General features: G+C 39.1%; 1 protein-coding gene across 1 annotated transcript; it reads right to left on the bottom strand.

Annotated features, from left to right (window-relative positions):
• Positions 1-30,054: 30,054 nt before the first annotated feature.
• LOC126079003 (prostate and testis expressed protein 14-like) lies at positions 30,055-71,540 on the bottom strand. The gene is made up of 5 exons (XM_049889875.1): positions 71,413-71,540; positions 36,479-36,547; positions 35,531-35,644; positions 34,859-34,936; positions 30,055-30,149 (listed from the first exon to the last, which is right to left on the bottom strand). The coding sequence occupies exons 2-5, from the start codon at positions 36,537-36,539 to the stop codon at positions 30,055-30,057; spliced, it is 348 nt and encodes a 115-aa protein (XP_049745832.1). The 5' UTR covers positions 36,540-36,547; positions 71,413-71,540.
• Positions 71,541-72,089: the final 549 nt, after the last annotated feature.

Genomic DNA, 72,089 nt, shown 5'->3' with positions numbered 1-72,089 from the left:
TGATGGTGACTGTACCAGAGGTAGCACTGGGCGTGTGATAGAAGCAATGCTGGATAGGTTCTGAAGGTAAAGTTGATGGAATTTATTAATGGACAGACTGTGGGTTGTAAGAGAAAGAGTTAAGTCTAACTCCAAAACTTTGGCCTTCCCTACTGTCTACCACTTTGCTTTTTTGCTCATTTATTTATTTTGAATATCTGGTGGTTTTTTTCAACATTATCTTCCAAATTTACTGTTAACTTAAAAAATTTTTATGATTATTTCTGGATACATTGGCATCTTGGATGGATTTTTCTAGCTTTCTGCTTATCTAATTTCTTTTAAAAATAAAATGTGTTTATTTTGGTTTGGTTGCTCCTGTAGAAAGATTTCCTAAAACGTCTCATGATTCTGCTTTTCAAGTTTAATACTGAGGTTAGAAAGCTCACAGGAAGCCCTGTGAGCAAGGGTACAGCTTTTTGTCTGGCGGTCTATACTCTGGGGCAGGCCAGCAAAGATGATGCTCCAGGGAGGGGGTCCTATATTTGTAGCTGATTTGTCAGTATTTGTAGTTCTCTCATTTTGCAGTGGCCATTTTCTCCATAGAAATAATCTCCAACTCTGATTTATGAGAGCAGAAGTCTGTCCAGCATTCAGGGCACAATAGTAGGAGAGCTCAGGAGTCCTGGTGGTGCAGTGATTAAAGCATTCAGCTATTAACCGAAAGGTCAGAGGCTCAAACCTACCAGCTGCTCCAGGGGGAGAAAGATATAGTGGTCTGCTTCCATAAAGATTTACAACATTGGAGAAGCTATAGGGCAGTTCTACCTGTCCTATAGTGTCGTTATGAGTCAAAAACAACTCAACAGCAGGTGGCTTGTGCCTTGGTTTGGCGCAGGGGGAAGGCATACAGAAGCCTTACCATTCTCTATTTAGATGTTTACTTCATCCCCATTTTCAGTTTGGCACTTCTTCTTGTCTCCAGTTCTACTTGGAGTCCAGAGTCTGTTTCCCGTTGCCTTGGAGTCAATTCTGACACATTGCCCCATAGAACTGCTCCATAGGGCTTCCAAGGAATGGCTGGAGTATTCCAGCTGCTGATCTTTTTGATTAGCAGCCAAGCACTTAACCATTGAGCCACCAGGGCTACTCTGTGAATAAATTTCCTAGCTCCAAGGGGGAAGAGACTCATTGTGACCATATAGGGCAGAGTGGAACTGCCCCATAGGGTTTCCAAGGCTATAATCCTTATACAGGAAGACTGCCTAATCTTTCTCCTGAAGAGTGGCTATTGGTCTCAAACTGCCAACCTTTCGTTTGGCAAATGAGTGCTTAATCACTGAGCAGTAGAGTCCAATGAGATAGAATCAACTTAAGAATAGTGCGTTTGGTTTGGATTTGAGGAGGAAGAAGCAGAAGCAGTTTTCCTGCTATGTGGGTTAGGTGGAAACTGTGGTGCTAACTGTTCCTTACCAACTGCCTTCCTTTTTTTAGGCTATAGCCTCATCCCACCCTTTCAATTTCTGATGGCTAGTTTCTCTCTCCTTTTACTTCTTCTTAGATAAAAGGTGTGACTCAAGCAAGGGTGTGACTTCAGTAAGGGGGTGGCTTGAGTAAGGTGATGACTTAAGATGGTGTCTTAGTTATCCAGTGCTGTTATAACCAAAATAACAGGAGGAGATGACTTTAACAGACAGAAATTTATTCTTTCAAAGTTTAGGAGGCTAGGAGTCTGAATTTAGGGTGTCAGCTCCAGGGGAAGGCTTTCTCTCTGTCAGCTCTAGAGGAAGGTTCTTGGCATCTATCTTTCCCTTTTCTAGGAGCTTCTCAACAGAAAGACTCCGGGTTCAAAGCATATGACTTAAAATACAACCCACACTAATCCTGCCTAATCAATATGTAGAGATTTAAGATTTACAACACATAAAATGGAGAGATTGTGCAATACCACAAAATGGAGGGCCATTGCGCGAGAGCACAAAATGGAGGACAATTACATGAGATCACAAAATGGAGAATTGCCGGATAATGAGAATCATGGCCCCCACAAAGTGACAACATATTTTGAAGGACACAATTCCATCCACGACATCTTTTGACAGTCGTATTAAAACCTAGAAGGCCCCAGGAGAATGTTAATGGTATTACTCCATTGCTTTCAGATTCCAGGGCAGCTACTGAGAACAATATTGATTCTATTCTCATTTCTTTATAGTTTATCTGTTCTTTCTCTCTAGAAAAAGTCCCTGTGTTGTGCAAACATTTGTGTTCAACTGGTAACCTAAATGTTGGTAGTTTAAACACACCCAGTGGTGCCACAGAAGAAATGCATGGAGAACTGCTTCCATAGATATTATAGGCAAGAAAACCCTACGAAGTACTTATACTATGAAACACATAGGGCTGTCCTGCATCAGAATCACCTTGATGGCAATGGGTTTGATTTTTTGTGTTTTTTTCTCTCTTGGAAAATGCAGTATCTTGTCTTTATACTTGGCACTCTGAATTGTCACAATGATGAATATAACTGGGCTCTATTTTGTTTATCTTACTTGAAATTTGGTAGACATTTTCTGTATGAATATTTATGTTTCATTTCAGGTGAGGAAAATGTGCTTATATTACTAGTCTCACATTTGATATTTCTTCTCATTAATTTTACTATATGTTCAACTGAACATATGAACAACAGAGGATCCTTTGTCTTAACCATAAGCTTTGCACTGAGTGCAAGCAGAAGTAGTGTATTGCTCAGAAAGGAGCAATACCCTGGAGAGAGACATCTTTATTGTAGTCATGCAGAGATGACTGTAAGCTGAGTGAGGAGATGAACACAAAGCAAAACCCTCCAAAAATCCTGACATCCTCAGAATCACAAGACAACAGCAACCCACCATTAGAAGAACCTGAAGTCTGAGGTGCACTGGAAATAATAGCAACAACAAAGACCAACCTAGCACTGCTCCTGACTAGATTAATCAAATCCTCAAACTAACAGTGTGGGATAGAAGAGACATGTTCAATGCTAGGCATCAATACTATTTATCTTACTCTACTCTTCTACACACCATGACTGACATTGGATTAAAAAAATGACAAGACACACAAAAAATCAAGAGAATCCAATCTATTGTCAAGAGATTCATCAGTAGAACTAGACTGAGCAATGGCCCAATTGTTGCAATTCTGAAATAAGGACATTAAAATGACTATAATTAGTACGATGAAAGATTGAGTGAAAAATTTAGACAAGATTGATGAACAGATGAAGAATTTGAAAAGAGAAATAGGATCTCTAAGAAAGACTCAAGGAGAGATGCTACAAATAAATGCAATTTCAGAGATAAAGAATTTCTTTGATGGGCTCATCAGTAAACTCACCACAGCTGAGGAAAGAATCAGTAAATTTGAAGAGAATGCCATAGAAAGCATTCAGACTGAGACGAACAAACAAAAAAGGAATAAAAATGATAATAAAAAGCACAGACTTTCCAAAATCTTAGAGATAATATTCAAAAGTCTAACATATGTGACCCCACAGGTCCGTGAGTTTGTCATACTGTGGTGGCTTGCATATTGCTTTGATGCTGGAAGCTGTGTCACTGGTATTTCAAATACCAGCAGGGTCACCCATACTGGATAGGTTTCAGGCTAAGACAGACTAGTAAGAAGGATCTGGCAGTCTACTTCTGAAAAAATTGGCCAGAGAAAACCTTATGTATAGCAGTAGAACATTGATATAGTGCTGGAAGATGAACCTGCCAGGTTGGAAGGCACTCCAAAAACGACTGAGGAAGAGCTACCCTCTCAAAATAGAGGCAACCTTAATGACATGGATGGAGTGAAGCTTTTGGAACCTTCAGTGCTGGTGCAGCATGACCCAAAATGAGAAGAAAAAGCTGCAAGCATCCATTGATAATCAGAACATGGAATGTACGAAGTATGAATCTAGGAATATTAGAAGTCATCAGAAATGAAATGGAATGCATAAAGATCAATATCCTAGATATTAGTGAGCTGAAATGGACTGGTATTGGCCATTTTGAATTGGATAACCATATGGTCTACTATACTGGGAATGATAAACTAAAGATGAGTGACATCACGTTCATTGTCAAAAAGAACATTTCATGATCTATTCTGACATACAATGCTGTTAACAAACAAACAGACAAACAAATCCATTTCCTTTGAATTAATTCTGACCTGTAGCAACCCTATAGGACAGAGTACAACTGGCTCACAGTGTTTCCAAGGAGAGGCTGGTAGATTCGAACTGCGGAACTTTTGGTTAGCAGATGAGTTTTTAACCACTGTGCCACCAGGGCTCTACAATGCTGTTAGTAATTGGATAATATCCATATGCCTACAGGGAAGACCAGTTAACACAACTATTATTTAAATTTATGCACCAACCACTATTGCCAAGATGAGGAAACTGAAGATTTTTACCAGCTTCTGAAGTCTGACGTTGATCAAAAATGGAATCAAGATACACTGATAATTTAAATTACTGGTAATTGGAATATGAACGTGAGAAACAAGGAAATAGGATTTGCAAGACCATTGACTTTCATTGCAAAAAACCTTTTTCAACAACATAAACAGTGATTATACACGTGAACCTAGCCAGATTGAATGCGCAGGAATCAAAATGGCTAAATATGTGGAAAGAGATGCTAGCAAAGCTCAATATTATCCGTCAGAACAAAGCCAGAGGCTGACTGCAAAACAGACCATCAGTTGCTCATATGCAAGTTCAAAGGGAAGCTGAAGAAAATTATAGCAAGTCCAAAACCAAACCAACAAACAAAAAACCACGGCCATCAAGTCGATTCTGACTCATAGCGACCACATAGGGTTTCCAACGCTGTGAATCTCAACAGAAGGAGACTGCCACATCACTCTCCCGTGAAGCCACTGGTGGATTCAAACTGCTGACTTTTCAGGTAGCAGTTGATTGCTTTAACCACTGTGCCACCAATACCACCTTAAGTATATACCACCTGAGGTTAGAGACCAACTCAAGAATAGATCTGAGGCATTGGACACAAATGACTAAAGACCAGATGAGTTGTGGAGTGACGTCATACATGAAGAAAGTAAGAAGTCATTGAAAAGACAGGAAAGAGAGGAAAGAAAGGAAAGAGCAAAATGGTTGTCAGAGGAGACTCTGAAGCTTGATCTTGAACTTAGACTAGCTAAAACAAATGAAAGAAATGCTGAAGAAAGCTGATCAGAAGATTTCAAAGAACGGCTAGAGAAGACAAAGTAAAGTATTATAATGAAATGTGCAAAGACCTGGAGTTAGAAAATCAAAAGAGAAGAGCATGCTCAGCATTTCTTGGGCTGAAAGAACTGAAGAAAAAATCCAAGCCTCGAGTTGCAATATTGAAGGATTCTACAGGGATGATACTAAATGACATGGGAAGCATCAAAAGAACATAGAAGGAATATAAAGAGTTATTGTTCTAAAAGAATTAATCGGTGCATGTTCAATCATTTTAGGTGGTAGCATATGATCGAGAATTGATGGTACTGAAGGCACTGGCAAAAAACAAGGCTTCAGGAATTGATGGAATATCAATTCAGATGTTTCAAAAAACAGATGCAGCACTGGAAGTGCTTACTTGTCTATGCGAAAAAAAATCGGGAGACAGCTACTTGGCCAACAGGCTGGAGGATATCTATATTTATGGCCATTCCAAAGAAAAGTGATCCAGCTGAATGAAGATATTACTGAACAATATTGCTAATATCACACACAAATAAAATTCTACTGAAGACCACTGGAAAGCTGTTGCAGCAGTACATCCACAGGGAACTTCCAGAAATAAAGCCAGATACTCAGAGGCTATGGAATGAGAGACATCATTGCTGATGTCAGATATATCTTGGCTGAAAGCAAAGAATACCAGAAAGATGTTTACCTGTATTTTATTCACTGAGCAAACGCATTCGACTGTGTAGACCATAACAAATTACGGGTAACATTTTGAAGAATGGGAATTCCAGAACACTTAACTGTGCTCCTGAGAAACCTGTACATAGACCAAGAGGCAGTTGGGATACTGAGTGGTTTAAAATCAGAAAAAATGTGTGTCAGGTTGTATCCTTTAGACCATACTTATTCAATCTGTATCCTGAGCAAATAATCTGAGAAGCTGGACAATCTGAAGAAGAACTGGGCATCAGGATTGGAGGATGACTCATTAAAAATCTGGGATATACAGATGACACAACCTTGCTTGCTGAAGGTGAAGAGCACTTGAAGCACTTACTGATAAAGACCAAAGATCACAGCATTCAGTATGGATTACACCTTAACAGAAAGAAAACAAAAATCTTCACAAGTGGACCAATAAGTAACATCATGATAAATGAATAAACTATTGAAATTATCAAGGATTTTATTTTACTTGGATCCACAATCAATGCCCATGGAAGCAGCAGTCAAGAAATCAAATGACACATTGCTTTGGGCAAATCTACTGCAAAAGATGTCTTTAAAGTATCAAAAAGCAAGATGTTACTTTAAGGACTAAGGTCCTCTTTTTCCAAGTCATGGTGTTTTCCATAACCTCGAATGTATGTGAAAGATGGACAATGAAGAAGAATTGATGTCTTTGAAATATGGTGTTGGAGAAGAATATTGAATATACCTTGGACTGCCAGATGAAGGAACAAATCTGTCTTGAAGGAAGTACAGCCAGGATGCTTCTTAGAAAGCAAGGATTGTGAGAGTTTATCTCACATATTTTGGGAATGTTTTCAGGACAGACTAGTCCCTGGAGAAGGACCTCATGCTTGGTAAAGTAGAGGATCAGTGAAAAAGAGAAAGACCTTTAACAAAATGGATTGGCACTGTGGCTGCCACAATGGGCCCAAGAATAGCAACGATTTTAAAGATGGCACAGCACTGGGCAGTGTTTCATTCTATTGTACATAGAGTCGCTATGAGTCAGGACTGACTTGATGGCACTTAACAACAACAATAATTTCTGCCTCCAAGTCCTCTCCAGGAAGTCACAATTTGCCACCAAAGAGGTAAGCAATAAATATTTTTTGGGAAGAGGGAGAATCAGTGATTCAATGAGTGGGGTTAAATGGCACATTGATATAAAAAAAGGCCTCAAGGTATTTGGTGGGAAGGGACTGAGATGACTGAGGTGGGCCCCTGGTGGGTCAACCTCCCCCATCCCCAAATCCTTCCTACTGATCCTTCATTTCCTGAAAGTCCTACTACAAACAAGCCCCAGTGGAATATTTATAGCCCGATTCCTGTCATCCCTCAAAATCTAATAGCATCTTTTAGCCCAATGATCTTGCAGCACCCAAGGTCCCAGACACTGTTCACAAACTCCTTTACTCCTAATAGGCTTACTGTTTCTGTAAGACACCAGTAGCAACACAGCACCTGAACCAGAGGACCCTATCCCAACTATCTGGGGCCGGGGCGGGGGGGGGGGGGGAACTCCTCCCTCAGTCTCTACTCCAGCCCCCAGGGTTCCTGAGAGAGCCACCTTCCTGAAAATTTGCCAAGGATTATGCCAAGAGGGCTTCTTAGCCCCCACGTATCTTTCATAAAACTTCTTCAATATGTGCTCCTCTTTATCCTTGGCATGGCAGATGGTTCTCTGAGCTTTAGGAATGAAAGAACATGTACAAAGCAGGATTTTTTCCAGGAAGAGGAGAGGATTGAGATTTAAATGATCCTTAGGAGAGCTAGCAAGTTTGGTAGGAATGTGATGCTTATGTATCTTGTGTCTCTGGGCATACCCTGATGGTTGGCCACCTCCAAATGCAGACCTGACACTCTCTGTCCACTACCAGAGAGGGGCTCTCTTTGGATCAAAGCCAAGCTGTCAGGACAAAACTGAAATGGAAGGTGAACCTTATCGGGTTTTTTTTTTTTTACCCTTTTTTTTTTATTAACTTTTATTGAGCTTCAAGTGAACGTTTACAAATCAAGTCATACTGTCACATATAAGTTTATATACACCTTACTCCGTACTCCCACTTGCTCTCCCCCTAATGAGTGAGCCCTTCCAGTCTCTCCTTTCGTGACAATTTTGCCAGCTTCCAACTCTCTCTATCCTCCCATCCCCCCTCCAGACAGGAGACGCCAACACAGTCTCAAGTGTCCACCTGATATAATTAGCTCACTCTTCATCAGCATCTCTCTCCTACCCACTGTCAAGTCCCTTTCATGTCTGATGAGTTGTCTTCGGGGATGGTTCCTGTCCTGTGCCAACAGAAGGTTTGGGGACCATGACTGCCAGGATTCCTCTAGTCTCAGTCAGACCATTAAGTCTGGTCTTTTTATAAGAATTTGGGGTCTGCATCCCACTGATCTCCTACTCCCTCAGGGGTTCTCTGTTGTGCTCCCTGTCAGGGCAGTCATCGATGGTGGCCGGGCACCATCTAGTTCTTCTGGTCTCAGGATGATGTAGGTCTCTGGTTCATGTGGCCCTTTCTGTCTCTTGGGCTCTTAGTTATCGTGTGACCTTGGTGTTCTTCATTCTCCTTTGCTCCAGGTGGTTGAGACCAATTGATGCATCTTAGATGGCCGCTTGTTAGCATTTAAGACCCCAGATGCCACATTTCAAAGTGGGATGCAGAATGTTTTCATAATAGAATTATTTTGCCAATTGACTTAGAAGTCCCTTTAAACCATGGTCCCCAAACCCCCGCCATTGCTCCGCTGACCTTTGAAGCATTCAGTTTATCCCGGAAACTTCTTTGCTTTTGGTCCAGTCCAGTTGAGCTGACCTTCCATGTATTGAGTATTGTCCTTCCTTTCACCTAAAGCAGTTCTTAGCTACTAATTAATCAGTAAAAAACCCTCTCCCACCCTCCCTCCCTTCCCCCCTTGTAACCACAAAAGTATGTGTTCTTCTCAGTTTATACTGTTTCTTAAGATCTTATAATAGTGGTCTTATACAATATTTGTCCTTTTGCCTCTGACTAATTTCACTCAGCATAATGCCTTCCAGGTTCCTCCATGTTATGAAATGTTTCACAGATTCGTCACTGTTCTTTATCGATGCGTAGTATTCCATTGTGTGAATATACCACAATTTATTTAACCATTCATCCGTTGATGGACACCTTGGTTGCTTCCAGCTTTTTGCTATTGTGGACAGAGCTGCAATAAACATGGGTGTGCATATATCTGTTTGTGTGAAGGCTCTTATTTCTCTAGGGTATATTCTGAGGAGTGGGATTTCTGGGTTGTATGGTAGTTCTATTTGTAAGTGTTTAAGATAACGCCAGATAGATTTCCAAAGTGGTTGTACCATTTTACATTCCCACCAGCAGTGTATAAGAGTTCCAATCTCTCCACAGCCTCTCCAACATTTACTATTTTGTGGTTTTTGGATTAATGCCAGCCTTGTTGGAGTGAGATGGAATCTCATCGTAGTTTTAATTTACATTTCTCTAATGGCTAATGATCGAGAGCATTTTCTCATATATCTGTTAGCTGCCTGAATATCTTCTTTAGTGAAGTGTGTGTTCATATCCTTTGCCCACTTCTTGATTGGGTTGTTTGTCTTTTTGTGGTTGAGTTTTGACAGAATCATATAGATTTTAGAGATCAGGCACTGGTCGGAGATGTCGTAGCTGAAAATTCTTTCCCAGTCTGTAGGTGGTCTTTTTACTCTTTTGGTGAAGTCTTTAGATGAGCATAGGTGTTTGATTTTTAGGAGCTCCCAGTTATCTGGTTTCTCTTTGTCATTTTTGGTAATGTTTTGTATTCTGTTTATGCCTTGTATTAGGGCTCCTAAGGTTGTCCCTATTTTTTCTTCCATGATCTTTATCGTTTTAGTCTTTATGTTTAGGTCTTTGATCCACTTGGAGTTAGTTTTTGTGCATGGTGTGAGGTATGGGTCCTGTTTCATTTTTTTGCAAATGGATATCCAGTTATGCCAGCACCATTTGTTAAAAAGACTATCTTTTCCCCAATTAACTGACACTGGGCCTTTGTCAAATATCAGCTGCTCATATGTGGATGGATTTATATCTGGGTTCTCAGTTCTGTTCCATTGGTCTGTGTGTCTGTTGTTGTACCAGTGTCAGGCTGTTTTGACTACTGTGGCTGTATAATAGGTTCTGAAATCAGGTCGAGTGAGGCCTCCCACTTTCTTCTTCTTTTTCAGTAATGCTTTGCTTATCCGAGGCTTCTTTCCCTTCCATATGAAGTTGGTGATTTGTTTCTCTATCACCTTAAAAAATGACATTGGAATTTGGATCGGAAGTGCATTGTATGTATAGATGGCTTTTGGTAGAACAGACATTTTTACTATGTTAAGTCTTCCTATCCATGAGCAACGTATGTTTTTCCACTTAAGTATGTCCTCTTTAATTTCTTGTAGTAGAGCTTTGTAGCTTTCTTTGTATAGGTCTTTTACATCCTTGGTAAGATTTATTCCTAAGTATTTTATCTTCTTGGGGGCAACTGTGAATGGCATCGATTTGGTTATTTCCTCTTCGATGTTCTTTTTGTTGATGTAGAGGAATCCAAGTGATTTTTGTATGTTTATCTTATAACCTTAGACTCTGCCAAACTCTTCTATTAGTTTCAGTAGTTTTCTGGAGGATTCCTTGGGGTTTTCTGCATATAAGATCATGTCATCTGCAAATAGAGATAATTTTACTTCCTCTTTGCCAATCTGGATACCTTTACTTCTTTGTCTAGCCTTATTGCTCTGGCTAGGACTTCTAGCACAATGTTGAATAAGAGCGGTGATAAAGGGCGTCCTTGTCTGGTTCCCGTTCTCCAGGGAAATGCTTTCAGGTTCTCTCCATTTAGAGTGATGTTGGCTGTTGGCTTTGCATAGATGCCCTTTATTATGTTGAGGAATTTTCCTTCAATTCCTATTTTGGTGAGAGTTTTTATCATAAATGGGTGTTGGACTTTGTCAAATGCCTTTTCTGCATCAATTGATAAGATCATGTGGTTTTTGTCTTTTGTTTTATTTATTTGGTGGATTACATTAATGGTTTTTCTGATATTAAACCAGCCTTGCATACCTGGTATAAATACCACTTGGTCGTGGTGAATTATTTTTTTGATATGGTGTTGAATTCTATTGGCTAGAATTTTGTTGAGGATTTTTGCATCTATGTTCATGAGGGATATAGGTCTGTAATTTTCTTTTTTTGTGGTGTCTTTACCTGGTTTTGGTATCAGGGAGATGGTTGCTTCATAGAATGAGTTAGGCAATATTCCATCATTTTCTATGCTTTGAAATACCTTTAGTAGTAGTGGTGTTAACTCTTCTCTGAAAGTTTGGTAGACCTCTGCAGTAAAGCCATCCGGGCCAGGGCTTTTTTTTGTTGGGAGTTTTTTGATTACTGTTTCAATCTCTTTTTTTGTTATGGGTCTATTTAGTTGTTCTACTTCTGATTGTGTTAGTTTAGGTAGGTAGTGTTTTCCCAGGAATTCATCCATTTCTTCTAGGTTTCCAAATTTGTTAGAGTACAATTTTTTGTAATAATCTGATATGATTCTTTTAATTTCAGTTGGGTGTGTTGTGATGTGGCCCTTCTCGTTTCTTATTCGGGTTATTTGTTTCCTTTCCTGTATTTCTTTAGTCAGTCTAGCCAATGGTTTATCGATTTTGTTAATTTTTTCAAAGAACCAGCTTTTGGCTTTGTTAATTCTTTCAATTGTTCTTCTGTTCTCTAATTCATTTAGTTCAGCTCTGATTTTTATTATTTGTTTTCTTCTGGTGCCTGATGGGTTCTTTTGTTGCTCACTTTCTATTTGTTCAAGTTGTAGGGACAGTTCTCTGCTTTGGGCTCTTTCTTCTTTTTGTATGTGTGCATTTATTGATATAAATTGGCCTCTGAGCACTGCTTTTGCTGTGTCCCAGAGGTTTTGATAGGAAGTATTTTCATTCTCGTTGCATTCTATGAATTTCCTTATTCCCTCCTTAATGTCTTCTATAACCCAGTCTTTTTTGAGGAGGGCATTTTTTTTATTGTTCAGTTTCCAGGTATTTGATTTCTTTTCCCTAGTTTTTCTGTTATTGATTTCTAGTTTTATTGCCTTGTGGTCTGAGAAGATCCTTTGTAATATTTCGATGTTTTGGATTCTGCAAAGGTTTGTTTTATGACCTAATGTGTGGTCTATTCTAGAGAATGTTCCATGTGCGCTAGAAAAAAAAGTATACTTTGCAGCAGTTGGGTGGAGAGTTCTGTATAAGTCAATGAGGTCAAGTTGGTTGATTGTTGTAATTAGGTCTTCCATGTCTCTATTGAGCTTCTTACTGGATGTCCTGTCCTTCTCCGAAAGTGGTGTGTTGAAGTCTCCTACTATAATTGTGGAGGTGTCTATCTCACTTTTCAGTTCTGTTAAAATTTGATTTATGTATCTTGCAGCCCTGTCATTGGGTGCATAAATATTTAATATGGTTATATCTTCCTGATCAATTGTCCCTTTTATCATTATATAGTGTCCTTCTTTATCCTTTGTGGTGGATTTAAGTGTAAAGTCTATTTTGTCAGAAATTAATATTGCTACTCCTCTTCTTTTTTGCTTTTTGTTTGCTTGTTATATTTTTTTTTCCATCCTTTGAGTTTTAGTTTGTTTGTGTCTCTAAGTCTAAGGTGTGTCTCTTGTAGGCAGCATATAGACGGATCATGTTTCTTTATCCGAGACTCTCTGTCCCTTTATTGGTGCATTTAGTCCATTTACATTGAGCGTAATTATAGATAAGTAAGTGTTTAATGTTGTCATTTTGATGCCTTTTTATGTGTGTTGTTGACAATTTCATTTTTCCACTTACTGTTTTGTGCTGAGACGTTTTTCTTTGCATATTGTGAGATCCTCATTTTCATAGTATTTGAGTTTATGTTTGTTGAGTCGTTATGTTTTTCTTGGCTTTTATTTTGAGTTATGGAGTTGTTATACCTCTTTGTGGTTACCTTAATATTTACCCCTATTTTTCTAAGTAAAAACCTAACTTGTATTGTCCTATATCGCCTTGTATCCCTCTCCATATGGCAGTTCAATGCCTCCTGTATTTAGTCCCTCTTTTTGATTTTTGTGATCTTTTACCTATTGACTTCCATGATTCCCTGTTATGTGTATTTTTTTTTTTTAATTAATCTTAATTTGTTTGTTTTTGTGATTTCCCTATTTAAGTTGATATCAGGATGTTCTGTTCTGTGACCTTGTGTTGTGCTGGTATCTGATATTATTGGTTTTCTGACCAAAGAATTTCCTTTAGTATTTCTTGTAGCTTTGGTTTGGTTTTTGCAAATTCTCTAAGCTTGTGTTTATCTGTAAATATCTTAATTTCGCCTTTGCAATTCAGATAGAGTTTTGCTGGATCTATGATCCTTGGCTGGCAGTTTTTCTCCTTCAGTGCTCTATATATGTCATCCCATTGCCTTCTTTACTGCATGGTTTCTGCTGAGTAGTCTGAACTTATTCTTATTGATTCTGCCTTGAAGGAGACCTTTCTTTTCTCCCTGGCTGCTTTTAAAATTTTCTGTTTATCTTTGGTTTTGGCAAGTTTGATGATAATATGTCTTGGTGTTTTTCTTTTTGGATCAATCTTAAATGGGGTTCGCTTATCGATTTTTATAGGTAATTCACAGTAAAGTTTGTCCAAGTGGAAACTGGTCTATTAAGAACCTCTGCTTAGCCTGTCTCTGAGGCTGGCTCCAAAAATAAGCTAATAGTGCCTACACCTGCGTTTTCCCTTGTAATTCACCTATTTATGACAAGCGCATTTTTAGAGAGGACAACACAAAATAGTAACAGTAGCACAAAGAAATTAAAGCATATGTCCTTGTTGTTGGGTGCCATGGAGCCTTTTCCAACTCATACTGAGACTGAGTACAACGAAAGGAAACTTTGCCCAGTCCTGCACCATCCTCATGATCATTGTTATGCTTGAGCACATTGTTGCAGCAGCTGTGTCAATCCATCTTGTTGATGGTCTTTCTCTTTTTTGCTGACCCTCTATTTCACCGTGCATGATGTCCTTCTCCAGAAGCTGATCCGTCCTGGTGCCATGTCCAAGTATGTGTGACAAAGTCTCAACATCCTCGCTTCTAAGGAGCATTCTGGCTGTACTTCTTCCAAGACAGATTTGTTCGTTGTTCTGGCAGTCCATGGTATGTTCAATATTCTTCTCCAACGCCATAATTCAAAAGCATTCATCATTGAAGGTCTTCCTTATTCATTGCCCAGCTTGTGCATACATATGAGGCAATTGAAAACACCACGTCTTGGGTCAGTCGTACCTTAGTGTATAAAGTGACATTTTTGCTTTTTAACACTTTAAAGAGTTCTTTTGCAGCAGATTTGTCCAGAGCAATATGTTGTTTGATTTCTTGATTGCTCTTTCTATGGGAGTTGATTGTGGATCCAATTAAAATGAAATCCTTGACAACTTCAATCATTTCTCCACTTATCATGATACTGCTTATTGGTCCAGTTGTGAGGATTATTGTTTTCTTTATGTTGAGATGTAATCCTTACTGAAAGCCATGGCCTTTGGTCTTCATCAGTAAATGCTTCAAGTCCTCTTCACTTTCAGCAAGCAAGGTTGTGTCATCTGCATATCCCAGATTGTTAGTAGGTCTTCCTCCAATTTTGATGCCCAGCTCTTCTTCAGATAGTCCAGCTGCTTGGATTACTTGCTCAGCATACAGATTGAATAGGTATGGTGAAAGAATACAGCCCTGATGCACACCTTTCCTGGCTTTAAATCATGCAGTATCCTCTTGTTCTGTTCGAACTACTGCCTCTAGATCTATGTACAGGTTCCTCATGAGCACAATTAAGTGTTCTGGAATTCCCATTCTTTGCAATGCTATCTGTAATTTCTTATTATCCACACAGTCAAATGCCTTTGCACAGTCAGTGAAATACACGTAAACATCTTTCTGGTTTTCTCTGCTTTCAGTTAGGATCCATCTGATATCAACAATGATATCCTAGGTTCCATGTCCTCTTCTGAATCCAGGTGACCACCTCCCCATCAAATCTCCTTTTCAAGATCTCCAATTTATTCTTTTCTCTAGAGCTGTGGGAACAGCAGATCTCCGGTAATCTTAATTTTTGCCCTTTTATTGTGTAGAGCCATATCCTTCTTTGTCCCTTTCATTGCCCATAGACAGATTTTTCATGCAGTGAGACTAGAGATCCTTCAATTTGAAAATTGCTTATTAAATCATGAAACAATCAAATATTATTTTAAACTAATTCAAACATTTAGTTTTTAACAATTGTAACTAGCCTATTTTGAGCTACTTATTTTTAGAAAAAAATGATCTCATTACATTCCTATAGAACGACTACTCAGAATAAAACTTAATTTCAATTTCTATGTGTTTTGGTTATTTTAACAGCTCCTGAACAATCGTGGAGATACTTTTAGGGAAGTTACTTGACGTGCTTAAAATACACATATTATTGAAAATGGTACATACATAGTGAAGTTTAACTGGGATTTTGATAATGGTTTTATTTATCTAGGAATGGAAAACTGGTTTTAACACTTAAGCTAATTCTCACATTTCTGTTTCACATGCAGGATCAGAATATGTACAGAATTTGCAATATCACTTAGATCATCATATAACAACCCAGTAAAGTACAGGGGGAAAAATTATTATCCCATTAATACAGGCTGAACCCAAATGTCTAGGTTCTGTCCTTCTTTCTTTACACCGTGTTTGTTAGGGGCAGAATCCTTGAAGTAGGCAACTTTTATACTCTCTCTCTCATATCCCTTCTTGTTTATGGATTCTCTTCTGATCCATTCCCTGTAGTCTCTGCTTTATTGTCCCTCACACTCAGGTACCTCTGTCCCTCACTTACAACTCAGAGTAGAGCTACCCTAGTGAGCTGACACATCCTGCTGGGAGCTTGGATGGCTCCAGAAAGCCTGCATATCACCTGTAGGTGAATTTCCTTACTGAAAGCTCAGAGAGATTTCTTAAGAGAATTAAAATCTAGGAAGACTTTTCTTTCCAAAATAAGTCTCTTAAACCTTTAGATTCTTTCAAAGGAGGCAGTGTCCTGCATAAACATATCCTCATTCTTCTGTTTAAGTATTTTTATTAACTTCAGTCATTCGAATCACTAAAGTAAAAGATGCCTGCTATCACAATTTTGAAACACTCGAAACAGACTATATCTGGGTGTCCAAAACCTGGTCACAGGTTTCCTACTAACTTTCCCCAGGCTCTCTGACCTAGTTACAAGCCTTCTTTTTCTCTGTCAGTTTTCTTCACTGAATCTCAGCAACTTCCTCACATAGAGGACACTGGAAATCCCGTTGGCTATCATACTGTTGCTGGTTATGTCAATTAGGGTATTCTTCAACCTGTTCCCCAGATAAAGTAAGGATCATTGGTGTCCATCTTGGAGGCTGTCTGACACTCCAGGTTTGAGATGTGTAAAATGGACTAAAATAATTTTGTAGTGTGATTTCATATGTTAAACTTGTTGTTTAATGGTGTTTGGTGTGTTAAATATGGCCATTCAGTGTTATTTGGTAGAAAAATGCCTATTAGAAAATATTATGGTCTTCCTTGTAGGTGTGTAGATATTATCCTGTCACTGACAGCATTGTACTTCAGGATAGATCTTGAACTGTTCTTTTTGACAATGATTGTGACATTATTCCTCTTCAATTTGTCATTCTCCTCATAGTAAACCATATGATTGTCTTATTCAAAGGGGTCAATACCAGTCCATTTCAGCTCATTATTGCCTAAGATGTTGATCTTTATGTATTTCATTTCATTTTTGATAACTTCCAATTTTTCTAGATTCATACTTTGTACATTCCAGCTGTTTCTTCTCCTTTTGAGTTGTGCCACATCACATAAATGAAGGTCCCAAAGACTGACTCCAACCACTTCATTAAAGTTGACTCTAGCTTGAGAAGGCTTCTCTTCTCCAGTCACATTTTGAGTTCCTTCTAACCTGAGGGGCTCATTTTCCAGCACTGTTTCAGACAATATTCCACTGTATTCATATTTTTTTCCAGATAATTGGCCAAGTTCTTGTTCCTAGTTGGTCTTAGTTTGGAGGCTCTGCGGCAACCTGCTGGTATGGGTAACCCTGCTGGTATTCGAAAGACTAGTGGCATTGCTTCTAGTATCACAACAACACATAAGCAACCACAGTACAATAAACTGACAGATGCGTAGTGGCTCATGCATCTACACCTGAGTTATTATCCTGAAACTCAAAGTAAGAGAAGCCGTATAGTCTTCCGTGAAGACTATTATGGAAGAAAAGTCCCTGTTCAAATGATACTCAATGACATAAGGCATCTGCATCATCTACACTTTGTCCCAGAAAGATGCCTGAAAAGTTCTGCCTAAATATAATCTTAGAGAAAAGAATCAATCGTCTAAACTTTTCTCTTGTTACAATGCATACGAGTGTTTACTAGCCATCATTTTTTGTAGCCTTTCTTTCCTGAAACAGTAAACTTTTTCCTTAACTTGATGACTGATGGAACAGGAACTTCCTCAGTCTCAGCCTTCTCTGTAAGTTATCACTCCATGATGTGTAAAGGCCCACAGAGCATCCTAGCTTATGTTCCTCTACGTGTCAGCTCATTGTCTTCCCTTTAGAAATACAGATCCTAATGAGCATGGTGAATTTTTAGTGCTTTGTAAAAATTGTTTGCCTAATAATCCTCTGTGATATTGAAGGATGATGGTGATTGTACCAGGGGTAGCACTGGAGGTAGTGATAGGACCAGGGCTGGATAGGTTCTGAAGGTAAAGTTAACAGATTTATTAATGGACAGGATGTGGGTTGTGAGAGAAAAAGAGGTGTCAAGTCCAACTCCAAATCTCTGGCCTTCTCTGTTGTCCATCACTATGGTTCTTTGTTCATTTATTTGTTTTATTTTTAATACCTTGTGTGTTCTTTTTTTTAACATTATCTTCCTACTTTATTATTAATTAAAAAAAAATTTATGGTTAACTCTGAATAGACTAGCATTTTTTGAAAGATTTTTCTAAATTTCTGTCTCTTTCCATTGCTTTTTAAGAAATGTGTTTATTTTGCTTTGGTCTTCCCTGAAGAAAGATTTCCTAAAATTTCCCATGATCCTGGTTTTGTTGTTCGATACTGAGGTACTAGAAAGCTGACAGAAAGCTCTGTGAACAAGGGTAGAGCTTTTTGACTGGTGGTCTATATTGTGGGAAGGCTAGCAAAGATAAATTTTCCAGGGAGGGAGCCCTGTGTTTGTAGTTGTATTCATCAGTATTTGTAGTTCACTCATTTTGCAGTGGTCATTTTCTCCATAGAAAAATTCTCCAACTTCTATTTGTGTGAGAGCTGCAGTCTCTCCAGCGTTTAAGGAGCAGTAGAGGGAGGGCTGAGAAGGAGGCAGTTTTCTTTCTATGAGGAGCAGGGTGGAGAATGGGACTCTAACTGTTCCTTGCCAACTTCCTCCCTTTTTTTAAGGTCATATCCTTATCCCACCTTTGTAGTTCCTGGTGGCTCCAACTCCTAAATCTCTAAGTCTCCTAAGTCTCTCTGACTTCTGCTACTTGTACACCCTCTATAGACCCCTACACTTCCACAGCCCGTCCTGTCTAGTCATTCTCATTCTTTTATTGGTTTTCCATCTTTGTGTCTTGTATTGTGTTGTTACTGGTGCTTCATTTCCTCCAGTGTATGGTATGCACTTGTCTCTCACCATCCTTGGTGTGATTGAATGGTTTCTGAGGGTTGGATGGCAGAAATATCTTTTGTCATACTTATCAAGTGCTGCTATAACAGAAATATCACAAGTGGATGGCTTTAACAGATATAAATTTATTTTCTCATACTTTAGGAGGCTAAAAACCCGAATTCAGAGCGCTGGATCTAAGGGAAGGCTTTCTCTCTCTGTTGGCTGTGGCGGAATGTCATTGTCTCCTTTAAACATCTATGGGCCCGGCATTCTTTGGAGATCTCCATGTGTCTTAGCATCAGTCTTCTCCTGGGATGGGAGGTTCTCAGTGCAGGGGCCCCAGGTACAAACATGCACTCCACTCCTGGCTCATCTTTCTTGGTTGTCATGAGGTCCCTTACCCTCTGCTCACTTATCTTTCTTTTTATCGCTTGTAAGATAAAAGGTGACTCAAGCAAGAGTGTGAATTGGGTAAGGCGGAGACTTAAGTAGGTGCCTTGAATAAGGCATGACTTGAGTCATGCCTCTTATTAAGGGTGTTACTTAAGATACAGCCCACACTAATCCTGCTTATCAACGTATAGAGGTTTAGGATTTACAACACATAAGAAAATTATACAATATCACAAAATGGAGAACAATTACATCAGATCACAAAATGGAGGACAATTACAAAATACTGGGAATCATGGCCTAGACAAGGTGACACAGATTTTTCGTGACACGATTCAATGTATGATACCTTTCTTCTGTCATCTTAAAATCTAAAAGACCCTATGAGAAAGTTAAAGGCATTTCTCCATTCATTCTTGATTTCAAGGCTGCTACTGAGAACAATGTCGAGTTTATCCTCATTTCTTTATAGTTTATCTTTAGGAAGGTTCCCCTGTGGTCCAAGCATTTGTACTCAAGTAGTAACCTAAAAGTTGGTAGTTAAAACACACCCAGTGGTGCTGCATAAGAAAGGCCTGGCAATATGCTTTCATAAAAGCATTATAAAAGCATTAGGAGCAAGAAAACTCTGTGAAGCTGTTCTACTCTGGAAAACATGGGGTTGCTATGCACTGGAATCAACTCGATGGCAACAGGTTTGGTTTTTTTTTAATGTCTAGGAAATAGCAGTATCTTTTCTTTATACTTTGCACCCTGAATTTTTTTTTTAGTTGTGCTTTAAGTGAAAGTTCACAAATCAAGTCACTATCTCATACAAAAATTTCTATACACCTTGCTATGTACTCCTAGTTGCTCTTCCCCTAATGAAACAGCATGCTCCTTCTTTCCACCATGTATTCCCTGTGTCCATTCAGCCAACTTCTGTCCCCCTCTGCCTTCTCCTCTCCCCTCCAGACAAGAGCTGCCCACATAATCTCATGTGTCTACATGAGCCAAGAAGCTCACTCCTAACCAGTATCATCTTCTGTCTTATAGTCCACTCCAATCCCTGTCTGAAGAGCTGGCTTTGAGAATGGTTCCAGTCATGGGCTGAAAGAAGGTCTGGGGACCACAACCTCTGGGGTCCTTCTAGTCTCAGTCAGACCATTAAGTCTGGTCTTTTTATGAGAATTTGAGGTCTGCATCCCACTGCTCTCCTGCTCCAACAGGGATTCTCTGTTGTATTCTCTTTAAGGGCAGTCATCGGTTTTAGCCAGGCACTGTCTAGTTCTTCTGGTCTCAGGCCGATGTAGTCTGATTTATGTGGCCCTTTCTATCTCTTGGGCTCATAATTACCTTGTGTCTTGGTGTTCTTCTTTCTCCTTTGCTCCAGGTGAGTTGAGGCCAATTGATGCACCTTAGATGGCCGCTTGCAGCATTTAAGACCTCAGGCGATACTCACCAAAGTAGGATGCAGAATGTTTTCTCAATCTAGATATCCCCTGAAACCATGGTCCCCAGATCCCTGACCATGCTACTCTGGTCTTAGAAGCATTCAGTCGTATTCAGGAAAATTCTTTGCTTTTGGTTTAGTCCAGTTGTGCTGACCTCTCCTGTATTGTGTGTTGTCTTTCCCTTCACCTAAAATAGTTCTTGTCTACTATCTAATTAGTGAATACCCCCTCCCTCTCTCCCTCTCCACCCTCCTAACCATCAAAGAATATTTTCTTCTCTGTTTAAACTATTTCTAGAGTTCTTATAACAGTGGTCTCATACAATATTTGTCCTTTTGCAACTAATTAATTTCACTCAGCGTCATACCTTCCAGATTCCTCCATGTTATGAAATGTTTCACGGACTCATCATTGTTCTTTATTGATGCATAGTTTTCCATTGTGTGAATATACCGTAATTTATTTATCATTCATCTGTTGATGGGCATCTTGGTTGCTTCCGTCTTTTTGCTATTGTAAATAGTGCTGCAGTGAACATGGGCGTGCATATATCTGTTCATGTAAAGGCTCTTATTTCTCTAATATATATTCCAAGGAGTGGGATTGCTGGATCATATGGTAGTTCTATTTCTAGCTTTTTAAGGAGGCACCAAATCGATTTCCAAAGTGGTTGTACCATTTTACATTCCCACCAGCAGTGTATAAATGTTACAGTCTCTCCATAACCTCTACATCACTTATTATTTTGTATTTTTTGGATTAATGCCAACCTTGTTGGAGAGAGATATCTCATTGCAGTTTTGATTTGCATTTCTCTAATGGCAAATGATCATGAGCATTTCCTCATTTATCTGTTAGCTGCCTGAATGTCTTCTTTGGTGAAGTGTCAGTTCATATCCTTTGCCTGTTTTTTAATTGGGTTATTTGTCTTTTCGTTGTTGAGATTTTGCAGTGTCATGTAGATTTTAGAGATCAGACGCTGATCGGAAACCTCATAGCTAAAAACGTTTTTCCGGTCTGTAGGTAATCTTTTTGCTCTTTCGGTGAAGCCTTTGGATAAGCATAGGTGTTTGATTGTTAGGAGCTCCCAGTTATCTAGTTTCTCTTCTGGTGTTTGTGCGTTGTTAGTAATGTTTCGTATACTGTTTATGCCATGTATTAGGGTTCCTAGCATTGTCCCTATTTTTTCTTTCATGATCTTTATTGTTTTAGATTTTATATTTAGGTCTTTCATCCATTTTGAGTTAGTTTTTGTGCATAGTGTGAGGTATGGGTCTTGTTTCATTTTTTTGTAGGTAGATTTCCAGTTATGCCATCACTGTTTGTTAAAGAGACTGTCTTTTCCCCATTTAACTGACTTTGGGCCTTTGTCAAATATCAACCATGCGTGCGTGTATGGATTTATGTCTGGATTCTCAATTCTGTTCCATATGTCTATGTATCTGTTGTTGTACAAGTACCAGGCAGTTTTGACTACTGTGGCAGTATAATATGTTCTAAAATCAGATAGTGTGAGGCCTCCCACTTTGTTCTTCTTTTTCAGTAATTCTTTGCTTATCTAGGGCCTCTGTCCCTTCCATGTGAAACTGGTGATTTGTTTCTCCATCTCATTCAAAAATGTCATTGGAATTTGGATTGGAATTGCATTGTATCTATAGAGCACTTTCAGTAGAATAGACATTTTTACAATGTTGAATCTTCCTATCCATGAAGAAGGTAAATTTTTCCACTTCTGTAGATCTCTTTTGGTTTCTTGCAGTAGTGTCTTGTGGTTTTCTTTGTATAGGTCTTTTACATCTCTGGTTAGATTTATTCCTAAGTATTTTATCTTCTTGGGGGCTACTGTAAATGGTATTGATTTGATGTTTCCTCTTTGATGTTCTCTTTGTCGGTATAGAAGAATCCAACTGATTTTTGTGGTTTTATCTTGTATCCTGATATTCTGCTGAACTCTTCTATTAGTTTCAGTAGTTTTCTTGAGTGTTCTTTAGGGTCATGTCATCTGCAAATAGAGATACTTTTACTTCTTTCTTACCAATCTGGATAATCTTTATTTCTTTATCTAACCTAATTGCTCTGGCTAGGACCTCCAGCACAGTGTTGAATAAGAGTAGTGTTAAAGGGCATTCTTGTCTGGTTCCCAATCTCAAGGGGAATGCTTTCAGACTCTCTTCATTTAGGATGATGTTGGCTGTTGGCTTTGTATAAATGTCCTTTATTATGTTGAACAATTTTCCTTCTACTCCTATTTTGCTGAGAGTTTTTGTCATGAATGGGTGTTGGACTTTGTCAAATGCCTTTTCTGCATCAATTGATAAGATCACATGCTTCTTGGCTTTTGTTTTATTTATATGATGGATTACACTGATTGCTTTTCTAATGTTGAACCAACCCTGCATACCTGGTATGAATGCCACTTGGTCATGGTGTATATTTTTGTTATGTTGTTGAATTCTATTGGCTAGAATTTTGTTGAGGATTTTTGCATCTAAGTTCATGAGGGATATAGGTCGATAACTTTTTTGTGTGTGTGGTGTCTTTACCTGGTTTTGGTATCAGGGTTATGCTGGCTTCATACAATGAGTCTGAGAGTATTCCATCCTTTTCTAAGCTCTGAAATACCTTTAATAGTAGTGGTGTTAACTCTTCTCTGAAAGTTTGGTAGAACTCTCTGGTGAAGACATCAGGGCCAAGGCTTTTTTTCGTTGACAGTTTTTAAATTATCTTTTCAATGTCTTCTTTTGTTTTGGGCTCATTTTGTTGTTCTACATGTGTTTGTGTTAGTTTAGGTAGGTAGTGTGTTTTTAGAAATTGATCCATTTCTTCTAAGTTTTCAAATTTGTTAGAGTATAATTTTTCTTAGTAGTCTGATATGATTCTTTAATTTCAGTTGGTTTTGCTGTGATATCGCCTATCTCATTTCTTATTCAGGTTATTTACTTCCTCTCCTGCTCTTCTTTTGTCAGCCAATTGTTTATCAATTTTGTTAATTTTTTCAGAGAACCAGCTTTTCGTCTTGTGAAATCTTTCAATTGTTTTTCTATTTTCTATTTCATTTAATTCAGCTCTATTTTTAATTCTTTGCTTTTTTCTGGTGCCTGAGGGTTTCTTTTGTTGCTCTCTTTCTATTTGTTTAAGTTGTAGGGAGAATTCTTTGATTTTGGCCCTTTCTTCTTTTTGGATGTGTGCATTTATTGGTACAAATTGACCTCTGAGCCCTGCTTTACCTATGTCCCACAGTTTCTGACAGGAAGTGTTTTCATTCTCATTGGATTCTATGAATTTCTTTATTTCATCCCTAATTTCTTCTATAACCCAGTCATTTTTGAGCAGGGTTTTATTGTTCAGTTTATAAGTGTTTGATTTCTTTTCCCTGCTTTTCCTGTTATCGATTTCTACTTTTATGGCTTCACTGTCAGAGAAGATGCTTTGTAATATTTTGATGTTTTGTATTCTCTTAAGGTTTGCTTTATGACCTAATATGTGGTCTATTCTAAAGAATGTTCCATGTGCGTTGGAAAAGAAAGTATATTTGGCTGCTGTTGGATGGAGTGTTCTGTATATGTCTATGAGGTCAAGTTAGTTTATTGTGGGATTTAGATCTTCTGTGTCTTTGTTGAGCTTCTTACTGGATGTCCTGTCCTTCACTGAAAGTGGTGTGTTGAAGTCTCCTACTATTTTTGTGGAGCTGTCTATCTCACTTTTCAATGCTGTTAGAGTTTGTTTTATGTATCTTGAAGCCCTGTCATTGGGTGTGTAAATATTTAGTATGGTTATATTCTCTTGGTATATTGTCCCTTTAATCATTATATAGTGTCCTTCCTTATCCTTTGTGGTGGATTTAACTTTGATGTCTATGTTGTAAGAAATTAATATTGCCACTCCCTTTTTTTTTTTTTGATTATCATTTGCTTAATATACATTTCTTTTTGGCCTTTGACTTTTAGTTTGTTTTTGTCTTTAAGTCTAAGGTGTGTGCCTTGTAGGAAGCATATAGATGGACTGCATTTTTTCATCCATACTGCCACTGTCTCTTTACTGGTGCATTTAGTCCATTTATATTCAGTGGAATTATGGATAGGTATGAGTTTAGTGCTGTCATTTTGATGTCTTTTTTGTGTGTTGTTGACATTTCCATTTTGCCACTTAATATTTTGTGCTGAGTTAGTTTATCTTTATATATTGTCTTTTCCTCTTATTCCTTGTTGTTGGTTTTGTTTTGCTTAGTCTTTATGTTTTTCTTGTATTTTATTTTGCTATGTAGGATTGTTAGTCTCATTTGTGGTTACCTTAATATTTTTTTCCTAAGTTTTAAACCTAACATTTATTTCTTTATATTGCCTTGAGCTCCTGTTCAAAGGAAAGATTATTGTTTTAATGTTGTCATCTTTTACATAATGACATTGCTGTTTCCTCTTTTGAGTTTTTTTTATCTTGATTTATTTTTATGATTTTCCTATCTGGGTTGATATCTGCTTGTTCTGTCCTGTGTTCTAGGTGGGTTGATATCTGATATTATTACTTTTCTAACTGGAGAACTCCCTTTAGTATTTCTTGTAGTTTTTGTTTGTTTTTTTTACAAATTCCTTAAACTTCTGTTTATCTGGAAATGTCCTCACTTTGCCTTCATATTTGAGAGATAGTTTTGCTGGATATATAATTCTTGGCTGGCAATTTTTGTCCTTCAATGCTTTATATAAGTCGTCCCATTGCCTTCTTGTCTGTATGGTTTTTGCCGACTAGTCCAAGTTGATTCTTATTGACTCTCCTTTCTAGGTGACTTTTCATTTATCCCTAGCTTCTCTTAAAATTGTCTCTTTATCTTTTGTTTTGGGAGGTTTGATTACAATGTCTTGGTGACTTTGTTTTGAGATCTACTTTATGTGGGGCTTGATGAACATCTTGGATAGATATCTTCTCATCTTTCATGATATTAGGGAAGTTTTCTGCCAACAAATCTCCAACAGTTCTCTCTGTATTTTTTGTTATCCCTCACTGTTCTGGTACTCCAATCACTTGTCGGTTATTTGTTTTGATAGATTCCCACATGATTCTTAGGGTTTCTTCATCTTTTAAAAAGTCTTTTATCTGATTTTTCTTCAAATATATTGGTGCCAAGTGTTTTGCCTTTTTCGATCTCACTAATTCTGCTTTCCATTTCCTCAAGTCTGCTCCTCTGATTTTCTATTGAGTTGTCTAATTTTGTAATTTTATTGCTAATCTCCTAAATTTCTGATTGTTGTCTCTTTATGGATTCTTGCAGCCCATTAAATTTTTCATTATGTTCTTGAATAACCTTTTTAATTTCTGCAGCTGCTTTATCTGTGTGTTCCTTGGCTTGTTCTGCATTTTTCCTGATCTTCTGAAGATTTCTGTATATCATTCTTTTGTATTCTACATCTGGTAATGTCAGGAATACATCTTCATCTGGAAGATTCCTTGAGTCTTTGTTTTGAGTGTGTGTTGAACTGATCATTGTCTGCTTCTTTATGTGATTTGATATTGACTCTTGTCTCCAAGCCATGTATAAGTTATTATATTAGTTTATTTTTTGTTTGCTTACCGTATCCTAGCTTCTTTGTTTTGTTTGATATGCCCGGATAGGCTACTTGAGTGAGCTAGCTTGATTATTTTCACCTTTGAAGCTCCAAGTTCCTGCCACCAGATGGGTAGATTTATTACTACATGTATGAGCCTAGGAGTCCACTCACTTTTCTTGTATGGATTCAGCTCAGGTGTCCAGGTAGTTGGTCATCAAGTGTGTGATACAGGCTCTGTCCTACAGTCTTAGAGGTGCAGGTGATTGGTGTAGGCACAGGTATCTGGTTGCAGTAGGCCATCATGCTCTGAGCAAGGCAGTGGGCTGAAAACCGTTCTTCAAGTGTCTGTGAGGAAATCACATCTCTGTTCCCTAGTGCACACAGGTGAGTTGCTTCTGCAACTGGACCATAGGCACCCAATACTTTTGGTTGTAAGGACTGGGAGGCACCACGTATCCTCGGACTCCTGTTGCTGGTGGCTAGGTGACATGCACATAGCCACTAGTCCTAGGCCCGTGATTTTGGTAGGTGAGGAGCGTATTTAATAGGCAAAGCAGTGTCAAACATCAAAACTCCACCCCTCCACCATGCAGCTGAAAGAGTTGAAGTCAGATCTCAAGTGTATACACCATTGCTGTCTGCCATCAAGGGCCTAATCTCCTGAAATGGGCCCACACAGGTCCATGCAGGGATAAAAGGTATTCAAAGGCCGTGGGCCATTTGTGCCTGGACAAGAGCTGCTTCTGTCCTGAGCTCCCCAACTTAGTGGAGCTAGAGATTATCTTTTCCCCCAATTGTTAATTTATTCCTTCTTCAAGGCCAGGAGAATGGCTGATGACAAGCAGCAAGACCTATCTCAGGCCCAGGGAAATCAACAGCTGCTGAAGCCAGCTTGGGGGCCAGGGACATGGTAAAATAAACGCAAGTACTTAGCTTTTTCCTAAAATGCTGTTCTTCTCTGGTTCTGGAGGTGTGTGCAGGATATGCGGCTCACTGTCCCTTCCTGAGAAAACTGCGTCCTGAATGCTACCACCAGCCCAGCCACAATCACTCCAGAGGCCTGTGCCTGAGGGGCACTGGTTACTGCTGAGTCAGGTCCAGCAACTCCTCACCACTTCTGAACTGTCTCTCCCTCCCGTGCCACTCAGTTCGATTTCCTAATTTTCCTTTTGATGTTCACGGCTCCTAGCTTCCCATATATATAATTTTTTACTTGTTATTTCAGGTCTTTGTTGTAAGAGGGATCACTGGAAGCATCCAACTACTCCACCGTCTTGGCCCTGCCTCCCTGCACCCTGAATATTAACAATGATATGTGTGAGTGGTATCTTTTTTGTTTATATTACTTGAAATTTGGTAGACCCTTTCAATTTGAAGTCTTATGTTTCATTTCAAGTTAGGAAATTTTCTTTGATGTATTCTTGTCACTGACGTTACTATACATTCAACTGTGGTTAAACCAGAACAACAGAGAATCATTTGTCACAATGATAAGTTTAGCAGTGAGTAGAAAGCAGAAGTAGTGTACTCCTGAGATAGAACAAAATCCTGGAGAGAGACTTTTTCTGTGCTGTAGTCATTCAGAGATGTCTGAAAGCTGAGTGAGGAGATAAACACAAAGAAAAACCCTCTAGCCACCCTAACATCCTTGCAAGCACAAGACAACAGGAACTCACCAGTTCCCTTAGGCTGGGCTTTGTAGAGAAACAAAGTCAGCAAAGCCTATAAATATATATGTATATATATAGAGAGAGAAATTTATATCAAGTAAACAGCTCAAGGAGTTCTAGAGGCTGGGACATCCCAAGTGTGTGCATCAGGATAGAGACTTCTCCAGATTCACATAGCCACAGGGGCTGGCAAACCCAAATTGGCAGGTCAGAGAGCAAGGTTCTTGCTCACAGGCTGTGAAGATCGAGTAATCCCAAGATTGGCAGGCAAGACTTCAGGCAAGCTACTAGTTCAAGTCCCAAGAACTAGAGGTCAGACAAACAGGAGAGATCAGCTGCAGGATCCAGAGTGAGCATAAAAAGCCCCAAACCCTGCCAGAATCTCTGCTTATATTTGATGCAGGTCACACACCCAAGGAAACTCTTTCAACTGATTGGCTTCTCACAGTAGATCCCATCATGGGGGTGAGCACATATCAAATGTCAACTGGGAAGTGATCATAACATTATACGACTGCCAAAACACTGAGAATCATGGCCCAGCCAAGTTGACACACAATCTTAACCATCACACCACTAGAAGAATTTGAAGCCTGTGGTGTGATGATAACAACCAGAAAGACCAACCTAGCAGAAATCCTGACTGCATTAACCAAAGCATCATATTAACAGCTTGGGACAGCATAGACATGTCCACTTCTAGGTATCAATAATATTTTATTTTTTTGACGGTATCTATAAATGTAACAAGGAAAGAAGAAGAGAGCATAGGGTGAGAGAGCTTAATATTTCACATAGTCTAACAAAAGCAATGCAGAATAATCACTTCAATGGATGAAAATTTTAAAATGAAGTTCTGCTAGGCTTTGGAAATTGGATTTTTATTTCTGGATAGTTATGCACATTTTCTAGCTTGCCCAGTTCACATATTGGCTTTGCTCTGTTCTAGTTATCTATACTGTATAACAAACTACCCTAAAGTTTAGTGGCTTAAAGCAACAAAGACTTATTATTTCTTATGTTTCTGAGAATTGACCATGTTATTCTTCTGCTTCACATTGTGTCAACTGAAACAATGGGAAAGCTGGAAAGTCCAAAATGGCTTAACTCACATGACTGGCATTTGGTGGTGTTGTCAGCTGGGAGCTCAGCTGGGGCTATTTGTCGTGAGCCTTAGTTTGTTTCCATTTGGTCTTCTCCAGGTGACTCCTTGGGCTTCCTCACAGCTTGGTGGTTGGGTTCCAAGAAGAAGATTTCCAAAAGAAGAGCCACAGTTTTGAAACAGTTATCAAGCTTCTGCTTGCAACACACTTGTTAATGTCCCATTGGCCAAAGCTAGGCACATGGCCAAACTCAGAGTCAAAATGAGAAAGGACTACACAAAGAAATTAATTCCAAAAGGCATGATTCATTGGAGACTACCAAAGTAAGAGTCCACTGCACATTTGAAGCCTGTGGTGCACTGAAAGTAATGATAGCAAAACAAAGACCAACCTAACACAACACCTGACTACATTAACCAAATCCTCATGCTAACAGAGTGGCATAGAAGGGACATGTCTGTTTCCAGCCATCAATACTATTAACCTCAGTCTCTATTCTTCTACACACAATGCCCCAACATTAAATAAAGAAGGACAAGACAGACAAAAAGCAGGAGGATCCAAACCACTGTCAAGTGATTAATTGGTAGAACTAGACTGGGCAAAGGCCCAATTGTTGCAACTTCAAAATACAGACATAAAAATGACTATAATTAGCATGATAAAATGTTGAGTGGAAAATTTAGACAACACAGATAAACAGATGAAGAATTTGAAGAGAGAAATAGAACCTGTAAGAAAGACTCAAAGGAAGGCTCTAGAAATAAAACAACACAATGTCTGAGGCAAACAATTTCTATGATGGGTTCATCACTAAACTTACCACAGCTGAGGAAAGAACCCGTGAATTTGAAGAGAATGCTCTCGAAAGCATTTAGACAGAAATGCAAAAAGACAAAGGAATACAAAAAAAGAAGAGGAAGAAGAACAAAGAGCACAAATATCCACAATCTTTGGGATAATATGAAAGAGTCTGACATAAGTGATTGTTTCTCAAAAGTAGAAGAGAGATAGAATCAAGCAGAATTTGTACTTAAAGAGGCAATGGCCATGGTTTTCCAAAATAATGAAAACCATCAAAAAAAAAAAAAAAAAACACAGATCTGAGAAACTGAGAGAATCCCAAACAAGATAAATACTGAAACCACAACAGTATCAAACTGCTGAAAATCAAAGACGACGAGAAAATCTTAAGGACAAGAGAAGATAGTTCTTCACCTACTGAGAAATAAAAATAGGAACTATACTAGAATACTCGTTAGAAACTAGGCAATCCCGTAGACATTGGAGTGACTTCTTTCAAACACCAATAGAAAAAGCTCCAGTTCAGAATTCCCATCCAGCATGAATAGTTCCAAAACTGAAGATAAAAATTAAAAAAAAAAGAAAAAAGAAATTGAGATAATTCATCACCAGCAGCGTATTACAAGAAATGTTAAGGAAGTTCTTCAGATAGAAGGATGATACCAAATATAAACCTAGGTCTCCCCAAGGACGTGAAGAGAACCAGAAATGGTAGAAATGAAGGTAAATGTAAAAGGCATTGTTTTACATATTTTTCAATGCTCCAAAAAGTAATTGATTATCCAAAACAAAAATTATAACAAAATATCATGAGGTACATAGTACCTGTAAAAGTAAAATACATGACAATATCACAAAGAAAGGAAAGAATAAATTAGAAGTTTACTCTGGTAAAGTTCTTCACTTTATGTCTGGTGGTATAATATTATTTTAAGGAAAACTGTGATAAATAACAGATATATACCATAAGCCTTCAAACCAAAACCAAACCCTTTGGGGTTGAGTCAGTTGTGACTCACAGCGACCCCAGAGTCCATAAGCCCTACCAACCACTAAAACATTTTAGGAAAGAGGTATAACTAATAAGCTAATAATTATAAAGATAAAATGGAATCACAAAAAATACACAATCTAAAAGAAGGCTTACAAAGTGCCTATGTTTTCCTGTGGGAAAAATAGAAAACAACTAGCCAGATGGTAGATTTATATTGAACCATATCAATAATTAGATTAAAAGTAAACAGTATAACATACCAATTAAAGAAGAGATTGTCTAGTTGTATAAAATACCAAGACTAATTATATGCTGTGTCCAAAAATAGTCTACATTAAATACACAGAGATAGATAGACAAAATCAGAAACTCAGAGCAAGTCCACGAGAGCCAAAATATGACCTTGAGTATATACCGCCTGAATTTAGAGACCATCTGAAGAATAGATTTGATGCACTGAACACTAGTGACTGAAGACCAGACGAGTTGTAGAATGACATCAAGGACATCATACATGAAGAAAGCAAGAGGTCATTGAAAAGACAGGAAAGAAAGAAAAGAACAAAATGGATGTCAGAGGAGACTCTGAAACTTGCTTTCAAACATCGAGCAGCTAAAGCAAAAGGAAGAATTGACGAAATACAAGAACTGAACAGAAGATTTCAAGGGGCGTCTCGAGAAGACAAAGTAAAGTATTATAACGACATGTGCAAAGAGCTGGAGATGGAAAACCAAAAGGGAAGAACACGCTTGGTGTTTCTCAAGCTGAAAGAACTGAAGAAAAAATTCAAGCCTCGAGTTGCAATAATGAAGGATTCTATGGGGAAAATATTAAATAACTCGGGAAGCATCAAAAAAAGATGGAAGGAATACACAGAGTCATTATACTGAAAAGAACTAGTCGACGTGCAACCATTTCAAGAGGTAGCATATGATCAAGAACCTATGGTACTGAAGGAAGAAGTCCAAGCTGCTCTGAAGGCATTGGTGTAAAACAAGGCTCCAGGAATTGATGGAATATCAACTGAGATGTTTCAACAAACAGATGAAGCACTGGAGGTGCTCACTCATCTCTGCCAAGAAATACGGAAGATAGTTTCCTGGCCAACTGACTGGAAGAGATCCATATTTATGCCTATTCCCAAGAAAGGTGATCCAACTGAATGTGGAAATTATAGAACAGTATCATTAATATCACATGCAAGCAAAACTTCGCTGAAGATCATTCAAAAACGGCTGCAGCAGTATATCGACAGGGAACTGCCAGAAATTCAGGCTGGTTTCAGAAGAGGACATGGAACCAGGAATATCATTGGTGATAGCAGGTGGATCCTGGCTGAAAGCAGAGAATACCAGGAGGATGTTTACCTGTGTTTTATTGACTGTGCAAAGTTGTTCGACTGTGTGGATCATAACAAATTATGGATAACATTGTGAAGAATGGGAATTCCAGAACACTTAATTGTGCCCATGAGGAACCTTTACATAGATCAAGAGGCAGTTGTTTGGACAGAACGAGGAGATACTGATTGGTTTAAAGTCAGGAAAGGTGTGCTTCAGGGTTGTATTCTTTCACCATATCTATTCAATCTGTATGCTGAGCAAATAATCCGAGAAGCTGGAGTATATGAAGAAGAACAGGGCATCAGGATTGGAAGAAGACTCATTAACAACCTGCGTTATCCAGACGACACAACCTTGCTTGCTGAAAGTGAAGAGGACTTGAAGCACTTACTAATGAAGATCAAAGACCACAGCCTTCAGTATGGATTGCACCTCAACATAAAGAAAACAAAAATCCTCACAACTGGACCAATGAACAACATCGTGATAAACACAGAAAAGATCGAAGTTGCAAAGGATTTCATTTTACTTGGGTCCACAATCAACAGCCATGGAAACAGCAGTCGAGAAATCAAAAGACACATTGCATAGGATAAATCTGCTGCAAAGGAGCTCTTTAAGTGTTGAAGAGCAAAGATGTCACCTTGAAGACTAAGATGCGCCTGACCCAAGCCACGGTATTTTCAATCGCATCATATGCATGTGAAAGCTGGACAATGAATAAGGAAGACCAAAGAAGAATTGGTACCTTTGAATTGTGGTGTTGGTGAAGAATATATCATGGACTGCCAAAAGAACAAACAAATCTGTCTTAGAGGATGTACAACCAGAATGCTCCTTAGAAGCAAGGATAGCGAAACTGCATCTTACATACTTTGGAAATGTTGTCAGGAGGGATCAGTCCCTGGAGAGGTCGGTGGAAAAGAGGAAGACCCTCGATGAGGTGGACTGACAAAGTGGCTGCAACAATGAGCTCAACCATAACCATGATTGTAAGGATGGCCCAGGATGGGGCAGTGTTTCATTCTGTTGTGCATAGGGTCACTATTAGTCAGAACTAACTCTACAGCACCTAACAACAACAACAACAGATAAATAGACAGACTGTGAGATAGGTAGATTAACTAAAAGGTTGTAAAAAGACATATCATGGAAATTATAATCCAAAAAAAGCTAGTGGTTATATTATCAAGAAAATTAATATTACCAGGGATAATGAATGACATTACTTAAGCATAAAAATGGCAGCCCACCAAGAAGACATAATAATCCTGAATGCATTATGCACCAACAAAAGAATGTCAAAATGCATAAAGCAACAACCAATGAAAACAGAGAAATAGACCAATTCATGACAACAGCTAGATAGTTCAATACTCTTCTCTGAGTTATCAATAGAATAAGTTAACAAAAACAAAAACCTCTGGATTGAATATCTAAATACACTGTCAAACAACTAGTCATAATTGACATTTGTGGAATACACAGCAGGAGTAGAAGATACATTCCTTTCAACTGCCCTGGAACATTCATGAAGATAGACCATGCTATGGCTGTTATCTAGTGCTTCTATCATAAATAGAAATACTGTTACCAATCACCAATCTGACACAAAGTGTCCTTGTTTTTTCCCCGAGTGTAAGAATACACATGAAAGACAAACATTATCTTCAGCAAGCTTTATTTTGGTTGAGGCAGGCAAAAGGAGTCAGCGGGGAACTAAGCTTCTCCAAAAACTGACTTGAAAAGGCAAGCAAGGTGAGGGCTCGTATGGGTTCGGTGGAGACAATAGAGTAATGAATATTTACTGGGCTTCTTTCAAGGGGTGGGTACTTCTCAGAATGGCAGTGCCTGTTAATTAGGTTGAGAGCACATCTCAGCAGCCCTTGGCATCACTTATTATGTGATATAGTGTAAGCTCACTGATATTTGGCACTACATCACCATCTTCAGAGGGCTAAGGAAGGTTAAACAGTGGTCACACTTTGTTCTGTGCATGCTGGAGTTTGTAAAGGGAGAATGGACTAAAAAAACACTAAGGAGATAGTAATTCACAGGTTGTTTCAACCTTATCTCATGTTGACAGGGTGTGGTTCCTGTTTACCCAACTTCTAGATGGTAATCTTTTAAGAGCTCTTTCGTTCAGCCAGGACAGTTAACCCTATCTGTCTCAGTACCACAAGTGGATGGCTTCAACAAACAGAAATTTGTTCTCTTACAATTTAGAAGGCTCAGAGCCCAAATTCAGAACACTAGCTCAAGGGGAAATCTTTCTGCCCTGTGGGCTGTGGAGGAAGGTCTTTGTCTCTTCAGCTTCTGCTTCCTGGATCCTTAGAGATCTCCATGTGTCTTGACATCTATATTACCTCATCTCTGTTCTGCTTCTTTGATTAATCTCTTTTACATCTCAAAAGGGATTGACTCAAAATATGCCCTACAGGAAGCAACTTGATGGACCATAACAACAACAATGATAACCCTGCTTCATTAACATAACAAAGACAAACATTTCTCAACTGAAAGTATAACCGCAGTATAGAGGTTAGGATTTATAACACATATTTTGGGGGATGTATTTCAGTCCATAGGAGTGCCCATAAAACAAGCCTCAACTAATTTAAAATGAGTTATGCAGAAGGAAGGAACAAAGCAAAGAAGGGGACTAAACTCTAAGAAAGGACAGAACAGCATGGATGGTGAGAGGGAGAAAACACCCATCGGATGAGTTGATGTTGAAACTTGAACACTTGTAGCTGGACAGGAGCCGCCTTCCGGGCTTAGACAATGCAGGGGAAAGAAAGTTCAGTTCTCTGAGGCTTACACATGAGAACAGAGAAGGGGTGAATAGGAGGACCAAGGCTTGGGATCAAGGTCCAAGACTCAAAGTTCATTACAGAAATTTTTGTTTTTGCAGCAGGAAGATATACTTAGATAAATTCCAATGGACCTCATATTTCTTTTGCACCTGAGTTGACATCCCTGGTATCCATAGTGTAGACGTTTACCTGGAGAAGAAAGACAAGAAAAGGGGATCCTTAATTTCTGCTTCAAGTCTTCTCCAACAAGGCAACCATTTGCCTTCTAAGAGGTAATCAATAAACCTTTGTTGGAAGAGGAAGGGCCAATTATTCGATGAGTGCAGTTAAACAGCATGTTGCCCTGGGCATCAAGCTGTTTGATGGGAAGGGACTGAGATGACTGAGGTGAGGCCCTTGTGGGTCAACCTCCCCCAGCCCAAAATCCTTCCTACTGACCCTTCATTTCCTGAAAATGTTACCACTAACGAGCCCTAGTGGAATATTTATAGCTCAATTTCTTTCCTTCCTCATAATGAAGAGCATCTTTTTGCCTGATGATCTTGCAGGAACCAAGGGCCCTGAGACTCCTCAGCAAACTGTTTTTCTCCTGATAGGACTACTAGTCCTATCAAGGGCCAGTGGCAACACAGCATCAGAGCCAGAGGACCCTGTCCCGACTATTTAAGGGTAAATAAAAGTCCTCCTTCACCCCCTGCTTTGGCTTCCAGAGCCCCTGAGAAAGCCACCTTCCTGAAAAATTGGCAAGGGGCTCAGAAAGAGGGTTTCTCAGCCTCCACCTACCTCGATAGTTCTTCTTCAAAATGCACTGCTGTCCTTGCATGGCATGGCAGTAGGTTCTATTATGGGCGCAATTTCCATCAGGATGAACATAAAAACACTTGTGACAAGTTAGAGCTAGAAAGTCAAAACAAGGATAATGAATCTCTTCCTGGGCTCACTTTTGCTGCTGGTTGGGCAACCTTGCCCGCCATCTACCCCACAACTAACATGAAAGTTGGTCAGGTCCACACACAGGTTGGCATAGATTATTTTGCTAAAAGTGTGGTTTGACTTCTCTGGGGTTGGCTTACACCAATAGAGCCTCATCTTCATCATCCTTGGGCCTGCACCAAGGACCTTTGCGGGGAAGAGGCATGTGTGCCTCTGGGGACAAGGTCTTTGCCCATGCGCAGACAGAATCTCTTTATTCACAGGTATGCAGGCTTCCTAAAATGGACTATGTTGCTGGAGGGAGAAAATGATGACCTACATTGCAGCTTCCCTAGGCCTCACATCTTGTGACAGAAGAACCATATTCTCAGTTCCTTCAGAATAACCCTCCTCATCTGTCCTGAACCCCTCCCCCCAAAACATTTCTAGATCCTTTTCAACTAAAATTTAGTGTTCTCAGAAAGAAAGCTTGAGAAATTTGGAAGTAACAGGAATTAGTACTAATGTGGAAGGTGGGTTGAGCCTGAAGTAAAAAAAAAGAGAGAAAAGAGGAAGAAATGAGAGGAGCAAATTTGGGCCAAAAGTGAAGGAGAAAGCAAAGGAGAGTGAAGGCCTAGGAGGAGAAAAACAAGTCGGGGTGGGATGGAGGCTGTGGAGACCACCCCGAAAGGTAAAGTCAGGACCATCCTTGCACCTCCATGCCCATCTCCTCATGGACCAAAAATCCACAGCCACCTGTGTGGGTTCTGCTCACATAGACCCAGCCCTACTTTCTTCCAAATGTCCCCAGAAGCTTACCTTGCAGGAAGTCCAACAGCAGGGAGAGACCCAGAATCAGGAGCAGGAGGCGTTTACTCATCTCAGAACCTAGCAACAGGGAGGAGCAGAAGGCAGAATAGAGTCTGAAGGTGTCTCATACACTAAGAATCATTGCTCTTTATAGCCCCAGGCTGGGAGGAACAGCGAATGAGAGGCCAGGTGGGGGGTGTACTGCTCCTGTGAAGGGAGCCCTGGCCCCAATCCTCCCAGCATCTCTGGCTCAGCTCTCCTCCATGGTCAGCCAAGGGACCCATGTTCTTTCATGGCTTCTTTCTGTCACATTTGAACTAGTTTTAAAATGGGAGAATCATGGCTGCCTTACTCAGCCAAAGGATTTGTGAGTCTCAGGTGAGTTACAGACTCTGGATCACACTGGCCTCAACATTCCATACTTCACAGGAATCCTTTCCTGAAATACGATGGGAGGAAAGATATTTGAGCTCCTAATAAAGTAAGTTTAGAGAAGTGCATATGTACCTTGGCTGTTGCTAAATACAGCCCTGAACACAAAATAGGCATGTGGGGCTTACCTTTCAGACCACAGTCCTGACTAGATATTGTTGGTAGGTGAATCAAATCAGCCCCTGACTCTCCACGAACTCATGTGTTGTGGAGTAAAACTGGTCAATAAGATCTTCTTGACCATAATGTTTAAGGAGGAAGATCAGCAGTTCTTTTGCTCAGTGGTACCACTGGATGGGTTGGAACTGTCCGCCTTTTCTTTAGCAGCAAATGCAAATTGCTTGTACCACTCAAGTTCCTTCCAGCTTAGACTCAATTCAATCCATAACAATAAGGTCAATCAATCATAATTACTTACATAGCTGCAGCAAGAATGGTAATTTATCATATAGTCCTCTTAAATTTGCTCTGCTGAATGTTTTCTTAAGAAATCTCAAATTGAATTTGTAAAAGTCTCTCAAAGCTAGGAAGACAAGTCAAGAACTTGCCACCAGATTTTAGCTGTAGAACTCACAATTTTGAGGGAATTCCTCTCTTCTTGAACTCCCAAAATATTGTAAGGCCCTCTTCTGATTTGATAACACTCCCCATGTACTTCATAGCATATCAAAAATGTCTAATAATTTTTACAACCTCTCTGTTTACAAATAGAAAGAAAACAAATCTTTTGAGACTTTTCTTGGGGCATGCTAGGAAATGCCACAGGACAAATTTTAGGAATAAAGATATCATTTAGGATTAGATTTTGAGAGGTTTTATCACGTGGTAAAATAGAATCACAGGTCATGGAAAAACAATACTTGGGTATCTATATAGCCAAAGTGCCAGTAAAAATATTTTAAAAGTTAATATAGGAGGTAATATGATTATTAAAAAAAAAAAAAAAGAAACTCAGTTTTTCCATAATTGAGAAGGTTTAGTTTTTCTTAAACAATCAAGGACATGATAAGTTCAACATAAGATCAGGAATTTATTCAGAAAAGACATAGAACGTTTGCCTTCTAGGCAGATTTCAAAGATCATAAAGGTAAGCCATTACAAGCTCTTTCTAAGAGTAACCCAGTAACTAAAAAACATTTTTTCATTTTAGCTAAGAAAAAACCAAATTCTAGCTTTCCATACTATTTGATACTAAAGCTTTCAAAAAGCCCTTTGGAAACCCTGGTGGTGTAGTGGTTAAGAGCTATCTGCTAACCAAAAGCTTGGCAGTTCAAATCCAGAAGGTGCTCCTTGGAAACTGTATGGGGCAGTTGCACTCTGTCCTACAGGGTCACTATGAGTCAGAATTAACTTGACTCTATGACAGCTGTCTTGGTTTATCAATTCTTAGCTTTAACTATAAGAACATCCCTTTACAACAAACTTTGTACTACTTTTCATGAACATAGGGCATCACCCCACACACTCTTTTTTCTCATTCTAGAACAACTAGATTTTTTACAGTAGAACAAAATTGCTCTCTATTTTTAACAGAATCCATCTTGTACACTTTGCCTAATCTGGTCTTATCCAAAATTTTAAGTTACCAAAAAGATCTCGACAATGGTGTTTATACTGTTGTACTAAAAACATAGTTACTCTTGAAATAAATTGTCATTACAAATTCAGTTTCATTTATTCCTGAAAATACTGGAACTGTTCAATTTTTTAAATATTCATTCATCTTTACCATCTAGAGGTAGAAAAATATGACGTATATACACATAACATACATCCATATAGATATGGGAGCAGAAAGAGTAAGTTACAGTTCTCCTGAAGTCAGGGATTTACCACTGTCTTCCGAATGTTTTAAAGAATCTTTTAGAGAGGCAATTTTGGAATTGCTCTGTCTTTTAGAAGCCACATTGTATCAATCAAAAACGGCAACCCAATCTCTTGGAGATGTACAGGATCCCCTTATATCTATTGCACTGTTTAAACGAAGAAGTTTACAGATCTCAAAAAATCTCCAAAGTAATCACTGCAGGCCCAAATGATCCTTTGTTAAGTTAAGCCATTTTGCAAGATAGACGAAAGAATTAGGAATGAGAGAATATGGAAACAGCAAGATTTTTTCCAGGTATAGGAATGACCGCATGGGAGCTGGCAATTTTTGTAGCAATGTGATGCTCATGCATGTTGCTTGTTGGAAAAACCTGATTGTTGGCTACCTCCAAATGCAGACCTGACAATCTGTGTCCTCTGGCAAATTGAAAACCAGAAAGAAGGCTGTCTCTGGATTGAAGGTAAGCTCTCAGGACAAAAATAAAATGGAAGATGAACCTCCTCAGGTTTTATAGGTGACCATACTGAAGTTTATCCAAGTGCAAGCTGCTCCAGTAGGACCTTCAAAGTAGCCTGTCTGTGTGGCTGGCTTGAAAAACAGACTGAAGGAGTCTAGGCCTATGTTCTCCATATAATTCTCATTTTTATGACAACAACACATTTAGACAGCACAGCACAACACAAAATAGTAACAGTGGCACAAAGAAATTAAAGTGTACAGTGTTTATTCAATCAGTTAATCTGTGTGCTTACAGGGGGACCTCTCCAATGAGAGAAATAGGGAGACTTAGTGCAGTTACAGCAAGTTTTTTAAGGGGAAAAGTGAATGTAAAAGAAAATTAAGTAAATGGTAATCCTTATCATGATTCATTTTACCTGTCAATATTGGATTTGTCAGTCCCTGCAGCTAAAGGAATCAGGAGAAACCTCCAGACTGTCACCTGACCCACAGACGTGGGACTTCCCTGCCTCTACAGCCACGTGAGCTACGACGTTGATGTAAATCTCCCTCTCTTTTTCTCTCTACACAGATATATGTGTGGCACAATGGTTAAGTGCTAAAGCTTCTAAGCAAAAAGTTCGCAATTTGATTCCACTAGCCACAGGAAACCCTGTGGGGCAGTTTTACTCTCTTCTCAGGGGTCAATATGAGTCAGAACGGATGTGACGGCAATGGTTTTTTTTTTTTTTGGTTCGCTGCGAGTCAGATTTGACTTGACGGCAATGACTTTTGATTATATGTATGTATTATATGTATATATATATTACTTATATGTGTGTGTTTGTCACTAAGTTTGCATTGCTAGAGAACTCAGCCTAAGACACATCCTAAGCTTTTTTTTTTTAATCACCTTATATGCACATTAAGTTTGGAAAATGAAAAAGTAAGACAGAAAAAGGATTCATGATTTCAGACTGTGGTGCTGGTGAAAAATATTACTTACATCATGGACTGCCAAAAAAGGAACAAATCAGTCTTAGGATAAACAAAACCACTATGCTCCTTAGAAGCCAGGATGCCGAGATTTCAAGTTGCTTACATAGGTCGCATCATTAGGAAAGACCAATCCCTAGGAAAGGGCCAAGGAAAGCCTCCAATGAGTTGGATTGACCTAACAGCTAGAACAATGGATGCAAACTACCAATGGTCATGGTTTGTGCAGGACTGGGCAGTGTTCTATTCTTATACATAAGGTCATGCTGAGTCAGAACCACTTCAAGGCAACTAACAACAATGACAGTTGCTATGTTTTAGGCTTCTGAGTTTAAATGAGATACCGTGCGTGAACATACTCAACACAATGCCGAGAACAAAGTAGGTGCTTAAGGAAGAACAGTGATGAATTATTGAGGTTTCCTCTCCTTTGGAGGATTAAGTTTTGCAGATATTATCGTTGTTGTTGTTAGGTGCCGTTGAGTCGGCTCTGACTCATAGTGACCCTATGCACAACAGAACGAAACACTGTCCGATCCTGAGCCATCCTTACAATTGTTGTTATGCTTGAGATCATTGTTGCAGCCACTGTGTCAATCCACCTTGTTGAGGCTCTTCCTCTTTTCCACTGACCCTGTACTCTGCCAAGCATTATATCCTTCTCTAGGGACTGATCCGTCCTAACAACATGTCCAAAGTATGTAAGACAAAGTCTCGCTAGTCTTGTCTCTAAGGAGCATTCTGGTTGTACTTCTAAGACAGATTTGTTCGTTCTTTTGGCAGTCCGTGGTATATTCAATATTCTTCACCAACACCACAATTCAAGGGTATCAATTCTTCTTCGGTCTTCCTTATTCATTGTCTAGCTTTCGCATGCGTATGATGTGATTGAAAATACCATGGCTTGGGTCAGGCGCATCTCGGACATCTTTGCTCTTCAACACTTTAAAGAGGTCCTTTGCAGCAGATTTACCCAATGCGATGCGTCTTTTGATTTCTTGACTGCTGCTTTCGTGGCTGTTGATTGTGGATCCAAGTAAAATGAAATTTTTGACAACTTCAATCTTTTCTCCATTTATCATGATGTTGCTCATTAGGCCGGTTCTTTATGTTGAGGTGCAATCCATACTGAAGGCTGTGGTCTTTGATCTTCATTAGTAAGTGCTTCAAGCCCTGTTCATTTTCAGCAAGCAAGGTTGTGTCATCTGCATAATGCAGGTTTTTAATGAGTCTTCCTCCAATCCTGTTGCCCCATTCTTCTTCATATAGTCCAGCTTCTCATATTATTTGCTCAGCATACAGATTGAATAGGTATGGTGAAAGAATACAACCCTGATGCACACCATTCCTGACTTTAAACCAATCAGTATCCCCTTGTTCTGTCCAAACAACTGCCTCTTGATCTATGTACAGGTTCCTCATGAGCACAGTTAAGTATTCTGGAATTCCCATTCTTCACAATGTTATCCATAATTTTTTATGATCCACAGTCAAATGCCTTTGCATAGTCAATAAAACACAGGTAAACATCCTCCTGGTATTCTCTGCTTTCAGCCAGGATCCATCTGACATCAGCAATGATACCCCTGGTTCCACGTCTTCCTCTGAAACCGGCCTGAATTTCTGGCAGTTCCCTGTTGATATACTGCTGCAGCCGTTTTTGAATGATCTTCAGCAAAATTTTGCTTGCGTGTGATATTAATGATATTGTTCTATAATTTCCACATTCAGTTGGATCACCTTTCTTGGGAATAGGCATAAATATGGATCTCTTCCAGTCAGTTGGCCAGGAAGATGTCTTCCATATTTCTTGGCAGAGATGAGTGAGCACCTCCAGTGCTTCATCTGTTTGTTGAAACATCTCAGTTGATATTCCATCAATTCCTGGAGCCTTGTTTTTCACCAGTGCATTCACAGAAGCTTGGACTTCTTCCTTCAGTACCATCGGTTTGCATCATATGTGAAAGTTGCAAACAAAGAAGAAGGATCAGTAGTTGGAAAATATGACCTTGGTGATAGAAACAATGCTGGAGATCAAATGATAGAATTTTGCAAGACCAACAACTTCTTCATTGCAAATACCTTCTTTCGTTAACATAAACGGCGACTATATACGTGGACCTCACCAGATGGAACACACAGAAATCAAATGACTACATCTGTGGAAAGAGACAATGGAAAAGCTCAATATCATCAGTCAGAACAAGGCCAGGGGCCGACTGTGGAACAGACCTTCAATTGCTCATATGCAAGTTCAAGCTGAAACTGAAGAAAACCAGAGCAAGTTCACGAGAGCCAAAATATGACCTTGAGTATATCCCACCTGAATTTAGAGACCATCTGAAGAATAGATTTGACGCATTGAACATTAGTGACTGAAGACCAGACGAGTTGTGGAATGACATCAAGGACATCATCCATGAAGAAAGCAAGAGATCATTGAAAGGACAGGAAAGAAAGAAAAGACCAAGATGGATGTCAGAGGAGACTCTGAAACTTGCTTTCAAACGTCAAGCAGCTAAAGCAAAAGGAAGAATTGATGAAGTAAAAGAACTGAACAGAAGATATCAAAGGGTGGCTCGAGAAGACAAAGTAAAGTATTATAATGACATGTGCAAAGATCTGGAGATGGAAAACCAAAAGGGAAGAACACGCTTGGCGTTTCTTAAGCTGAAAGAACTGAAGAAAAAATTCAAGCCTCGAGTTGCAATAGTGAAGGATTCTATGGAGAAAATATTAAGTGAAGCAGGAAACATTAAAGAAGATGGAAGGAATACACAGAGTCATTATACCGAAAAGAATTAGTCGAAATTCCACCATTTCAAGAGGTGGCATATGATCAGGAACCTCTCTCTCTCTGATATTATCATATATACTTAATTTTTATGTTATGTATATAGTACTTTATAGATTCCCATTTACAACCACGCTGTGAGGCATGTCTATAAAAATCTGATGAATAAATCTAATCTCTAAAATGTATAAAAGATTGCTAGAACTCAATGAAGAAAAGACAACCCAATCACAAACTGGGCAAATGACATGAAGAAAATCTTAACCAAAGATGACATTCAAGCAGTCAACAAAATGAAGAGATGATCACGATCATTAACCATTAGAGAGATGAAAATGAAAACTATAATGAGATAACCATCTTACCCTGGCTGTTATGGCACTGATTAAAAAAAAAAAATGCTTCCAAGGATATATGGAGATTGAAACTCTTATCCGTTGTTGATGTAACTATAAAGTGATACAACCCCTAAGGAAAGTGGTGTGGCAATTTCTCAAAAAAACTTGAAATAGATCTACCCTATGATCTAGTGGTCCCACTTCTAGGTATAGGCCCTAGAGACCTAAAAATATAGTGGCACACACAGACTTGTGCACACTTATGTTCATTGCTGCTCCAATCACAATAGCAAATAAATGGATACACACGAAGTGCCCATCAACAGAAGAATGGATAAGCAACTCGTGGACCATATGTACAATGGAATTCTACACGCCCATCAAGAACAATGTTGAGGTTGTGAAAAATATAACGTGGATGGACCTGGAGGGCATAATGCTAATTGACAAAAGTCAAGAATATAAGGATAAATGTTGTACGATCCCTCTTTTATAAGAAGACAAGAATAGACATATATAGAGAGACCGGTGCTCACTGGTGGTTACCAGGGAGAGGAGGGGGAAATAGGAAAGTATGCTTTAGATTGTAGAAACATGTTAATTTTTTTTGGTTGTAGGAAAAGTGGCACCGAATGTGAATGCAAAAAGCACAGCACAACCAAAATAAAATCAAGTGTTTAAGCACATATAGATGGGCAGGTACAGGTATATGTACATAGTTGAGAACAGATAGAAGTAGCTATAGACATGTGTCAACAGAAATATGTTGGTTTAGGCACATATATTCATTGAAGACATAAATACAGACAATCCATAGACATAATCAAACACTTTCCAAGTTTGGTTTCCTGGCATTGAAGGCTTAGAACCATCATCATGGGACAACTCAGTCAACTGACATAATGTAGTTTATAAAAATCATGCATCCTAGTGAAGTGAGTACTGTCTGGCGTCTTAAAAGGTTGTAAATAGCCATCTAAGACACAACTATGGGTCTCTACTTGCCAGGAGAAAACAATAAGAAATTAACCAAAAGCTAAGAGAAGAAATAAGTCTGTATGAGCCAGAATATCATCTTCCCTGAGACCAGAACTAAATTGTTCCTGGCTACTACCACCAACTGTTCTGACTAGAATCACAAGAGATGGTCCCAGATAAAATGGGAGAAAAGTATGGATCAGAACTCAAATTGTTATTTAAAAAAGGGCTATTTATTATTTAATGAGAAGTTAGTTTATTCTGTGAACCTTCATGTAAAGTACAATAAAAAAAAAAAATAAAACAATAATATGGAACATCCTTGGCATGTTGCCTGGCATAGAGATCCTGTTTAGTAGATATCAATTGACTCCGATTCTCCTATAGAGAAGCAATCGACTTCGTAAAATGACAACGGCACTTGTTTTGATGCATTGCCCTTAATGAACCATTTAATCTCTATTTTATAATCATTAAAATGGGAACTTTTTCAAATGTGAAGCTTGCTTTATAAAACAACATCCAGAATTTAAACAAAAACAAAAACAAGTGAGTACTTATTTGCTTAGAAGCAATTCTTCAATTTATTAAAAGAATTCTGTTCAAATAAGCAAACTTTAAAAGTCTAAATTACGCTTTGAAAAGCAGTATGTTCTTCATACATTATATTTACAAATATGTTTCTGAAATCTTTGGGGCAATTTTGTAAAAAAAAAAAAAAAATCCAGAGAAACTGGAACAGTAGAGTACAGAAGACACCTTGAGACAGTCTTTAAACCTAGAGCCAAACCCATGCTCTGGGATCACCTTTTAGCAAAATAGCAGAGTGTCACTCAAAATAGAAGATATTGCCTGTAAGATGGGTGCTCTACTTAACAACCATCACTATGAGGACAAAATGTCAACAATAACTCAAAAGCAAAGATGAGAACATAACTAGGCAAGGAAACGTGAATACTGGAAATGGAACAAATAAAACATAATGGAAAAGACTGTTGACACATTATGATTAATGTAACTAATGTCACTGAAAATTTTTGCAGAAATTGTCAAATAGGAACCTAACTTCCTGTGTAAACTTTTACCAGTAACTCAATAAAATACTGTTAAAAAATTGATCAATAAGTCAATTAGAGTTAAAAGGTTTTATTTGGTGCAAAACTTTTCCCAATCACTGAGCACCCCTCCAATCAGATGAGCTCTTCACATTACCATTTTTATCAGCTTATAACAGTACAAACTGTTAGGAGATTTTCCAAAAGAGAAATTTAAAATGATTGCTTGTCATTCACTTAATCAGCATGATGTGGGCTATTAAAGGTGGGGCTTTAAGTTGGCTTGTTTTGTTAAGTTTGTGTGTCTGCATTCTATGGCTAGTTATGGTTTATCTAATTATTTAAAATTTTCTCAGAACTTTGTCTTCATCATAAATTGTTAGTTTCTCAGAAAGGTTGAGAGTTAAGTTTTAATGGGGAGGGCAGTGAATTTTCTTTAACAGACATCTATTATGACCCCTGCTAGTCAGAGGAGAAGAGGAAGTTCTGAGACATCATATCTTCTTAACCCAGTTTATCTTTACTCAATATACCATAGTTCTTGTGACACACCAGGCTATGGCTGGTGGTAATATACATCAACACATTTTAGGGCCACAGTTCCAGAGAATGATTGGGAAGGTGGCTGACACGAAAGAGTAGCCTAGACCTCCAAGAAAATCCTCTTCATGTGCCTGAGGCCAGCTCCTAACTGCAGCCTCTACCCACCACTCCCCATCCTGACCTGTAAATGCACACACCCCTTCCTCACAAGTTCTAGTTGCAGCTGCTCTTCACTTGGCTCAGAGACACAGGGATGAGCAGAATCTTCCCAGAGCACAGGGAGGCCTCAGCTGTTCAAATCCCCAAGGCCCAACTCAATTCACTCTGGTAAACTGTTTTCGGTTGCCGGCTTCTGACAGGTACTGTGCTTAAAATTAATACCAAATTCATCTTCACTTGAACATTTTCTTTTCTTTTTACAAGTGAAAACAGGGTAAGAGAGATTACATATCCTATCCAGGGTCCTATGAAGAATAAGCTCCGAGGGTCTGATGCACATTTGTCTGACTGCAGAGCCTTTCAGTTTCTCTTTAAATTGCACACTGTGGTCTAAAAGAAGAGAAAGACATTATAAAGGGAAATGAAAGGAATTCCTGGTTACAAATAATAATAATGCAGAGCATGATTGAATTACAACTGAATGTAAAAAAAAGACAACAGAAAAGGAAAATATTATATATAGGGAGAAGCAAGAATTGTATCAAAAAAGTTATCTACAGATGTCATTTGGGATGAGAGTAGAACAGTGATTCTCAACTGGGGGAGATGCCACCCCAGGAAATATTTGGTAATATCTGGAGACGTTTCTGGTTGTCATAACTGGGGAAGGGGCTTATTGCTGCTAGCTTTTGGAGGGAGAGCATGAACAAATCTGCGTTGGAGGAAGCACAGCCAGAATGCCCCTTAGAAACCAGGGTGGCAAGATTCTGTCTCATGTACTTTGAACACGTTATCAGGAGGGACCAGTCCCTGGAGGAGGACATCATACTTGGTAGTGGATCAGCAAAAAAGTGGGAGGCCCTCAGTGAGATGGATTGACACAGTGGCTACAACAGTGAGCTCAAATATAGGAACGATTGTAAGGATGGCACAGTATTGGGAAGTGTTTTGTTATGTTGTACAGAGTTGCTATGTGACAGATGTGACTCGATGGCATCTAACAAAAACAGTGGAAGCAGGCCAGGGATGCTGCTAAACATCATACAACTCACAGAACATTGGCCTTCAACAAGGAGCCATTTGGCCCAGAACATTAATAGTGCCAAGTTAGAGAAACATGCAAGTAGAAGATGGGTAGGGTTCTGTCGGGCCCAGATCATAGGAAACCATTTAGAGGTTTCTAAAGTAGCCAAAGTGAAATGAAGAAATGATAAAGTAAAAACAGTTGAACAGAAGATTCCAAGAGGTGGCTTGAGAAGACAAAGCAAAGAATTATAATGATATATGCAAAGACCGGGAGGTGGAAAACCAAAAGGGAAGAACACACTCAGCATGTCTCAAGCTGAAAGAACTGAAAAAAAAAAAAAATTGAAGCATCGAGTTGCAATATTAAATGACACAGGAAAAATCAAAAGTAAATGGAAGGTCCAGAACAGGGAGGGGTAACAGAAAATACAGAGAGAATAGTTGAAGATCTATTGGCAGAAAACTTCCCTGGCATCATGAAAGATGAAAGGATATCTATCCAAGATGCTCATCGAACCCCATATAAGATTGATCCAAAAAGAAAATCACCAAGGCATATTATCATCAAACTTGCCAAAACCAAAGATAAAGAGAAAATTTTAAAAGCAGCCAGGGATAAAAGAAAAGTCACCTACAAGGGAGAATCAATAAGAATAAGTTCAGGCTACTCAGCAGAAACCATGCAGTCAAGAAGGCAATGGGATGACATATATAGAGCACTGAAGGAGAAAAACTGCCAGCCAAGGATCATATACCCAGCAAAACTCTCTCTCAATATGAAGGTGAAATTAAAACATTTACAGATAAACACAAGCTTAGAGAATTTGCAAAAACCAAACCAAAGCTATAAGAATTACTAAAGGAAATTGGTCAGAAAATCAATAATATCAGATACCAACACAACACAAGGTCACAGAACAGAACATCCTGATATCAACTCAAATAGGGAAATCACAAAACCAAATTAAGATTGATTTTAGAAAGAAAAAAATGCTCAAAATAGGGAATCATTGAAGTCATTACGTAAAAGCTCACAATAATCAAAAAGAGAGACCAAATACAGGAGGCATATATCTTCCATATGGAGAGGAAAACAAGGCAATATAGGACAATACAAGATAGGTTTTTACTTAGAAAAATAAGGGTAAACATTAAGGTAACCACAAAGAGGTCTAACAATTACATACTTCAAAATAAAAACCAAGAAAAACATAATGACTCAACAAACATAAATTCAACTACTAAGAAAATGAGGAACACACAATTTACAAAGAAAAAAGTCTCAGCACAAAAAAGTAAGTGGAAAAATGAAATCGTCAACAACACACACAAAAAGGCATCGAAATGACAGCACTAAACTCATAAAAAAAATACTTATATATAATTACGCTGAATGTAAATGGACTAAATGCACCAATAAAGAGACAGAGAGTCTCAGACTGGATAAAGAAACACGATCCGTCTATATGCTGCCTACAAGAGACACACCTTAGACGCAGAGACACAAGCAAACTAAAACTCAAAGGATGGAAAAAATATATCAAGCAAACAATAAGCAAAAAATAGCAGAAGTGGCAATATTAATTTCTGACAAAATAGACTTTAAAGTTAAATCCACCACAAAGGATAAAGAAGGACAATACATAATGATTAAAGGGACAATTTACCAGGAAGATATAACCATATTAAATATTTATGCACCCAATGACAGGGCTGCAAGATACATAAAACAAACTTTAACACAATTGAAGTGAGATACACATCTCCGCAATTATAGTAGGAGACTTCAACACACCACTTTCGGAGAAGGATAGGACTTCCAGTAAGAAACTCAATAGAGACACGGAAGATCTAATTGCTACAATCAACCAACTTGACCTCATACACTTACACAGAACACTCCACCCAACAGCTGCAAAGTATACTTTTTTTTCTAGTGCACATGGAACATTCTCTAGAAGAGATCACGTATTAGGTTATAAAACAAACCTTTGCAGAATCCAAAACATCGAAATATTACAAAGCATCTTCTCAGACCACAAGGCCATAAAAGTGGAAATGAAAAACGTAAAAATCAGGGAAAAGAAATTAAATACTTCGAAAGTGAACGATACCCTGCTCAAAAAAGACTGGGTTATAGAAGACATCAAGGAGGGAATAAAAAAAGTCATAGAATGCAACAAAAATGAAAACACTTCCTATCAAAACCTCTGGGACACAGCAAAAGCAGTGCTTAGAGGTCAATTTGTATCGGTAAATGCACACATAGCATAAAGAAGAAAGAGCCAAAATCAGAGAACTGTCCCTACAACTTGAGCAAATAGAAAGTGAGCAACAAAAGAATCCATCAGGCACCAGAAGAAAACAAATAATAAAAATTAGAGCTGAACTAAGTGAATTAGAGAAAAGAAAAACAATTGAAAGAATTAACAAAGCCAAAAGCTAGTTCTTTGAAAAAATTAACAAAATTGATAAACCATTGGCCAGACTGACTAAAGGAATACGGGAAAGGAAAAAAATAACCTGAATAAGAAATGAGATGGGCCATATCACAACAGACCCAACTGAAATTAAAAGAATCATATCAGATTATTACAAAAAATTGTACTCTAACAAATTTGCAAACCTAGAAGAAATGGACAAATTCCTAGAAAAACACTACCTACCTAAACTAACACAATCAGAAGTAGAACAACTAAATAGACCCATAACAAAAAAAGAGATTGAAAAGGTAATCAGAAAACTCCCAATAAAAAAAAAAAAAAGCCCGGTCCCGGACGGCTTCACTGCAGAGTTCTACCAAACTTTCAGGGAAGAAGAGTTAACACCACTACTACTAATGGTATTTCAAAGCAAAGCATAGAAAATGATGGAATACTACCTAACTCATTCTATGAACCCAGCATATCCCTGATACCAAAACCAGGTAAAGACACCACAAAAAAGAAAATTATAGACCTATATCCCTCATGAACATAATGCAAAAATCCTCAACAAAATTCTAGCCAATAGAATTCAACACCACATCAAAAAAATAATCCACCATGAACAAGTGGGATTTATATCAGGTATGGAAGGTTGGTTCAGTATTAGAAAAACCACTAATGTAATCCACCATATAAATAAAACAAAAGACAAAAACCACATGATCTTATCAATTGATGCAGAAAAGGCACTTGACAAAGTCCAACACCCATTCATGATAAAAACTCTCACCAAAATAGGAATTGAAGGAAAATTCCTCAACATAATAAAGGGCATCTATACAAAGCCAACAGCCAACATCATTCTAAATGGAGAGAGCCTGAAAGCATTTCCCTTGAGAACGGGAACCAGACAAGGATGCCCTTTATCATTGCTCTTATTCAACATTGTGCTAGAGGACCTAGCCAGAGCAATTAGGCTACACAAAGAAATAAAGGGCATCTGGATTGGCAAGGAAGAAGTAAAATTATCTCTATTTACAGATGACATGATCTTATACACAGAAAACCGTAAGGAATCCTCCAAAAAACTACTGAAACTAATAGAAGAGTTCGGTAGAGTTTCAAGTTACAAGATAAACATACAAAAATCGCTTGGATTCCTCTACATCAACAAAAAGAACATCGAAGAGGAAATCACCAAATCAATACCATTCACAGTAGCCCCCAAGAAGGTAAAATACTTAGGAATAAATATTACCAAAGGTGTGAAAAACCTATACAAAGAAAACTATAACGTACTAGTGCAAGAAACTAAAAGGGACCTACCTAAGTGGAAAAACATACCTTGCTCATGGATAGGAAGACTTAACATAGTAAAAATGTCTCTTCTACCAAAAGCCATCTATATATATAATGCTCTTCCGATCCAAATTCCAATGACATTTTTTAATGTGATGGAGAAGCAAATCACCAACTTCATATGGAAGGGAAAGAAGCCCCAGATAAGTAAAGCATTACTGAAAAAGAAGAAGAAAGTGGGAGGCCTCACTCGACCTGATTTTAGAACCTATTACGCAGCCACAGTAGTCAAAACAGCCTGGTACTGGTACAACAACAGGCACATAGACCAGTGGAACAGAATTGAGAACCTAGATATAAATCCATCCACATATGAGTAGCTGATATTTGATAAAGGCCCGGTGTCAGTTAATTGGGGAAAAGATAGTCTTTTTAACAAATGGTGCTGGCATAACTGGATATCCATTTGCAAAAAAATGAAACAGGACCCATACCTCACACCATGCACAAGAACTAACTCCAAGTGGATCAAAGACCTAAACATAAAGACTAAAACAATAAAGATCAGGAAGAAAAATAGGGATAATGTTAGGAGCCCTAATACAAGGCATAAACAGAATACAAAGCATTACTAAAAATGATGAAGAGTTACCAGATAACTGGGAGCTCCTAAAAATCAAACACCTATGCTCATCTAAAGACTTCACCAAAAGAGTAAAAAGACCACCTACAGATTGGGAAAAAATTTTCAGCTATGACATCTCCGACCAGCGCCTGATATCTAAAATCTGTATGATTCTGTTAAAACTCAACCACAAAAAGACAAACAACCCAATTAAAAATTGGGCGAAGGATATGAACATGCACTTCACTAAAGAAGATATTCAGGCAGCTAACAGATATATGAGAAAATGCTCTCGATCATTAGCCATTAGAGAAATGCAAATTAAAACTACGGTGAGATTCTATCTCACTCCAACAAGGCTGGCATTAATCCAAAAAACACAAAATAATAAATGTTGGAGAGACTGCGGAGAGATTGGAACTCTTATGCACTGCCGGTGGGAATGTAAAATGGTACAACCACTTTGGAAATCTATCTGGCGTTTCCTTAAAAAGTCAGAACTACCATACAACCCAGAAATCCCACTCCTCGGAATATATCCTAGAGAAATAAGAGCCTTTACACAAACAGATATATGCACACCCATGTTTATTGCAGCACTGTTTACAATAGCAAAAAGCTGGAAGCAACCAAGGTGTCCATCAATGGATGAATGGATAAAAAAGTTATGGTGTATTCACACAATGGAATACTACGCATCGATAAAGAACAGTGATGAATCTGCGAAACATTTCATAATATGGAGGAACCTGGAAGGCATTATGCTGAGTGAAATTAGTTAGATGCAAAAGGACAAATATTGTATAGACCACTATTATAAGATCTTGAGAAATAGTTTAAGCTGAGAAGAACACATTCTTTTGTGGTTACGAGACGGGGGAGGGAGGGAGGGTGGGAGAGGGTTATTTACTGATTAGATAGTAGATAAGAACTACTTTAGGTGAAGGGAAGGACAATACTCAATACACAGAAGGTCAGCTCAACTGGACTGGACGAAAAGCAAAGAAGTTTCCTGGATAAACTGAATGCTTCGAAGGTCAGCGGAGCAAGGTCGGGGGTTTGGGAACTTGGCTTCAGGGAACATCTAAGTCAACTGGCAAAATAAATTCTATTAAGAAAACATTCTGCATTCCACTTTGAAGTGTGGCATCTGGGGCCTTAAATGCTAACAAGTGGCCATCTAAGATGCATCAATTGGTCTCAACCCGCATGGATCAAAGGAGAATGAAGAATACAAAGGTCACAAGATAATTTTGAGCCCAAGAGACAGAAAGAGCCACATGAACTAGAGACTTACATCATCCTGAGACCAGAAGAACTAGATGGTGCCCGGCCCCAAATGATAACTGCCCTGACATGGAGTACAACAGAGAACCCCTGAGGGAGCAGGAGAACAGTGGGATGCAGACCCGAAATTCTCATAAAAGGACCAGACTTAATGGTCTGACTGAGACTAGAAGAATCCCGGTGGTCATGGTCCCCAAACCTTCTGTTGGCCCAGGACAGGAACCATTCCCGAAGGCAACTCATCAGACATGGATTGGACTGGACAATGGGTTGGAGAGATGCTGATGAGGAATGAGCTACTTGTATTAGGTGTACACTTGAGACTGTGTTGGCATCTCCTGTCTAGAGGGGAGATGGAAGGGTAGAGAGGGTTAGAAACTGGCAAAATGGTCATGAAAGGAAAGACTGGAAGGAGGGAGTGGGCTGACTCATTAGGGGGAGAGTAAATGGGAGCATGTAGCAAGGTGTATATAAGTTTATATGTGAGAGACTGACTTCATTTGTAAACTTTCAGTTAAAGCACAATAAAAATTATTAAAAAAAAAAAGTAAATGGAAGGAATACACAGAGGCACTATGCCAAAAAAATTGGTCGATGTTCAACCATTTCAGGAGGTAGGCTATGAACAGGAACTAATGGTACTGAAGGAAGAAGTCCAAGCTGCACTGAAGGTTTGGCGGAAAACAAGGCTCCAGGAATTTACAGAATACCAACTGAGATGTTTCAACAAATGAATGCAGCACTGGAAGGAATCACTCATCTATGCCAAGAAATTTGAAAGACAGCTACAGCTACTTGGCCAACTGACTGGAAGAGATCCATATTTATGCCTATTCCCAAGAAAGTTGATCCAACCGAATGTGGAAATCATTGAACAATGTCATTAACATCATGAGAGTAAAATTTTATTGAAGATCATTCAAAAGTGGCTGCAGCACTATATGGAAAGGGCACTACCAGAAATTCAGGTCTGGTTCAGAAAAGAATGTAGAACCAGGGGTATGATTGCTGATGTCAGATGGATCCTGGCTGAATACAGAATACCGGAAAGATGTTTACTTGTGTTTTATTGACTATGCAAAGGCATTCGACTCTGTGGATCATAAAAAATAGTGGATAATATTGCGAGGAATGGAAATTCCAGATCACTTAATTGTACTCATGAAGAACCTGTACATAGATGAAGAGGCAGTCGTTCGAACAGAACAAGGAGATACTGCATGGTTTCAACTCAGGAAAGGTGTGTGTCAGGTTGTAGCCTTTCACTATACCTGTTCAATCTGTTTGCTAAGCGAATAATCTGAGAAACTGGACTATATGAAGAACGGGGCATGAGGATTGGAGGAAGACTCATTAGCAACCTGTGATATGCAGATGACACAATCTTGCTTGCTGAAAGTAAAGAGTACTTGAAGCACTTACTGATGAAGATCAAAGACCACAGCCTTCAGTATGGATTACACTTCAACATGAAGAAAACAAAAATCCTTACAACTGGACCAATAAGCAACACATAATAAATGAAGAAAAGATAGATGTTGTGAAGGATTTCGTTTTACTTGGATTCACAATCAACACCCATGGAAACAGCAGTCAAGAAATCAAAAGAAGCATTGCATTGGGGAAATCTGCCCCCAAAGACCTCTTTAAAGTGTTGAAAAGCAAAGATGTCACCTTGAAGACTAAGGTGTTCCTAACCCAAGCCATGGTGTTTTCAATAGCCTCATATGTTTTCGAAAGCTGAAGGATGAATAAGGAAAACCTAGGAAGAATTGATACCTTTGAATTGTGGTGTTGGTAAAGAATATTGAATATGCTGTTGTCGCCGAGTGAAAACCCCAGGTTTTGCTCTGTGTGACTTGTTACAGTCAATAAACAAGAGAGGCCAAGGTGAGATATCAGAAAGATGCCTTTATTTCATTGTATGAGGAAAGGAGCAATCCGGGCTGCTGCCTCCAAGACCACTGGCAGGCAGCTTGAGGAGGTGGGCTTTTACAGATAGCAGACAAGGAAATGCAAATTCATTATGAATATTCAAGATTGACTTCTATGCAGGTGCTCAGAACTTGGGGATGACTATGCATTTTTTTTTTAGACAAGGATTTGATCCTCCAGGATGGAAGAAGAGGTTGATTTTCTTTTATTAGGAGGTTAAATCTCCACCCAGAGGTGGGTTGAAGCCATCTATGGCCGGTTCTGGGGTTATCTTTTCAAGAACAATTTCAGAAGAAAGGGAAGCTTATTGTGCTCAGTGTAGGAGGATAAGTCAGAGCAGATGTCTCTTAGAAGGGTTGGGCTCTGAGGCTGCCCGCTTCACCATGGCCTGCCAAAAGAATGAACAGATCTGTCTTGGAAGAAGCACAACTAGAATGCTCCTTAGAAGCAAGGATGGCTAGACTAAGTCTCACATACTTTGGACATGTTGTCAGGGGGGATCAGTTGCTGGAGAAGGACATCACGCTTGGTAAAATAGATGGTCGGTGAAAAAGAGGAAGACCCTCAATGAGTTGGATTGACACAGTGGCTGCAACAATGGGCTCAAGCATAACAACAATTTTAAGGATGGCTCAGGATCAGATAGTGTTTCATTCTGTTGCACATAGGGTTGCTTTGAGTCAGAACTGACTAGACAACTAGCAACAACAACAGAGGTATAAACAAGAAAAAGTGCAGGGTGATCTGCGAGAGAATAAACCTGGCATTGGTTAAAGTATTGGGACTACTGGAGTAAATGATGAGGGCAAATTTGAGGAAAGACTTGAATGACAAACTGAGGAGTTGGTACTTAATTAGGTATATCAGTATCTTAGGTTTTTAGTGCCACTATAACAGAAATAGTACAAGTGAGTGGATATAATAAACCAAAATTTATTTCCTCACTGTTTTGTAGACTTGTCTTAGTCATCTAGTGTGGCCATAACAGACATTCCACGAGTGGATGGCTTTAACAAAGAGAAATTTATTTTCTCACAGTCTGGTAGGTTACAAGTCCAAATTCAGGGCGTTGGCTCCTGGGGAAGTCTTTTTTTCTCTGTCGGTTCTGGAGGAAGGTCCTTGTCCTCAATCTTCTCCTGGTCAAGGAGCTTCTTAGGCACAGGGACCCCATGTCCTAAGGATGCACTCTGCTCCTGGGGCTACTTTCTTGGTGGTATGAAGTCCCCAACTCTCTGCTTGATTCCCTTTTATCTCTAGAGAGATAAAAGGTGGTATAGGCCACACCCCAGGGAAACTCCCTTTACCTTGGATCAGGGAAGTGACCTGAGTCAGGGTGGTGTTACAATCCCACTTTAATCCTCTTCAGCATAAAATTACAATCACAAAATGGAGGACAACCACACGACACTGGGAATCATGGCCTAACCAAGTTGACACATATTTTTTGCGGGGACACAATTCAATCCATGACAAGACTCAAAGTCTAATTTCAGGGAACTGGCTCTAGGGGAAAGCTCCCTCTCTATCCTCCCTGGAGGAAAATCCTTATCTCAGCTCCTTTAGCACTGGCATTCTTCCTTCCTTGGAGATTTCCACATGGCATCTGTCTTTCTTCCGTTTGTGCTCATTTTTGTCTGTGTTTATGCTGCTCTTCATCTCTTAAAGTGATTAGGTTTAAGACATACTCTACAAGGATATGTTCTTATTAGCGTGACAAAGATTTCCAAATAAGATAATATGCATTGGTAGTGGCACTTGATTTTCAGAACTATGATGTAGAAGCTAATGGATTCCCAAGACTGGAAACCCAAGATGGAGTGCAAGAGATATTAATTACATAGGCCTGAATGACCTGAAGGATAAGTAAAGGTTTTGTTTGGATTATTGTGCTGATGTTCAGTGTTCTCGTTGCCAAATACAAGGAATCTCTTTCTTTTATCTTAAACTATCTATTTCTCATAACAATTTAGTAGACTAGGGTTTTATAGAAATGAAACATTTATTTTTTTCTCCCTGCCTGATTCCTACAGAAATGGAGGAATACTCTTAATGAGTATTCATATTTTCTTGGCAATGTATTTATATACATAGGTTCAATAAGAACCTGTTCTCCTTGTTTACAGGACATGATTGGAAACATTGGTTATATCACCAAGCTTTGACTAGAATGTCATATTTTAAAACCATGCCCTTAGAATCAGATATGAGCAGACACATTGAAGGAACTGACGACGTTGCCTTTATGCAGCCAATGGTTCCAAAGTCCTCCTGATACCTGGCTTGCAGGTATGCCAGTCTTACAGATGAGTAAGAATGATATTTTGGGACCTGGAGAAGAAAGAAAATCTGCCAAATCTATGGGTGTTGTTTTATGTCTTCCAATTGATTTTGTCACATAGCAACCCTATATGACGCAGTCATATTGGCCTATAGGGTTTCTTTGGCTTTAATCACTATGGGAGCAGATTGCCATGTCTTTTTTTTCTGTGGAATGGCTTGTAGTTTCCATCCTCTGACATTTTGGTAGGTGCTGAGCCCTTAAATATGGCCCCATTAGGGATCCTTAAATCTGTTGGTACTACAGGTGAAATGTGGTGGCTAGTTCCCAGCTTGGTTTCTTAGCCTGGAAGTGCTTTACAAGTTTAACTAAGATTCCTTATGAAAACTTCCAGCAGAGGAAATGTAAAAGGCCAACTGATAAATTGCCATTCTTGCACACCTACATAGGTAATTATAACCAATCTTATTTTAAGATGAAGAACAACCTTACTTTTGAGATACCTTTGATCAAAAAGAGTGTGGCTGTAGGAGAAATTTTATGTTTCAATAGAAAAATTATAGCATACCCTTGTGGTCTATCAAATCCTGGTCCTTTCATTGTCATTCAGCTATTTTACACTACTTTGTAAACTACACTAACTAATGTTTTTTTTTTTTTCTACCTATAAACTGAATTGTTTCTTGCTACATAGCTTATGCTGTTCCCTATGTGTCCATATGCAATCATTAACCCAAAGGAAACAATAGGAGTATGAGGGACCACAGCTGTAGAGACAAGCGAACAAACTACTGCTTGTTTAGATGCAACACTAAATTAAATTTGGAAAAAGTATTTTACTGAAAGCAAACTTGTTATGGGATTATCTCCCTTTGTCTCGAGAGGTAGGATTTCTAGCGCGAACATATACTTTAAGATTACAAATGGTATTAGGCAAGGTAGAATTAGAATTAGAAGACTCAATGTCACAACTCAGACAAGCTAGCCTTTTCCCATCTAAAGGATTATTTGAAATTTCTGAAGTGCCTTTACAGAATAGACAAGCTTTGGATTACGTGCAGACCTCACAGGGAGATGTTTGTGGTTTGATTGGGTCACAATGCTGTGTTGTATAAATGATATACAGCAAGAAATTCTTCATATTTACTACACTGAATCTCATGCACAACAAGCAGCCAAATGGGCCAAAGTAAAACCAGAAAGTCCAAGGGATTTATTCTCTGGTCTAAATCTTGGTACTTGGCATCCTTGGCTCAGGGAAATTTTCAAGCCTTGTATATTGTTCTCTCTCTTAGTCCTTCTCACTATCATAGCCTTCCTATAGGTGCCTTTTTGCAACCACCAAGACTACAAATGGTATCGACATCATAAGTCTACAGAAGCTACAGAGATGACAGAATCAGACTTCAGATTGCTTACATTAAATTCTCTACTAAATGGTGGTCCAGATTCTCGCTTAAGCTCTTTAACAGTAAGACCAAGAGGTGAGTCATCATTAAATAGAGAAACCGAGGACCAGAAAATGGAAAGATTCCTGAGTACACAGGAAGATTCACAAAGGTCACTGACTAGTTTGGGATGCAATGAAGAACAAATAAACAGGAATAAGGAGTCCCAGTGATAGTGAAATTGTGCAAATCATTTTTGGTGACATGACATCTGTTTATCAAAAACTTGCTTAAAATTTATCTTGCGCAAAGAATCTAACTTTACCCAATGCGTTTTGGCCTTTATTATTCTTCCTGAGAAATTTCTTGAAGAGCTGAGGTGCCTTTATTATTTTAAAAAATTCATGAAATTACAACAAAGAGGAGAATGTAAGGGGGAAGAAAAACTAGTTTAATGGAAATGCAACAACATCGAAAACACTATGGGGCAGTTTTACTCTTTCACAAAAGTCAACTCAAAGGCGCCAAATAACAGCAATCCCCTGAATACTTCACATAATGCAGCTTGAGGCTTACAGTTTCATTCTTGTTTCACAGAAAAATGTCATTTCACAACACTAATATCTTAATGTTGACCCATTTGTTCTGTCCTCTTTCCCAAGGTGAGATTATATTCATTCCTTCCCAGAAATGAATCTTTTAACAGTTGCCCAGTTCAATAACACCTTCTTGTGCCAGTCTTGGCCACGGTAGGGCCACTAGTGTCGTATCACATTTTCAGGGGCTTTTTCTCTTTGCTATGTGTGTACAGTATGTTCATAGTATGTCCATACATGTGCACCGTAGAAATTTTGACCTAGATGGCCCAGCTACTTTCACATTGCGTGGGAGAATTCCTAGCCGTACTTTTTTGCTTCTCAGCTTCAGAGGCCTGCAGGTTCAGGACGTCTTGGTACAGTCTTGCAGCCCAATTTAAAATCTTTCTCCTCAGTCTCTGGCTCTGTACTACCTAAGTAAGCAGCTTGCTTCTGATATCGTCTGTGCTCTAGCTGGACTCCCTTTATGGGAGCTGTCCAACTCCAGGGGATCCTGTTTCTACAGGTGGAATAGAATAGAAACCTCAAACTAGTGGTTTGAACCCACCAGCTGCTTCCCGGGAGAAAGATATAGTAGTCTGTTTTCAGAAAGATTTGTAGTCTTGGAAACCCTTGGGGGCATTTTATTCTGTCCCATTGTCATGGATTGAATTATGTCCCCCCTCCCCCCACAAATGTGTGTATCAGTTTGGCTGGGCCATGATTCCCAGTATTGTGTGATTTTCCTATATGTTGTAAATCCTGCCTCTATGATGTTAATGAGGGAGGATGGAGAGCAGTTGTGTTAGTGAGGCAGGACTCAACCTACAAGATTGGATTGTGTCTTGAGGCAATCTCTTGAGATAGAAAAGAAAGAAGCAAGCAGAGAGACAGGTGGAACTCATACCACCAAGAAAGCACTACCAGGAGCTTAGGGCGTCCTTTGGACTTGGGGTTCCTATGCAGAAACTCCTAGTCTGTGGGAAGATTGACAAGAAGGCCGACAGAGAGAGAAAGCCTTCCCCTGGAGCTGACACCCTGAATTTGACTTTTAGCCTATTTTACTGTGAAGAAATGAATTTTTCTTTCTTAAAGACATCCACTTGTGGTATTTGTGTTATAGCGGCATGAGGTAACTAAGACACCTATACATTCACTATGAATTGGAATCGGCTCAACTGGTTGTGAGAGAAAGAGGAGTCAAGCCTGACTTCAAAACTCTGGCCTTCCCTGCTGCCTATTGCTTTGGTTTTTTATTCATATATTTATTTTTATTATCAGGTGTTTTTTTTTTCAATATAATCTCCCAAATTTACTGTTAATTTAAGAAATTTAATATTATTTCTGAACATATTACTGTTTGTGGAAAGATTTCTCTGGTTTTCTGTTTATCTAATTTGCTTTTAAAAATGTGTTTGTTTTGGTTTTGTCTTTCCTGTAGAAATATTTCCTAAAATGTCTCATGATTCTGCTTTTAAAGCTTAATACTGAGCTTAAAAAGCTGACAGGAAACTCTGTGAGCAAAGGCAGAGCTTTGTGACTGGTGGTCTGTACTGTGGGGCAGACCGGCAAAGATAACTTTTCCAAGGAGGGAGCCCTGCATTTGTAGTTATATTTACAGTTCTCTCATTTTGCTGTGGTGATTCACTTCATAGAAAGAATCTTCAACTCCTATTTGTGTGAGAGCATGAGTCTCTCCAGCATTCAGGGAGCAGTAGGTAGAGAGCTGAGGATCCCTGGTGGCACAGTGTTTAAAGCATTTGGCTATTAACCAAAAGGTCGGCAGTTCAAACCTATCAACTGCTCCAGGAGAAAGATGTGGCGGTCTGCTCCCATAAAGATTTACAACCTTGGAGACCCTATGGGGTAGTTCTACTCTGCCCTATAGAGTCATTATGAGTTGAAAACAACTGGACGGCAGATGGTTTGTGTTTTGGTTCAGCTTAGGGGGAAGGTGTACAGGGCCTAACCATTCTCTAGTCAGACATTTATTTCATCCCCATTTCCAGTCTGGAACTTTATCTAGTTTCCAGTTCTACTTGGAGTCCAGAGTCTGTAGCTCTATGAATACATTTCTCAGCTCCGAGGGGGAAGAGACTCATAGTGACGATATAGGACTGATTGGAATTGCCCCATAGAGTTTCTAAGACTATAATCTTTACAGAAGCAGACTGCTTCATCTTTCTCCTGTAAAGCAGCTATTGGTTGGAAACCACTGACCTTTTGGTTGGCAACTGAGTGCTTAACCACTGCCCAATAGAGTCACTATGAGATGGAATCAACTCAAGCACAACAGGTTTGGTTTTGGTTTGAGGGGGAAGAGAAAGAAACAGTTTTCCTCCTATGTGAGGTGGGGTGGAGAATAGCATGCTAACCATTCCTTACCAACTTCTTCCCTTTTTTTAGGCTATAGCCTCGTCCCACCTTTTCAGTTCCTGATGGCTCCAATTCCTAAGCCTCCCTGGGACCTGCTTCTTGTATGCTCTTGGCAAACCATCATATTTCCACATCCTCTGCTCTGTCAAGTGATTTCTCACTCTTCTCTGGTTTTCCATCTTCATGGATTGTATTGCGATATTACAGGTGCTTTCTTTCCTCACAGGTAAAGTATACCCTTTTGCCTCTCAATCACCTTGTGGTATTTGAGTGATTTCTGAGAATAGGAAGGCAGAAATACCTTTTGTTTTATCTAGTTATCTAGTGATGCTATATCAGAAATACCACCAGTAGATGACTTTACCAAACAGAAATTTATTTCCTCATAGTTTAGTGAGCTATAAGTCCGAATTTAGAGTGCTGGCTCTAGGGGAAGGCTTTCTCTCTCTGTTGGTCTGGGGGAAAGGTCCTTGTCTCCTTTCAACATCTGTGAGCCTAGCATTCCTTGGATATCTCCATGTGTCTTGGCAGTAATTTCCCCTGGGTCTAGGAATTTCTCAGCACAGGGACCCTGGGTTCAAAGGATGCACTCCACTGCTGGCTTGACCTTCATGGTTGTTGCGAGGTCCCTCTCCCCTCTGCTTGTTTCTCTGTCCTTTTATCTCTTGTTAGATAAAAGATGTGACTCAAGCAAGAGTGTGAGTTGAGTAAGGCAGTGACTTCAGTAAGGTGGTGACTTAAGGCAGTGTCTTAGATACCTAGTGCTGCTATAATAGACATACCACAAGTGGATGGCTTTAACAAACAGAAATTTATTCTTTCAAAATTTAAGAGGCTAGAAGCCTGAATCTAGGGCACTGGCTCCAGGAGAGGGCTTTCTTTCTCGCTCAGCTCTAGGGGAAGGTCCTTGTCATCTATCTTCCCTTGGTCTAGGAGCTTCTCTGTACAGGGACTCTAGGTCCAAAGGGTGTGACTTAAGATACACCCCACAGTAATCCTGCCCTGTCAACATGTAGAGATTTAAGGTTTACAACACAGAAAATGGAAGATGATTACACAATACCACAAAATGGAGGAGAATTACATAAGATCACAAAATGGAGGAAAATTTCACAAGACTGAGAATAATGACCTAGACATGGTGACAACATATTTCTGGAGGGCACAATTCCATCCATGACACCTTTTCTCAATCATCTTAAAACCTGAAAGGTCCCAAAAGAATGTAAATGGCATTACTTCATTGCTTCCAGATTCCAGGGCTGCTACTGAGAACAATGTGGATTCTATTGTCATTTCTTTATAGTTTATCTGTTCTTTCTTTCTATGAAAGGTTCCTGTGTTGTACAAACATTTTTGTTCAACTGGTAACCTAAAGGTTGGTGGTTCAAACACAGCCAGTGGTATTGTAGAGGAAATGCCTGGTGAACTGCTTCCACAGACATTACAGGCAAGAAAACCCTACAAAGCACTTGTACTATGAAACACATAGTGTTGTTATGTATTGGAACCAACTTGACAGCAACAAGCTTGGTTTTTTTGTATTTTTTACTCACTTGGAAAATGCAATGTCTTTTCTTTATATTTGGCACTCTGATTTTTCACAATGATGTGTGTGACCGGGGTCTTTTTTGTTTATCTTACTTGAAATTTGGTAGACCTTTTCTATTTGAAGACACGTTACATTTCAGGTGAGGAAAATGTGCTTATATTATTAATCTCACATTTCTTTTCATTCATTTTACTATATGTTCAAGTGCTGTTGAACCAGAACAACAGAGAATCCCTTGTCTCAATCATAAGCTTAGCACTGAGTGCAAGCAGAAGTAGTGTACTGCTTGGAGAGGGCAATATCCTGGAGAGAGACTTCTTCTGTGGTGCAGTCATGCAGAGATTACTGAATGCTAAGTAAGGAGATGAGCACGAAGGAACACCCTCCAGCAACCCTGACATAGTTGCAAACACAATACAATAGCAACCCACCATTAGAAGAATTTGAAATCTGTGGTGCCTTGAAAGTAATGACAGTAGCAACGAAGACCAACCTAACACCACTCCTGACTGGAGTTATCAAACCCTCATACTAACAACCTAGAAGAGAAGAGACATGTCCATTCCTCGGCATTGATATTATTTACCTTAGTTTCTACTTTTCTATACATAATGCCCAACATTAGATAAAAGTGACAAGACACACAAAAGATCAAGAGGATCCAATCTATTTCAGAACTTTCATTGCTGATGCAGCACAACTCAAAATGGGAAGAAACAACTGCAAACATGGGATGTAAAAAGTATGAATCTAGGAAAATTAGAAGTCATCAAAAATGAAAAGGAATGCATAAATATCCTAAGTATTACTGATCTGATGTGGACTGGTATTGCCAATTTTGAATTGAACAAACATATGATCTTTGAAGAGGAATGGTGTCGCATTCGTTGTCAAAAAGAACATTTTAAGATCTATACTGAAGTACAATGCTGTTAGTGATAGGATAATATCCATATGCCTACAATGAAGACCAGTTAATACAACTATTATTCAAATTTATGCACCAACTACTAATGCCAAAGATGAGGAAATTGAAAATTTTTACCAACTTCTGTAGTCTGACATTGATCAAATATGTAATCAAGATGCATTGATAATTACTGGTGATTGAAATGTGAAAGTTGAAAGCAAAGAAGGATTGGTAGCTGGAAAATATGGCCTTGGTGATAGAATTTTGCAAAACCAATGACTTCTTCATTGCAAATACTTTTTCTTAACAACATAAATGGCATCTATACACATGGACCTCACCAGACCGAATACACAGGAATCAAATCAACTACATCTGTGGGAAGAGATGATGGAAAAGCTCAATATTATCTGTCAGAACAAGGCCTGGGGCTGACTGCAAAACAGACCATGAATTGCTCATATGGGAGTTCAAGTGGAAGCTAAAAATTATAGCAAGTCAGAAAACAAAACAAAACAAAAAAACCACTACTGTGGAGTGGATTCTAACTCACAGCAACCCCACATGGTTTCCAAGGCTGTAAATCTCTATGGAAGCAGTCTGCCACATCTTTCTCCCACAGAGCCACTGGTGGTTTCCAACCACTAAACTTTTGGTTGGCTGTCCATAGCTTTATCTACTGCACCACCAATACAACCTTAAATATATCCCACACAAATTTAGAGACCATCTAAGGAATAGATTTGACTCATTGAACACAAATGACCAAAGACCAGAAAAGCTGTGGAATGACATCAAGACGTCATACATGAAGAAAGCAAGAGGCCATTGAAAAGAAGGAAAGAAAGAAAAGACCCAAATAGATGTCAGAAAAGACTCTGAAGCTTACTTTTGAACATAGAGGAGCTAAAGCAAATGGAAGAAATGATGAAGTAAGACAGTTGAACAGAAGATTTCAAAGGGTGGCTTCAGATGGAAAAGTAAAATACTATAATGAAATGTGCAAAGACCTGGAATTAGAAAACCTAAAGGGAAGAACAAGCTCAGTATTTCTTGGTATGAAAGAACTGAAGAAAACATTCAAGCCTTGAGTAGCAATGGTGAAGGATTCTACAGGGAAAATATTCAACAATTCAGGAAACATCAGATGAAGATAGAAAGAATACAGAGTCACTATACCAAAAAGAATGCTACCTGATGGCACAGTGGTTAAGTGCTACGGCTGCCAACCAAAGGGTTGGCAGTTCAAATCCGCCAAGTGCTCCTTGGAAACTATGGGGCAGTTCTACTCTGTCCTATAGGGTCGCTATGAGTCGGAATCGACTCGATGGCACTGGGTATACAAGAAAGAATTGGTCGACGTTCAACCATTTCAGGAGGTAACATATGATCAGGAACTGAGAGTACTGAAGGAAGAAGTCCAAGCTGCACTGAAGGCATCGGCGATAAACAAGGCTCCAGGAATTGATGGGATGCCAATTGAGATGTTTCAACAAACAGACGCAGGGCTGGAAGTGCTCACTAGTCTATGTCAAGAAATTTGGAAGACAGTTACCTGGCCAACCAACTGGAAGAGATCCGTATTTATGCCTATTCCCAAGAAAGGTGTTCCAACAAAATGCGGAAATTATCAAAAAATATCATGCAATCAAAATTTTGCTAAAGATCACTCAAAAGGGGCTGCAGTAGTATACTGACAGGGAACTGCCAGAAATTCAAACTGGATTCAGAAGAGGAAATGGAACCAGAGATATAATTGCTGATGTCGGATGGATCCTGGATAAAAGCAGAGAATACCAGAAAGATGTTTACCTGTGTTTTATTGACTATGCAAAGGCATTCCACTATGTGAATCATAACAAATTATGGATAATATTGCAAAGAATGGGAATTCCAGACCACTTAATTGTGTTCATGAGGAACCTGTACACAGATCAAGAGGCAGTTGTTCAGACAGAACAGGGGGATACCGAAGAGGTTTCAAGTCAGGAAAGGCGTGTGTCAGGGTCGTATCCTTTCACCATACCTATTCAATCTGTATGCCGAGCAAATAATCGGAGAAACTGGACTCTGTGAAGAAGAATGGGGCATCAGGAATGGAGGAAGACTCATTAACAACATGAGTTACACAGATGACACAACCTTGCTTGCTGAAAGTGGGCAGGACTTGAAGTACTTACTGATGAAGACCAAAAACCACAGCCTTCAGTATGGATTACTGAAATCTATGCGTGTTGTTGATGTGTGTCTTCAAGTCAACTTTGGCTCACAGCATTTCTATAAAACAGTAGAATTGCCCATAGGGCTTATTTGGCTTTAATCTATATGGGTCAAGATTGTTAGATCTTTTCTTCTGTAGAATGGCTGGTGAGTTCAATCCTCTGACATTCTGGTATTCATCAAGATGTTAAATATTGCACCACCCTCCATCCTTAAATCTGTGGGTAGGTACTACAGGTAAAATCTGGTGCCTAGTTCTCAGTTTGGCTTTTTAGCCTCGAAGGGTTTTACAAGTTTAATCTGAGATTCCTTATGAAAACTTCCAGCAGAGGAAATTTAAAGACCAAATGATAAATTATCACTTTTGCTGGGCCTATGTACATAATTATAAGGAGTTTTATTTTAAGATCGAGAACAACCTTGCCTTGAGGTTACCTTTCATCAAAAAGGGGGTGACCATAGAGAGAACATTCATGTTTCAATAGAAAATTATAGCATTCTAGTCCTATATGTCTTCGAGTTATTTTATATCATTTTATAAACTATAGCAACTAACAGTTTTGTTTTCTACCTGCACATTGGATTGATTCTTGCTAACTAGCTGATTTTTTTCCCTGTGTGTCCATATACAATCATTTACTGAAGGGAAAAAAATAGGAGAGAGATCATCACTGTAGAAAGAAGAGAACAAACTAATGCTTCTTTAGATATAACACTAAATTGAAGATGGTAAGAGCATTAGCCAAAAGCAAACTTACAGGATGCTCAGTTATGTCTCTGAAGCTAGAATTTCTAGCATGAGAAGATACACTTAAAGAATACAAATGGTTTTAGACAAGGTAGCATTAGAATTAAAAGACCCAGTGTTTTCCTATCCAAAGGATTATCCTAAATTACCAAAATGACTTTACGGGATACACTAGCTTTAGATTACGTGATGACCTCACAGGGAGATGTTTGTGCTTTGATTGGATCACAATGCTGTGTGTACATAAATGATAGGCAGCACAGAATTCATCAAAGGCTGCCCAACAAGCAGCCCAGCGGATCAAAGCAAAAACAGGTAATGCAAGGAATTTATTCTCCTGCCTAAATCTCAGTCCTTGGGGTCCTTGGCTTAAAAAATTTTTTCAAACCCTTGGGTATTGTCATCTACTCACTCTCACTATTAAAAAAAAAAAAAAACCCAAAAAACCAAACAAACCCATTGCCGTAGAGTCAATTTCAACTCATAGCCACCCTGTAACACAGAGTAGAACAGCCTCATAGGTTTTCCAAGGAGCAGCTGGTGGAATCGTACTGCCGACATTTTGGTTAGCAATCATAGTTCCTAACCACTGAAACACCAGGGCTCCCTCAGTGTAATATAAAACCCCAACCCCAGTGCCATCGCCCTCAGTGTAATAGCCTTCCTAAAATGCATAGTATCAATGATCTTAAATGTGTGTGAGCAACCGCTATGACTACAAATGGTATCCAACATCATTAGTCTACAGAAGGAATGACAGGATCAGACTTCAGATTGCTTGCATGAAATTCTCTACTAAATGGTGATCCAGAATCTTGCTTAAGCTCTTTAACAGTGTGATCAAGAAGTAGGTCATTGATAAGTAGAGAAACTGAGGACCAGAGACTTGGACAGATTGCTCTGAGTACATAGGAAAATTCGCAAAGGTCGTTGACCAATGTGGAATAATACAACCAAGAACAAATAAACGGGAATAAGGAGACACAGTGGAGACACAGTGACTATGAAATTGTGCTAATCCCTTTTGGTGACAGAACATCTATAACCGCAAACTTGCTTACTTGTGCACAAAATTAACTTCACCCAATGTATTTTGGCCATTTCCTGAGAAATAATCATTGGAATTTCTTGAGTACCTGGGAAGCCTTTATTAATTAAAACCTTCATGCAATTATCAAATATGAGAGTGTAAAGAGGAAGAGAAACTAGTTTAATGGAAACAGAACAATCAGAACTGAAATAATGAGAATATTCTGACATTGTGAAGAATATAACCAGTATAACTGAACAATTTGTGTAGAAATTGTTGGATGAGAACCGAAAGTGCTGTGTAAACCTTGACCAAAAACATAATAAAATATTATTGAAAAAAATAAATTAACAAAACCAAACAAAAACCAAACAACTCCAGACAAGTGAGGATGTGTACAAATGAATAGACACTAACTTGGCAGCAAACACCACCTGGTGGCCATGTCAGGTAAACTTAGGATCGATCGGCAGGGAGTTTGATTCAAATTAGCCTTTTTAGTTAATTTCCTACTCTACGTTCCTCTTTTTTTCTCCTTAAAAATCTCACTGTAACTGGCCTAAGATGAGTCTCCCGGTTTGTCTGAACACTGTGGTCTTCCTGTGTGCATATAGAAAAACTGCTCAAGTAAATTTAAGTGCTTTATTTTCTCTGTACTTTATTTTGACAGGATAAAGTAATAGTTACACATGTGAAACCTGATGATACAAGTGAGAAACAAATACACAAATTTAAATATAATAGAATGCCGGGTAGTGATAAAAACAGGAGGCAGTGGTGCTTCAGTACTAGAATTTTTGCATTCCTTATTTAGTTTTCAAATATCAAGAGTTTGGGTTCAATTCCTGGATCATGCACCTCACGTTCAGGCGCCATGTGATGTCTGCCTTTGGGCAGCCATTCTGTGACTTTCAACAATAAGAATAAGGGAAAGGGCAAAAGAATTTCGGTTACTTGACTTTGACGCCCAAGCTTCTGACCTGATATTTGCAACTGCCTTCCTCCAGAGTTCTTATTATGTGAGAAAACATTTATTTTTTTAAAACCACTGTTAGCTTGGTATTTCATGATTTGTAGGAGAGGGTGCCATTTCTTTCTTTATTTTAAAAGCATTGTTTTTTTACTTTTTGGTTTTCTGAAAAGATCTTTATTCTCTTCTCAAATTAAACCGAGTAAAGAAATCTGGGTAGAAAATCATTTTAACTTAGTTTTTTTTTTTTTTTTTTTAGCTCTGTATTTTCTTCTACTTTCCCATGTTGCTTTTGAGAACTTTAATGCTAATTATTTTCTTTTCCCTGAATCTTCCTACAGATACTGATTTTCTCTTTGTAAACTCTTAGTATCGTCTCTTTATCCCTAGTGGTTGGAAATGTTATTACCAAGAATAACATATATAAGGGCTTTCATCTCTTCCGTCTATTGTTTCTATTACCTCCATGGTGTTTCTTCCTTGACTCTGTGTTCACATGTCAGAAAGAGACTCTAAGAAGCCACTGTAAACCCTGTGTGCATGGATGATGAGGGGGGTCCACAAAAAGTAATGCTTCACTTTAGATAATGGGGCTCAAGTGGGCAAACAGATCTTTCTCTGGTTTTCAAATGTCAGAATCTGTAGGTCTTTCTCTAGAATCATCCAACTTTCCCAGAGAAGGATTTTCTGATCTCTTGCCTAACTAGAGAGGGTTTGGTACAGCCTGACCAGCCTTCTGGAATTTGAAGAGAAGTGATATAGAGGTCTCATCGTTCAACATTCAGATTTTTACTTAATCCTCCAGGTTTCAGTCTAACACCTACTTTATTCATCTCACTCCCTAACCCTGTACTAGTGCTACCTGCCCCAAGCCTACCTTGTTTAATTTCCGCACTCTCCTAAGGGAGTAAGGGTGGAGTTGGTATGTAGACATATGACATGGGGAGCTGGTAGCTGTATGTGAGTCTGAACTCAGTAGGGAGGGGGGACCTGAGGTTCTTACTTTTTATTATATATTCTCATAGGCAATCTTTTTGGTGGAGCAATCTGCATGACCCACACCTTCTTCTGGTAGTTAACAGGTACATCAGCATGATTCTTGCCATCATTCCCCCTCTGTGGGCACTTACCTTTATTTTCTTCTGTTCTGCTAAAACAGTTACCTCTCCTCTAACCCTTTAATAAGGAGTCCTGGTGGTTCAGTGGTTAAGCACTGGGCAGCTCACTAAAAGCTTGGCCAACGCTACCTGCTTAGAAGCTCCACTGGAGAAGGAGCTGGCAATCTGCTCCTGTAAAAGTTATGGCCTAGAAAACACCGTGGGGCAGTTCTCCTCTTTCGCATGGGGTCTCTATGAATCAAAACACAACTTGAAGGTACCAAACAGCAACAATCCCCTTAATGCTTCAAATAACACACTTTGAAGCTTACAGTTATATCCTTGTTTCACAGATAAATAAAGTCTTTCACAATACTAATATCTTAATATCGACTCTTTCTGTCCTACCTTTCCCATGGCTGAGAACATGTTCATTCTTTCCCAGAAATGCATCTTTTGTCTGTCTCCCAGTTCAAAAGCACCTCCTTTTGCTACTCTTGGCAAGAGCCAGCAGGGTCACATCACATTTAAGAGGATTTTTCTCTTTGGTATGGGTACACAGTGTGTTCATAGCATGTGCATATGTGTGCACAGTGGAAATTTTGACCTAAAAGGCCCAGCAGCTCTCATGTTGCCTGGGAGACTTCTTAGCTGTCCTTTACCTCTCAGCTTCAGAGGCCTACAGGTTCAGCACATCTTTGTAGAGTGGTGCAGCACAATTTAAAATCTTTTTCCCAGGTCCCTGGCTCTGTATTTCCTAAGTAAACCACTCATTTCTGGTAACATCTATCCTCTAGCTGTGCTCCGCTTGTGGGAGCCAGCCCAACTCCAAGTGATCCTTGCTTCTGCAGGTGGAACAGAATGGAAACCTCGAACTACTCCAAGCTCTTTTGCTATTGACCTGCTCCCTCCTGACCAGGAAAGTTTCTGATGTATTTAGAGTTTTGGCGTCCATCAAGTGGGTGTATACATCTCTTTATATTTGTATGCTCACTCTTGGTTCTAATTCTGTCTCTTCCTGATCTTTTCACCTTACAGGCATTGCATCTTCCCTAGCTTCCCTCAAAAGAGTCCTGGTTGCTCAGTGGTTATATGTTCAGCTGCTTATACCAGAAGGTCACAGGTTCAAACCCAGCAGCTGTTCTCCAGGAGAAAGATGTGGAAGCCTGCTTCCATAAAGATTTACAGCTTCAGAGACACTAGGGTCAGTTCTACTCTGTCCTATGGAGTTGCTATGAATTGGAATAAACTCAGCCACACAGCTTTAGCTTCTCTCATATCTCTGCTCAGCACTACCCACATACGAAATTTAGCTCCTTTTCTGCATTCACCCCTTTGCCACCTGTCTTAGGCTGGGTTGTCTAGAGAAGCAAAACCAGTAATGCATACAAATATATATAGAAATTTTTTTTTTTTTTTATAGAGATTATATTAAAGAAATAGCTCATGAGATTGTAGGAGTTGGAACCTCCCAAATCTTTGGATCAGGATAGAGTCCTTTTCCAATTCACAGAGATGCAGAAGCTGGTGAATCCAAGATGAGCAGATTGGAGAGCAGAGATCCTGCTCACAGGTTGTGATGGTCGAGGAATCCCCAAGGTTGGGAGGCAAGACCAAAAGGTTTCCCCTGAGTCACTTACCCAAAGGGGCTGGCGAATCCAAGATAGGCAGGTTGAGGAGCAAGACTCTTGTCTGCAGGCCGTGAAGATGGATGAATCCCAAGATGGACAGGTAAGCTGCTAGCTTGAGTCCGAAGAACCAGAGATCAGACAAGAGACAGCTGCTGGATCCAGAACAAGCCAACAACTTTTTCAAGGCAAGCAGGAAGGAAGTAGGCGGAGTAAGGTGGAGAGATGAAGGCTGATAGGGCGGTGAGCCACCACAGGCCCCACCCCACACTGGTACCACTCAGCAGATTCCATTGTGGGGGTGATCACATATCAAATTTCAATAGGAAGGTGATCACAGCATTATACAACTGCCAAAACACTAAGAATCATGGCCCAGCCAAGCTGACACGCAATCTTAACCATCACACACACCACCAAAGTAAGAAAAGGCATTTGGGAGTAGAAACGTTTTTGAAAATTTGGGGATTAAACGCAGAGGTTTTATACCACCATTTTGTCTTACCATCTCCCCCTCAAGGCTCCTCTATAGGCTGTCCAGCTTTCAATTTTCCCTAGAGCCTTAGGAACCACAGATCTCCTGAAATCTTAATTTTCCTTTTATTATGCAGAACAATGTCCTTCTTTGTCCTTGTCATGGTCCTAGCCCTACCCTCTTCTTAGACCATGTTCTTTCATGTGGGGAAATA

This window comes from Elephas maximus, chromosome 7 (assembly GCF_024166365.1).
Source record: "Elephas maximus indicus isolate mEleMax1 chromosome 7, mEleMax1 primary haplotype, whole genome shotgun sequence".
Classification (NCBI taxonomy): Eukaryota; Metazoa; Chordata; class Mammalia; order Proboscidea; family Elephantidae; genus Elephas; species Elephas maximus.
Note: the sequence above shows the minus strand (reverse complement) of the source record. Positions and strands in the feature narration are given on the sequence as shown.

Excerpts from the sequence above, each read along its gene's own strand:
- LOC126079003 (XM_049889875.1), bottom strand. The coding sequence starts at position 36,539 with ATGAGTAAACGCCTCCTGCTCCTGATTCTGGGTCTCTCCCTGCTGTTG. Across the intron at positions 35,645-36,478 it reads GCTGTTGGACTTCCTGCAAG|CTCTAACTTGTCACAAGTGT; the intron begins GTAAGCTTCTGG and ends TTGACTTTCTAG. Across the intron at positions 30,150-34,858 it reads GTCCATTGGAATTTATCTAA|TTTTGGAACTATTCATGCTG; the intron begins GTATATCTTCCT and ends TTTTATCTTCAG.